Source organism: Azolla caroliniana, unplaced genomic scaffold (assembly GCF_043228905.1).
Source record: "Azolla caroliniana isolate FFs.n. ecotype wild unplaced genomic scaffold, voAzoCaro1.0.p SCAF_18, whole genome shotgun sequence".
Taxonomy (NCBI): Eukaryota; Viridiplantae; Streptophyta; class Polypodiopsida; order Salviniales; family Salviniaceae; genus Azolla; species Azolla caroliniana.
This window is the reverse complement of record NW_028230453.1, coordinates 3,393,570-3,465,658: the sequence shown is the minus strand read 5'-3', so window position 1 is coordinate 3,465,658 and position 72,089 is coordinate 3,393,570. Positions and strand designations below refer to the sequence as shown.

The following is a 72,089-nucleotide window of genomic DNA, read 5'->3' as shown; positions in this document are numbered from 1 at the left end:
TTTCATTGATAATGAGTTCTTTATGTTGCTGCATAATAGCACCAGCCATATCTCCAGCATGGTACAAAACCATCGCCAAGTACCTGTGGAATCACACATATTGCAAAGGCCTACATATTTAGCAATCTGAAGATATGTAAGGAAACAAATAGAAACATAAATTGCATCTATTTCTTGACCAAAGATAGAAGTACAATAGAAGCAACCATTAAAAACAACTTCGCTGGTTTCCAGGAAAAGAAAGAATACTCACCTACAACAATTGGCAACTTCCCGGTGCATGGGTCCACAAACCTGGCATGAGTTAAGCAGAATTACCACCATAGTTTTGAAGTGACAGGATTTATTTTCTGTTCTGCATGTTTTAATAGCATTTAAATTTTATTATTTCAGCCATAAAGAACTCACTTGCTGAAGAATGCTAAAACCCTCAAAGAACAATTCATATGCCTCGTTGAGTTTTCCCTGGAAACAGCAATTTATAACAACTTGATATTAGACCTAGTTTAATTGAGATGAAAATTCACAGGGAATCAAATTTGAGCATTACATCTAGGAATCATTTTCAAATTATATTTAATTACAAAATTCAATGTCACCGGAAAGCTTAAATTATAATAGATTAAGTATTATTTCCATATATAAATTTTGAAATGCCAATATTCCTATGCAATCATCTCAGTTCAATGTCACTGGAAAGCTTAAATTGTAATAGAATGAGAAGTATTCTTTGTCATCTAATCTTCAAAATGCCAATGTTCGTATGCAGTTTGCTTTGACAGAAAATAAAGTTTCCTGCTACCCACTTCGAACATTTGAGGTAACTAACCTCTGCCAACTTTAATTTTCCACTTTCCAGTAGGTCTCTGGCATCTGCACACATTGGCACCGAGTGCTTCACAACAGCATGCAGATCAAGAATGTCTGATATTTGAAAAGGAACACCTGCATGGAAGTCATAGTTCCTAGCAGCCAATGTGATTCCAACCTGAATTCATAGAAGTTAATATCCAGACTCATTTTATGACAATTGAAGGAAAATAAAAGAATACAAGATACACCTTGTGGCACAAGTTTCGTATGGTTGAAATCTTTCGCACTTTTGTTAGAACATCATCTGGAAGTTCAAACTGCATAGCATGTCCTTCGATACTCAGAAAATATTCATTCAACATCATTGGAAAAATTAAAGTTGGAGAACAATATTAAACCTGGTACTTGAACTTGACCCCTTCCTGGATGTCCTTCCATACAAGACTTGAAGTGATGCACAAATAAGAAGCAGTCTTCTGTGCAGCAAAATTGCCATTCTAAAAATAAAAATAGAAAGAAATTCAAAATAAAAAGTGGAAAACATGATATGAGCATAATATTCATATTTATAAAACATTATGATTTAATAACTTCACAAAATAAAGATGTTAACTCCAGGATAACATTAACATTAGAATTGCATAACACAAGCACATTAGGAAGGGTGGATGAATTAAAACCGCAAGTTACATGAACCTGGATTTGGTAGGGAATGACATATAGAAATGGAAAACATGCATGTTTGTATAAGTTGCTAGAATGCATTCATACACAATCAATAATCTATACTATACTGCAAAAATACATTTCATCATGAAGGTATCCCTTACAACAGTTCACAGACTTTCTGATGCACCCAATCCATTTTGTGGACATGCATAAATTTTCATGTCCCAGTACTCTGCCATATGCAATGATTGGAATATTACAAATATACAGAAAGAGAGATATTTGATCAACTGTAATTCAACTTCAGACAGATTCTCATGCACCCATTTTCGAGAATCCTCTCCTTCCTACTTAGCATATACATATACTTACAAAACAAAGATGCATATATAGATATGTATATATACAAATTGGTGAATGCTGATGCACACAAACGTGGTGTTTGGCGCACAGCTAAAAACAGAGTGTACATTGCATGCACATCTCACTGAAATATGGAACCCTTGAAAGAACTGCCGACAACTTACAGATATGGAGCTTGAATTTTCAAGTGACTTTTTGCCACTCTTGCCTTTTTTGCGGGCCTTTTCCATCACTGCAGATTTCACAGGAGTTTTTGGAGCAGGAGGATCTGAGGTCTTATCAGAGTCAGGTGTAGCATTAGGCACATCATATCCAAGATAACAGTTAAGAAAATGTGCAATGGCACCAGCAACATCATGATCTTGAGTTGCTCTCAATATTCCCTGCAAGTTAGTTAATCACGAAGATTAATAAGACATCCTGATTACTGGTAGTCATCACCATAAATCACAACCAAAGCAGGAGGCATGGAGAACGAAACATGCAATTCAAGGTCCAAGAATGTAAAAGGACCAAGATTTGGTGCAAAGAATTCACCTTTAATACATGTTTTGTGGTACGAGTAACCATTTCCACAACACATAAATCCCATATATGTGGTAAATGCTTGGAAAGGTTTGCAACCTAAATAATAATTTGGAAGGCGGAAAAATGTGTCAGTATCAAATATAGCCTGCAAATCCATTTTCTGAAATAAAAGAACTCTTAAATCACTTTCAACATGTCAGGAATTAGGATCATTGAGATTTACTTGGCCTAAATACCGCATGTTGATGCCATGAGCATGCAGAGCTTCAGTCAAAGTCTGTCCATCCATTGGAGAGACTTCTAAGCTACTTAAATCCTGAACAAACTTCGGGAGCACAGTTTCAATCAGATATTTCCCTGCTTTTTTTACAGCTTCCTCATCAGCAGCTATTTCCTACATTCACGATAACACCTGTCAAAACTTTGATGTACTAATCGGACACATATTGAAGTCATACAGAAAAAGAAAAGAACTAATCATGCAAAGCGAAAAGAAGTGAACCTCAGGATCACCAGCAAGCTTAAAATCTGTTAGAACATTTGGGTTTAAACAAATAGAAAGTAGCTCCTCTTGTATCACTTTTTTGTTTTCTTCTACTTCATCCTTTTTATTCATTTTTAATTTCATTTTGTGTAATGCCTCCGCCTGCATGATCCATTATTAAATATAAAAGATTAGGAATGACATAAGGCACAAAGTTGTTTGACAAACACAATTCACAAAAGGCTCACTTGACAAAATGCTGCCACGAGCTCAGGTCTCAGAACAGCATGACGAAAACCGGGGCCTGTATAGTTGGCATCCCTTGGAGTTGTGCGCATGAGATCTAGGACATAATGCCTACAGTTTTCAAGGAACATCTGAGTCTTTCTTTATGTGCACAGATGCACCCAAATTTTTGTTATTTCTCTTAAAATCCTTCATAAACCACCTCTCAAGCATAAGTTCATGTGTTATTTGGGCAATTACACGTTCGATCCATGCCCTTAGTCTCAATTATATACGCTATTTGAGACATTACAAGGTGATTCACCTCCTACTTATCTTTTGGAAACTGATAAAGTTTGTTAATAACAAACAATTTGGCTATTTCAGGAAATAAGAAAAAATTCAGGTATTTCAGAATTTTCCCTATTCATATTAGCATGACAAGCACTGTCAGTGAATGTTCAGAGTTAAACCTGTCATCACTACCAACTATGCCTTTGCACTCAACAGGAGCAGCCATCTTAACAGCTGAACCAGAACCATCCAACACTTCATGTTCTTTTATGTGTAATAATTTCCCAACCTCGAGAACCTGCATATGAAAAGTTTAGAACTCGTAACAGGAGATACCAAATATGCTCTCAATACTCATATTTCACAAGCATACCTTGGCATGGAACTTCTCATTCCAGAATATCTTCTTGCCATTATCTACAGAACCATAAAGAAGTGATTCAGACTTATCCCCCTGAAGGATTCCAGGGATTATACTCTGTATCATTAAACCAACAAATATACAGATCAATAAGCAAAACAACAGCTCACTAATTGTATATATCACCTAAACAAAACTGTTACAACATACCTGTGCAACAATCCTGTGACCTCTGTAATCAATAATGGTCATTGCCAGTGTGTACAGGCCTGAAACATCTGCATTATTGTAGGCTTTTGTCCCTTTCAGATCATTATTAGCGGATGCATATGTGGCCTGTTCGTTCTCTGCTGCTTGTAAAGATGCATTTCCCTCCTTTGAAGGTTCGGAATCAGTTGTAACAGCACCAATTTTACCTTCATCCACAATCTCCACAGCATCTGCACACTCTGGAGAAGTTTCCTGTGCTGAATCATCTACCTGTTTGGACGCTCCTTGTTCCTCGTTTTTCATCAGGCCTTTCTCATGCAGCTGTTGCAACCATGTAAAGTCCCCATCCATTGCAAAACTGAAAAATATATTGTTGTGCACATACCTAAAATAGCAAGAATCCCAATTTTCAGTTAGAACCATAATACATATGTAGTTCTTTTCTCCATTTTCCACAGATAAACTCAAAAACCTATAATTTTAATCGAAGATTATCATTTTTAGCATAGAATATATTTGAAAGGCTTGATAAATTACATGTGGAAGCGCTCTGGATCAGTAGGATTAATAGGAGAAATACATCGACCAATAACACCCTTCGCACCTTTTCTTGCAGCATCAACAAAATCACAATTGACTTTATAAAGTGCCCGATCACGCATGATTCTGTAAATTTGTTCACATATCAACCATCACAGATTTTCCACATCTACAAAAAAAAATTCCACGAGAAGACAAACCTGTCCTGTAAAGTTTTCCTTGGAAACTCACGGCAAGATTGGAGCTCCTCATTCCAATCCCTCTGCATGCCAATAGTCTCTGTTCCATATGACGGTGTTACAGCATCTTCAGCTCGACCCACATCCCTTTTGTGTGCTAGGTTTTATAATAATCGAGTCTGTCAATATTTATACAACAAGACATATTCCCATAATCCAAAGCTTTTAAAATACAACAATGACACTCACCAGGAGGAGGATAAGGTGCTAGCCAAGGGTTAATAGGCAACAATGAAGGGACATTTTCAAATGGGTGACCTTGGGCTTTGCATTCTAGGACTTCCAAGAATCCTGCATATGTGATAAATGTATGCACCTCCACTTCTCAGACATTCTCAACCTATATTTCTATGACACTTCTTTCACTAAAAATGTTTCTTAGCATGCATACCTTTTGAAAATTTCTCACTGAGCTGTTGCAGCAAAGACACTAAAGTAGTAGCCTCCCGTAGAGGATGAGCTGGGCGAGGATCCAAAACAGATCCTGTACTTGAATTCACAAAAAACCCTCTGGTATGTCCTGTTACACAACAGTTTTTACCTTCTAATGTTTGTATATCTAAGTAGATTAGGTCCCCAAGAAGCCTGCAAATTATAGGAAAAATACAATACATAAAACTTCAGATTCCCTCACTTATAATTTTTCAAGGGAATTAAAACGTGCTGAAGGCAATACCTCCGATATCCAGGAACAGGATTAAAAGAAGAGAATGCAAGTCTGTCAACACATCTGATCTCTGATTGGCTTTGAGACACAATAAGGTTACCAAGCTTCCCAGTCGGATCCTCCATGAATCCCAGACCTTCAAGTTCTGGCACTTCAGATTTGACTGTGGCTTCAAAATAATGCACATGGAAAAATTGTAATAAGTCTGAGAAAAAATTAAGGATATTTGCAGTTGTTGTAGATTAAACTCTGCTTATGTTCCTGAATTATATGATATTATAAACAATGAAACACTGACACACGAAATCATAATGAGAATTTAATTAATCCCATGACCGCTTTGAATCACAGACATGAGACAGCACATTGAAGATAATGTACAAAATCCCATGAAGTCTTGGAAATTAAGTACCACAAAATATGAAACAAGATCCAAGCGTACAAGGCTTCACATTGCATACCAGAGTTGGACTTGTTTTTAGATTCATTTTGCATTGCCAAAGTCGTGGAGAGAGACGAATGAATATTTGTTGAAGAAAGAAGGTCTCTTGTCCTCCGTAAATGACTTCTAATAGACCTATCATCATACAATGCTGCAACATGAATGATGTCAAGCTACCCATGTCTACAGTATAAATGGTATAAATTACAGAATGTAAATATGCAATCATTTGCATTTTGAAATGACATTGGATCAAACGTTTAAAGTCATAAAAGAAAGATAGAGAGCGGAAATGAGCCTCACCATTAACCATCTCCAAAGAGCAGCCGCCTGTAGTCACATCAGCAACATCTCCTATCTCATAGAAATCTGCTAATTGATGCTTGGATCCATCTGCTGCTGTTAGAATTAGATCATAGCTAGTATAGAAACATGTCTCTGGGGCATCAAGTAGGAACTGCCGAAGATCCATAACCGAGTCAACTGGATTCACCTATATTTTTACAATTACAACATCAGCTTGAAGAATCATATACAAGAAAAAGAATTGCAAATTTTTACGTTACATAATAGATTAACTGAAAAATCGGGGAACAGAAAACATAATTTTAACCTAGCTATTGCTTAAACATAGATTCTTCTAATTAATGTTTACATACTCTCGGTTTTCAGACAAAGATTAAGCCAAAACGGTGTTCTTTCACACCATTAGTTGGAGGGCAACAAACTCTAAAATAGGAAATGTTTAAAAAATGATTTTCTTATTCACTGAAAATGATTATACAATCAAATTTTTTCAGGCAAAAAAATGGAATACAACAGTATTGCTAAACATAAATCAAAGCGCAAAGACCATAGCTTTAAGTTCTTTAACTTACCTAAATGAACAAAAACCAATACAAAGGGATGGAAAAAAAGTGCATCAATCACATTGTGCCATTATATACTAAAGAAGATAATCGTAATCATTTAGATACATATGACTATCTCCTAAAAAGGAAAAATAATAGTTCACCGTATGAAATACTAAAGTAAAGGAAAAGTAATGTTTGGAATGGTTAAGTGCCACTATGATAAAAAATACCATTCTTACACATATCATGATCTATTAAAAAAACCACAATGGTAAGGCATTTAAACCTGCAAATCCACATGCTCTCCAGCTGGTCCGTTCACAGCCACAGGGAATAATCTCAGTTCACCTGGACCAGAAAATAAAGATATGGCAATCATCCAATAGCAGAAAGCATAATGGACAAAACGTTTAACAAAATATCGATGGAAAAAAAAGGATACAATATACTATTTTACCTTCTGGTTGTCCCTCAATTGGAGCTTCATCACTGCTTAAAGCAATATCAGGTTTCACGTTGACTGACGAACCATTCTCAGAAATTTCCTTAGGTTCACTCTCTGAAATACCAAAAGACTCCACTTTCTTTTCATTTGTGTCATTTCTGATTTCCGCATCAGAATTCCCCACAGCTATCACCACATTCTCGTCTGCTATGGTTTTGCAATGGTTTTCTATATCTTCAACATGGCTTCCTTTCGTTTCAACGTGGTTTCCTTTAGATTCTATCTGACTTCCATTCACCACAGGTTTCGCTTTTCCCTTATTCTTATTCGCCTTCCCAGCCATGGAAATATGACGGTAAAAGAAGCAACACAATCTACGAGCAAACGAAACAGAAACTGAGGAAAAGAAAGAAGGAAAATGATACATGAAGGATGACAACAGTGACGATGATATTGTGAATTGAATACAATCCATGGAAGAATAATTCAGCAAGAAAACTTCTCGACCAAAAGCAGTACATGCAAGATAAACAAAACGAATAAAGGAGTTTCCACGAGCAAAAAAGATTTCATGGAAGGGAAGGACGTACCTGGAAGCGATGGGAAAGCCTAAAACATATCGATGTAAAGAGAATGTGTGTGTGTGTGTGTGTGTGTGTGTAAGTGTCTGACGGTTCGTCGAGGTCGAGGTCTGAGAAAACGGAGAGGCGACGGGAGGTCCTATGAGGTAGCTATCGAACTGTTAGCAGCTATGGAGATGGGATGATCTCCTGCAGGAGCTGAGAGGAGAAGAAATGGATATGGATACGGAAGGAACTTCTGCAGGAGGAGAAGACGACGACGAGGATGAACGGGGGGAGGGGGGGGCTAAAACCCTAAAGGTTAATTTGCATATAATAGAAGAAGAGAGATAGGCCATCCAATCTTTGCCTTTTAGGGTTTGGGCGTGTAGTATGTAGTATGTAGTATGTAGTATGTAGTATGTAGTATGTAGTAAATTAGTAATAGTAGTAGATAAAAAAATTACACATTATAATGAACCTTCGAGGCTTGTGTGCCCAACCCGTGTCCTGCCCGTCCAACCCGCCTCCTTTGCTTATCTCGATTGCCCGCCGAGCAATTATGTACATATATATATATATATATATATATATATATATATATACTACACGTGTCATTGATGATCATCGGGCCAAACCGTAAGAGTAAGGATGGGATATTTTTTACATAGCAAATGCATAGATGTTGAACTATAATGGCAAGCAAAAGTTTTGTGTATGTATTTGTACTCCGTTTCTCTGCAATTGCTATTGTAGGTTAATCATGTGAGAATATTTCCATGGGGGAGATCCTAGTGTAGGCCATTCTGTATACTATTATTAGTGGTTTTGTTTGGGGGTTGTGTACACTCTAAAAATGGCCAGAAAGTGTATATATCAAGTAGAGGATCCTTAGATTGGGAGAATATTGTTATGCGCACATAACTTAGGTGAGGGTAGGTCACTAATATTTACATAACATAAGTGAAGGGTATGTTCACTAATGTTAGAAATGGGCTAATGTGATTTGATTGAAGGAATGATATGCGTGTGCACTATCATACAGAGTTGTTTAGAAAAGCACATCTATTTGAGGGGCCTAGGAAGAAGTATAAATATGAGGCCTAGCTACCACCCTCATAAGACTCGTTACATCAGAAGGTTGAAGTCTTGAGACACCAATGGTGCAGGCAAGGCTTTCATCGCAATGGTTGTGTTACATATTCCAAGGTACTAGTCATCCTAATATACATCGGTATGGGACATCGATGGTAGTTTGGCTATGTCTTGATCATATATCAGGGGTGGTCAGGAGGAATGGGTTCTTCTATCCAGTCTATTTACCTTTTCTTTTACTTTAATTTGGTCTATTGATTAGGAATAAACTCTTAACAAGTATGTTTATGGGGGTTAAATCTGATCCTTCCTTAATTTACTAACACATTTGACTTTTATCATATAAAAAAGGGAGGCCTATAGATGTGCCGAATATATAAATATATATACCACTTATGGCAACACATTAAAATATGTATATGTATGTGACTATAGTGTCATTATATAATGCTTCCTCTTATAAATTATCTTCTATATTCAAGAAACATTTTATTAAGTTCCAATGCTTCTAAATATCACTAATTAAGCGAGACAAGTTATTAACGAGTGCTAAGTATTAGATTGTTAAGGTAAATCTTCTAGTATATTGCTAATTGGTTCCCAAATGTGTTAAGACTTTTACCTGAGTAAGGCAAATATTCTTATGTCAAACGTGATGTTAGACATTCAACTATAATTGTTATATTGGTTAGCATATTGTCTAGTTCCGCAAAATGTTATAATACCGATTACAAGACAACTTGTATCCACATACAATGTTACTAGGTAAGATGTTTTGCTAGAGAGTTGCAAGATGACGTGCATTCACGTAATACCTTTTGAGTACTTGGTTTCAACCCGCAAGACAAACAATGGATAAGAGAACATAAAAAGACACGTGTTGATTAATTTGGGTGTTATATCATGCTTCATCGATGTCTCTTACAAAGAGCAAAATCCTAGCCAGCTTTTGAAACAACCTTTTCATGTTTCAATTGAGGTGGTTGACGGGCGACAACTCGTCTTTGGAAAAATCACCAAAGAGACTAGACCACTACTTATTTGGATCAACTCACAGTGAGAGGAGGCCATGGTCAATTTTATTACTTCTCATCAACAACCTATTATCTTTGATTTACCTTGGGTTGAATCACACAACACAATGATAGATGGGCAATCTCAATCCATCAAGCTCACCCAAACACATTCTTGGTCCTTGGCAATTCCTCTCATCTACAAGCCGCCCTTACTTACCTTGGCCCATTTCCATCACATTAATCTCGATCGTCTCTAGACGTTCGTCTATCATGCATCTCTAACCCTATCAATACGATGACAAATTCAAGCAAGTGGCTCTTGTTGACACTCGCTTAGCTTGGTCAACGCATGCATGGTTTAGTTCATTGCGAGGAAATTCAAAGAGAAAGTGTGTGAAAAGGCACATGTGACCACTAGGAATCTAAACAAGGAAGGTGGAATTGATGGCATTGCATATGTAGATTTTTGAGAGGTTAACGTGCATGTAGTCACATGATTTCCCCTCTTTAATACACATGGGAGCACAAAAAAATGTGTATTCTATAAGTATAAATATAGTGTGTGTGCCTTGTCACATCTACGTGTTGTGAGACTGTATGTATGCTACACATTTAGGTGTGTAGAGATAAATTCGTATGCTCACTATCATATTTGAACATATAACTCTTAAAATGGAACACATTTGTGCATGTTTATAAATTATATGAATGTGTAGAGATAAATTCATACGCTCACTGTAATAGTCGAACACATAACTCTTGAAATGGAACACATTGGTGTTCAGCAATGGTAGTTGCTACAACAACATTTTGATTCTCATAGAGCAATTGTGCTTCTTGATGTCCTTCTCCTCCCTTAGTTGGGGCTATAATGGCTTTAGATAGGGCCAATTTTTAGAGTCAATCCCCATTCTCGTCCCTTTCACCAATTCTTTGTTGATTACCAAGTTTACTGCAACAAAAATTCCCTGGATCTAGTTTGTATGGCTAGCCATTAGGATAGTCCTTTTTTCTCTTCTTTTCCATCTATTTTGTAGTTTGTACCTGATAGGTTTTTTGAAAACTAATGGAAGGATATTTTGTTTTGGAAAAAAATTAAAAATTCCTTGGATGTAGGTCAAATTTTCAGATTTTTGGTTCCCGATAGTTTTCACCTACAATTTGAGTTAGTTCCACAAGAGGTTAAACCCTCAATTACATATTCACATCTCCATTTTGGGGCCTGAAAATCCATTTAGTCTATTGTATGAGTTGCTTACAGTAGAGTACTAGCCACTCGAAAGTGGAGGTTTAAGTCTCATTCCCACCACAATTTGGATATGTAACCCCTTGACAAGAAAAATAATGGGGTTTTTTTGCACTTTTCTCCTTGTAAGCATTTCAACATGATCATGTAATGATTTAATTCCGCTTTGGAATATGTATTCGATTTTTTCTTAAAAAACAAGTAAACCCATAACAAATTGTTTTACTTAAATCATTATGAGGGGCTAAAAAGTACAATAGGTTTTTGATCATTTGAATGAAAAACGTAAGAAATTGAACCCATTTACATAGGATGAGGATAAATTAGGATAAAAAATAGTTGGGAAGATATCCTTGATTCAATGTGCTAATGTACAATCAACAATGTCACCTTGATTGTCATAGGCCTCATAGGCACCCTTTAATTTGTGTACCCCATGGTATTTAGTTTGTTTTCAAAATCTGGTTGGCATTCGAATCCTAAAACTAGAGAACCCGACAATGAGCTTTCTTGCTCGTCAAATAACTACTTCTAGGAGCTCTCTTGTGGGATAACAATAACAACTTTTTTTTTTGCACACACATTGTCCTTACTTGTGCATGGGTGCTTGGCTTTGGTAAAATATATGTCAACTCACTCGCAGGCTCCTATATTGTTGCGTATACATAATAGCTCGTATTTTGAGGTTCGATCACCCATAGTTAGTTTGAACCTTTCACCATGTTTTGACCAATGCCTATCTCTTCCCATTTAAGATATGCTTTGTTGTCGTTTTGGATATTCATTTTTTCCTTTCTTTTCCAATATTAATGTGATGAGAATCCCAAGTGATTGTAAAACTCGACTTTGTACACGATACATCATGATGTTGTTGATGAAAGAGTCATCATTGTTGCTGGAAGACTTCCTAGCCTACTTGGTTGGTTTGAAGCTACTTTCAACAATATTGACAAAATAATGAATTGACATCAACAAACTCCTGCCAATTACAACAAATATCACAACCAATCTTGATATATACATTTGATTTTTAGAATGTAATATTAATTGGGAAGAACAAGCCTTCCTTGAACAATTTTGAGGACTTTAGGATGATATTAAAAGCAATAACCCAAGTAGTATGGTTTGACAATTGGTTATTCGACTTCCACCAAGAACAACAAGTCTCTTCTTCATCACAAACATGGTCAAACACCCTTGACCCTTTCATCATTTTTAATCTCCAACCCCTCGCCTCTACCCAAGGGAACGGAGGTCAACAAACATAACAAAGTCCAATGGACAATACTGTCACGTGAATGATCTTTGCCTCTTGCAATGTGCTAAGCCATATGATTCTCTCTTGCCTAGTCAAGGCGGTTTCTAAACAATTAGTAGTAAGGGATATGGACAACTAATTGGAAAATGAGTTTGTCTGGTTGTAATAGGAACCATATTGCAACTACACAATATTAGGACACACCTTTGTTGTTAAGGCATTGGCCATACGTCTAACCTTTGTCAAGTTTCACAATCCATGAATAGATAGGCAATAGATCTAGGGTCATCCATGCTATCTTGCATATCGACTTTAATGCTAGGTTTTGCTTCATAGATGTTTCTTACAAAGATAATCCATGTTATTCCTATTTCAAGTGAGGTGGTTAGTGTGTGACCAATTATCTCTAATAAGATAATCAATAGGTCAACTCACAACAAGAAGAGATTGATCTAAATCCCATCACTTTTCCTCGTTCCCTTATTACATCGGGTCGAATCCCACAACTTGATGATAGATTGACAATCTTGGTCCATCAAATTCATCTTCACATGTGTTTGGCAATGAACCATTTCCTCTCATCTATAATCTCATGCCCTTGATTAAATTGGCCCATTATGGAACCATTTGTGTCTACTCTTACCATCCCTTCTATAGCGATGACCTTTGCTCTAGTAGTTAGCTTAGTCTTTGCTCTAGCTACAACCTCCCTCTAGTTGCTAACTGTGTCTCTCTTTCTTAAAACATACCAAAATTCTCAACTAATTATTTTCATGACAAGAAAGTCAATAGTTTCATATTCCATTTGTCATGTTCTTTTATCCAATTTGGAGATAAGGAATGGATTCCATGTAAGCTTAATTGTATTAACCCTAATTTTGCAAATTATGAAAATGGTAACCCAATGAACAAATTTTAAAATGCTACATTTATGTCTATTTATATAGAATGCGTCTCTAGTATTAAATGCAATCCTCTCTAGTATCAAACACAATCCACTCTGTTATTGTTTTGTCTCAAAATGTAGACCATCGTTCTCAACTTATTGTAATGTTAAGAACTTTATTTCAGAAACAACTTGTTGTAACTTTGTTTTGAACCAAGATGTAGTACATCGTGGTTCTATGCCATGCTTCTTGTTTGTCTTTGTGTTGTGTCTGGAGCCACATTTGGGATCTGATGCATTGCATTGGATTTTCAACTGGATTTTTTTTGAAAAGAATAAAAAAATATTGGATTTCCCCTTGAATATGATGCAATGCATTGGATTTCGGTTGAAAATCCAAGATTTTTATTATATTTTTTCCATAAAAAAATAAAGAAAATGGATTTTCAACTGTAATATGATGCACTACATTGTATTTTAGCATGTATAGCTAGAATCCAATGCAATGCATTGGATTTAAGTCGAAAATCCATTTTTCTTTTATTTGTTTTCATTTTTTCCATAAAAATAAAAAATGGATTTTCAACTAAAATCCCATGCCTTGCATTGGATTCTAGTTGAATTGTTTTTCATTTTTTCCATAAATAAATAAAAATATTAAAAAAATGGAATTTCCGATTGAAATCTAATGCAATGCATTGGATTTTAGCTGAAAATCCATTTTTCTTTTAGTTTTTTCATTTTTCCATAAACCAATGAAAAAATAAAAACAAATCTTGGATTTTCAATGGAAATCCCATGCATTGCATCGGATTTCAGTTGAAAATCCATGATAAATGAAAAAAAAACAACAACAACTTGGATTTACAACGAAAATACGATGCACTGCATTGGATTTTTGTTGAAAATCCATAATTTTCAATGGAGAAAATCAAAGAAAATAAAAAAATCATGGATTTCCAAATGGAATTTGATGCAATGCATTAGATTCTAGTTGAAAATCCAAAATTTTTATATTTTTTTATGAAAAAAATAAAATAAATAAGAAAAATTGAAAAGAAATAAAATAAAGTGGATTTTCAACTAAAATCTGATGCACTACATTGGATTCTAGTTTTATAGACTAAAATCCAATGTAGTTCATCAAATTTCAGTTGAAAATACATTTAAATTGTTTTGATTTCTTTATGCAAAAAAATTACAAAATTAAAAACAATTAAAAAATTACAAAAATTACAAAATTACAAAATTACAAAATTACAAAATTACAAAATTACAAAATTACAAAATTACAAAATTACAAAATTACAAAATTACAAAATTACAAAATTAAATTTTTTTGAAAAGAATTTAATTTAATTTAATTTTCTACTTACATCTGATGCATTGCATCAGATGCTAACTATAAAGACTAAAATCCAATACAGTGCATCGGATTTCAAAAAATCCATTTCTTTATAACTTTTTTATTTTTTATGGAAAAAAATATAAAACATTAAAAAAATAGAGTTTCAACTGAAATCGGATGCATTGCATCAGATTCGAGCTGTATAGACTAAAATTTGTTGCAGTGCATTGAATTTTAGTTGATAATACATTATTTTTTTGTTATGGAAAAAAGTAAAAGAAAATAAAAAATAGATTTTCAGTGCATTGAATTTTAGTTGATAATACAAATTTTTTATTTTTTTATTTCTTATGGAAAAAAGTAAAAGAAAATAAAAAATGAAAACAAACAAAAAAATTTGTGGATTTTCAACTAAAATTCGATGCAGTGCATCAAATTCTAGATGTATAGAGTAAAATACAATGCAATGCATCATATTTGAGTTGAAAATCCAAGATTTTTTAATTTTTTAACAATTTTTAAAAAGTGGATTTTCAGCTGAAATCCAATGCAATGTATCAGATTTTGATAAATATATAGCTAGAATTTGATGTATTGCATTGGGTCGGAGTTGAAAATCCAAGATTTTTTTTTATGGAAAATTTAAAAAAAATCGAAGACTTACAACAAGAATCCGATGTAGTGATTCTAGATGTACACAAAAGATTTTGACGTAGTGCATCAGATATGGATGGAATGCATCAAAATTCTGTTTGAGATCCAAGGCTTACTATGAGAATCTAAGAAAAACGAAAAAAATTAATTATGGGATTCTAACGAATGTGGCTCCAGACACAACACAAAGGCAAAACAAGAAGCATGACTCATAACCACGATGAGATTTGATTGCAATTGGATGAAAACAATGCATTAGTTGCCAGTAATGATGAGGATTAGGCCTCACAAACTCCTACTAGTTCATTTGATGGGTATGAAGATGATGGCATAATCTTGGAAAACGATTGTTCTAATAAGTTAACTGTAAATATTGTATTGTGCATCAAAATCTGGATTCATGAATTTCTATAAATATTGGTGTTAGTCATTTTGGACATTTGTTTGTACGTTTGGCATGTCCATTATTTAGGCATTTATTTGAACACCTAAATTTTCGTACATGTTAGAAATCAATATATTTTTGGGTCATTTTTAAAAACCCTTTACGCATGCGGCACCTTTTTATGTGAATTGCCCTAATTTGTGTCATTTTTTGATGGACAATTCTTGAAATGCGACATATTACCTATTTCAAATGTCCCGGTGTAAAAACCCCATGTGTACGCCTATTTACCATAAATAGGATACAAAATTCTCAACATTCTTTTCCATACTACTTTAGTAATAGGACATACCCATAAAACATGGCGAACCGTTTCACTAGGAAAACCACAACTGTCACATTTTAAATCATGGCAATGGCCCCTCATCCATGACTTCACAAGAATGTCATAATGTACCAACAACCATCTAAACAAGACAAGTTTTCTAGGAATTTGCATGGCCCATAATTTTTTCCAATAAGCATTCAACCAAGACTGTTGTACATTACCCAAGCTCCAGATTTTACACGTTGCTGGCATAACAGCCATACGCCTCAACAATTCTCTACTCATTTTTACTGAGTACTGAAAAAATGGGATTTGCTTACTGTTGAGATATCAAGTTGAACTAGGTTTAGCTATTTAGTTAACCATGTAACTTAGTAGTTACATAATTAGAATCTAGTCAGAAGTGTTGACCTTAAAGCCTTAAATAGGATTTCGTACTTGAGTGGGATACATTCTAGATTCTCCACTACCAAGTTCATTGAATATAGGATTTACATCCTTGTACCTATATTCTCCTCACACATGTGGCAGTGCACCCTTGGACATGAATTGTATATATACCTCATTGTGGGTATTTTTGTAACTTGATGCTTATTAATATAGAAAAAGGTCTTTAGCTACACTCTTGTTAATCATCCCCCATTTTGACAGGAACTACACGCTCTGATGAACAACGCTCGGCCACAATCGAGTCTAAAATCAAACACAGAAAACAGGGAATGAAAGCACAACACGATAGAGAGAAGAGTACACATGATGTTTATGTGGAAAACCCAAACTCGGGAAAAACCACAGCAGCCCACAGACCACAAACTATCACTATATCAGAATGTACAATAAGAAAGCACTAAGGCCACGACCTCGAGCTTGCTATCTTCGCCACAAGCGGCGGTTACAACAGAGGCAACGACAGTTGCGCGCTCTAATCTTGCGCCAACAAGAATGACAACCTCTCACTCTCTGTTTTCCCTAAGACATATTTATACTAATATGACTTTTCGGCTATTTACAAATATAGCCCCGATGGACTCTTAGAAACATATTTACAAATATGTCCCTTCATCCGGTGAGCGCTTCTCACCGGGCCTTCACCATCCGGCTCTTGCCGGGTACTCGTCATCCGGTTCTCACCGGGTCCTCCGTAGCCGGGTACTCGTCATCCAGCGCTTGCTGGGTACACCACATCCGGTTCTCACCGGGTCTTCCGTAGCCGGGTACTTGTCATCCTGCGCTTGCCGGGTCTTCCGTAGTCGGGTACTCCTCATCCGGTTTCGGCCGAGTTTGCTCATCAGTACTGTTCTTCTCACTTCCCATCCGGAGGGACCTGTTTCCTAACACATTTATCTTATTGTTCATAAGTGTATCTTCCTCTCTCTCTTCCTCTCACACACACACATACATATCACATAATCTTCGGCAACTTAATCACACACGCGATTAATATATTCTCATAATTAGATACCAATTAACTCTTAATTAATATTATAATTATTAACACTTACCTAGCATTCCTTGTGCTGATATGCTTTGCCATTTCCATTCATTGGGATACCACAAAAGGTGATCAATGGGGTCATTCTCGTAGACCCACGATTTAGATAAACAATCTATATCATTTGGATGTGGATTCAACATCCATTTTTTATCGTTCTTTCACAATATACAAACATGCAACATACTCCCTTGAGTTACAACTTTGTCTTCCATAAGGATAGAATGATGCCGTCTAGGACGCAAAACATCGAAATAAAGACAGTCACGAGAGTTTTGATAACCCCTAACCCCCAACAAGACATGTAAAGATGAAAACATACCATACCAAAATAGACTAATTTGAGAAGGCTGAAAGGAAGACATCGTAAACACTCTATCCATTTCTACATACATAATGTTCCCACCCCAAATTGTGCGACAAACTTTGTTTTCCATCGTCAAAGAAGAAAAATTCAGCCAATTCCTTTATGATCCAACTTCTCCTCTATCAAAATCAACCCATTTCAACCTAGTTCTTTTCCCTAACATTCCCCCCTCCTCTGATAGAAATAATGGGTTCATTATGAGGGGTTGGCACACCCATTCCTCCATATGTGATGGTAGAGATTGGACCAAGTTATGTTTCAAATCCCACATGCCTTCATGACACCCCTAAAAAACTTATATTGGTGAAAATTATCAATGGAATGATTAAAATCTCTTAAAAACCACCATCTAATACTATCTTGCCAATTGCCACATGTAGAAGGCATAACCTTAACCATTTTGTGCCTTGAGATTTTTTTCCATGGCTCCCCACCTAGCAACAAACCTCTTATAATAAAATTTCCCAAAAAAGCCTTACATTGTAATAGATGATCAATCAATCCAAGACCACCCTCGTCCTTTGGAGGTGTAATAACTTTCCAAGATACTTTGGCTCTCACATATGAACAATCTTAAGATTCCCAAAGGAAATTTCTAATAAGCCTTTGTACTTGTGATAAAACTGAACGTAAACACAACCAAGCCGAAAAAATGTACCACATGGAAGTCAACAATACTTGATTGGCAACAACAACCCGACCTGTCAATGACAATTTAACACCCTTCCAATATAACAATTTCTTCCTTATAGCAAGCAGCAAAGGAGCAACATGATCTTCCAACAAAAGGTTAATTCCTACATGACATCCCAAGTATCTTACAAGTTTACCATGAAGAATCCATTGAAACTCTTCATGCTATGGTACTTACCCAGAACCCCACCGACTTATTCCAATTAATAACAGTTCTAGAAGCATAGGAAAATCTATGAATAGCCCGTTGTACTCTACATGGATTATCATGAGAACATTGCATATACAGGGTTATATCATCAACAAATTGACAATCCACAATTTGCTCCTTTAACCAAGGTCATTGCAGTCCTTTTATATTCTCGACATTACTTATAAGAAAACTACTAAAAGCTTCTCCAATCCTCAAATATAAAAAGGGAGCTAATGGCCATCCTTGTCTCCATGACCTCGAAATTGAAAATGCTTGGCCTAGCTCTCCAACTACTAATACCCTACTAGTAGATGAGTTGTAAAGAGCGGAGATAGCCGCTAGCCATTGATTAGGAAAGCCTAGCTTTTCCATGGTACCCCCCAAAAAAGATCAAGCTACCTATCACAAGTCTTTTCAAAATCTAGCTAAATCCTCTTTCTTTTCTTGTGAAATTGCAACTGCTTCCCAAAATAAGAAAATGTTATCCAATATACTCCTATCTTGTAAGAACCCTATTTGGGTGTTATGAATGATGTCTATTATAAAAGGATGTAGTCTCATAGCCAACAACTTAGCATATATTTTGTAAATTGTATTCAATAAAGTAATAGGTGTCCACTTCCTAATATCAACCACTACCCCTTCCAACTTAGGAATAAGATATATCTTACCTTCTATCCATTTACTTGACATAATTCTAGTGTCAAACACCTCTTGGAATGCAGTAGTAATGTCGTTGCCAATAAATTCCCAATAATTCCAGAAAAAAATATGTCGAAAACCCATAAATACCATGGCATACATGGGGGCCAATTGCATCAAGAGCAGTTCTTACTTCAAAAATCAAATTTGGCTTAACCAAAACAGTTGTCATATGTAGTGAAACCCATGTGTGCATGGTCTTCCACACGCATCAACGACTCTCCAATTGATCAAGTGTAAAATATTGGGCGTACAATAGATTGCTATAAAACTGCGTAGCAATATCCTTGTTTCCCCAATATCCTCTATGATGGATTCCTCATCCCCCTGAAGTTGTTTCATCCCATTACAAGATTTTTTTGTAGTTACAATTTTGAAAAAATCAACAGAGACTTTATTCCCCACTTGTGCCCATTTTGTAACAAATGAATTATAAGTGCACTAAGCCCAGGCATCTTATAGTTTAGAGAGCTTATCCATTGTATTATTCAATTTAGACATCACCCATGTCGCCCATGGCATACATTGTTGAAAATGTTGCAATGAAACAATCCCTTGCTTAGTACTCAATATCTTAGTTTTTTGTTGACATGGGTCCTCCTTTGCTTTACTACAAAACCAGTTACTAACATTGGCAATTGCATCCGCAAATCTATTACACCCCATTAATTGTGATACACATGTATCCTTCTAAATTGCTAAAACATCTCTTCTAATGAAAACATCAACATACAAAGAGGAAGGTATAAGTTTCCTAAAGGGCCCCTTCCATTTCTCCCTTTTTTCAACGTAACAATAAGAGGTGAATGATATGAGACAATTGTCCTAGCTAATATTTGTAATGAACCTCCTAACGTTAGAAAGAAGTCATTAGCATAGAATTTGTCTAATCGAGCTAGATTAGTACCCAACCACCATCTATTTGATGTAGAGAATTGCAAGGATTCCAACATATTTGCTAAAGGAAGAAGAGTACCAAGTATCTTGAAAACCATACTTAAAGCACAACCTCTCCCAAAAGCTTAATTCTGAACCATATAAAACAACTTTACCTCCGCTTCTATCCAACTTATCCTCAACCATATTAAAATCTCTGATCATACACCAATTATCCACATTTGGCAAAGTATCACACAGATAAGACCACAACCTCCTCCTATCTGGTGATGCATTATGAGCATATACATTTTATAAAACCCAATTGTGGATTTTGGATTTCTACAATAATAACTTGCACTCTTCCTTCCACTAAAATCCTATAGTCAATCACATGAGAGGACCATTTTGGGCTAATGATATACAAACACTAGCTTTATTGTACGATTCACCAATTACGGAACTCCAAAAATGGGCCCAAGAACCATTGAATAAGGATCCATATGAATCTACCCTTGATGGACTCAAATGATGTTCTTGTAAAAACACCATATCTATCGTAATCTTCATATCTATCAAGTTATATATCATTAGTATTAAAAGGAATTATTTGTAAATTTGTTTTGTGAACTTGTGAACTATCATGAGTAGCATGTGATATTTTGCTAGATGTTACCCCTACACCATTAGATGTCCTCACTGAGGATTTCCTATCATGGTTCCTTCAACCGCCTATCCAACTTTCATCATTAGTATTGCTAGAACAAGGTTTTTGAAGAGTTTGTTCATCTCGAATGGGACAATCCTTGACCACATGTCCAATACGATTACAAGCGAAACATTGATTAGGAAGTCTAGAATATTTAACTTGTTGTACCCTCGTTGGGGCTTGAAACATAGTGGATAGCCTAACATATGAAGGCAATGTCATGCCCTATTTACCAATTAAACATATATATGGTAGGTTGAAATTCCCAGCCACATAACACACTACATCATATTCTTCATCCATCTATTGAGCAATTGTGGATGCCATATATGGCGTCACTGGTTTCCACTCTTTCGGTAAAGTCGGAAACATGATTGAAAAGACAAAGTAATGAGATAATTGTTCACTAACCGCATTTAGGTTGAACCCATGCTCCCATTGCAAGAAATGCAACATAATGCCATTGATCCTTCTAGATCCCAATTGTAGCAGCTTCATCACCATATCAACAACCATAAACTCGACATGATAGCAACCTTTACCTAGGAACTGAATATCCACAATTTGATGGAGCTCTTCTTGGAATCGCGCTTGCATCAAGTGACGCAACTTCCCATGACTAGGTCGGCCTCTGATTACATGGACCACCATCGGTAGTTGATGCAAGTTGTTTATTTCGGCTTGCACCTCCTTTTGCACCTCCTCTGGCAAGGTTATGTTGACGACTAGATCTGCAACCAAATGAATAGTGAAGGGAAGTTCACCAGAACCCCTTCTTGATGTCGTCGCAACCGCCGTCTCATATTTGTATTACCTTGACTTCTTAGTTATTCTCCTTGAACCTTGAGATTTAGACTAGATCTCTTCTTGCTTTCTTTTTTCTATCACTTTTCATGAGATTAGTACTTGTATGTGTTTTGTCATGCATATTCACTAATTGTAGCATGATTTTCCTATTTGTATATGCTTTTACATGTAATTAATTAATAGGTTAAAGACTCAAGCCCCATTGAGGCACTAGTTAGATTATTCCTCAATATAGCTATTTACTAAAGGACAGAAAGAGTTTATGTAAAACATAATTGATGTGTTACTAGCTCATTGGTGCTTGACGACCGCTCTCAACCATTTCACCACTGAAAAGCGCATATGATGGTTAGGCCTTGGCACATGACTTCAAAAGTGAGATAGAACACCTATGGAGAAGAAGATGCGTGCTTGATGTGACACACCTTGAAACAACACATCTAATTTCGCATTGTTGTTGGAGATTACGATTATTAATTGAAACTACTGTGAGCTTTTTATAAGCTCCTAAGGCAAACATTATTCAAAAAAATTGAGGAAGCAAGAGAACAAAGAGGATATTTAGGGTGTCCCGACAATATTTGAAAGGGGTGGTTAACTTAAGGAGTTTAGGTTCCTGTAATGATAGATGTGTTTTTGTTTTTTTTCCTTGTTAATCTTTTTATTTTCCTAGTGATTCTTTCTTATAATCACCTTATTATCCTAATCTAATGATCATTACCTAATCACTTGCTTTGTTATTTTCAAATTTTTTCTAAGTTTAATACTTCTCTTCTTATTAATCAAAGGTATACGGAAGTTAAAAAACATTAAAGAATTATGCATTGACTGGCCAACTCTTTATTTTCTTACCTACTTGATCTCTATCTAGATGATCTTATCTGAAATTTTGGATGGTCGTGTCTAAAAGTTTTATGCAATCTTGCTTGATAAAGGTGCTTTCTGAACTGAATATGGTCATTTCAAGTACATAGTGATGTCATTCCACCTCATAAATCCTCGACATTCTTTGAACATTAATTAATTAATGAGTATGTTTTTTGGATTGATTCATCATCGTGTATCTTGATAGCATATTGATATTCTCCAAATATCAAATGAAATGCAATAAGCATGCCTGCCTAAGTTTTGTCATCACAAACATTTCGCCAAATTTGAGAAATGTGAATTAGATTGCAAATAAGTCAAGTTCCTTGACTATGCCATTTTGATCGAGGATATCACCAAAGATTTATTAAGAGTAACTACCATGAATGATTGGGAAACTTCAACTTGTGTGAAAGCTACCAAATAGTTTTTGGAATTTGCAAATTTCTATTAGTGGTTCATCTACTTGTTCTCCACAATTACCAATAGGTTAATCACTCTCACTCATAAAATGTCAACTCTTACGGTGGAGTCAAGATGCGAAGACAATATTTGTCACCTTAAACAAAGCATTAATTGTGGATCCTATTCTCATGCATTTTGATTTAACAAAAATTCATCATGGAAATCAATCTTTCTAACTTGCCTCTAGGTTTCATCGTATGCTAGTCAAACAACCATAACTTATTCATTTTCAACTTATCTAATATATGACAAGGAGTTTGATGAGATTATCTTTGCATTTGAGGAATGAAGACCCTACTTAGTTAATGCTCAACATTATATTCAAGTGCTCACAAATAATTGAATCTCACCTACTTCACAACCTCTCACACCTTGAACCACTGAAGCGCATTGGTCCAATTTCTTAGTTGATGACAACTTTAAAATCTCCTTCCTATTGGGCTCTCAACACGAGAAATCGGAGACACAAAAATATCGCCATGATAGAAATGCCAAACTCTCCTTTCCACGAGATAAACATAACGAACAAGCAATCATTGGTAGGCCAAGGTGCTTGGTATTAAAGTCAACAACAAATTTGGCTCTCAAGTTGCAATATCACAACAACCTATTTTTAAGGGAAATTGTTCTATAAAATATTCAATCCTTTCAGTATTGTTGCACAAATAAATCTAGTAGTCTTCCATCACACTTATGGATCCATGGTGTATTTCATACAATACTCTAGGAGCCTTACCACTCATATTCTCTTTCCAAATGCCAATTCATTGCACGCCTTGGGTAGAACTTGAAGATGAGGAGGAATTTCAGGTAGACAAGATCCTAAATTCTCAATGAGCGTGCTAAGAACTTCATTATTTAGTGTCTTCGAATATTTACTCTTTGCAAATAACCGCTCTAGAGTCAACTAATCGTCCACAAGTCGACAAACATATTCCAAGATTTTCACTGTCATTTATTGTCACAAAGATGCTCTACTTAGAAGTCAACAATAAAGGAGAGGAGAATTTGTTATGATTGCAAACAATGTCCACAAGAATCCACGAGAACAAGATGAAAGATGTGTCTGGAACCATTGGGGTCCTAAACTTAAGAAGATGGATATGGTGACATTGCTAATGAAGGTTTGTTGGAGTTGAGCGAGTATGTTAACATATGATTGTGCTATTGATCATCTCTCTCTTCTTCAAGTTGTGCAACAACACTTGTGAATGTGCATTATGTTGTTGTGATGGTGCGTGTGCTACTCTAGTGAGACCGCAGTGTCCTAAACTAGGGAGGATGTGAAGCCATGTGAGAAGACTTTGAACCCCTTCATTGGTTTTCTCATGTAATTTCCCCTTCTTTTTCTTTTTTGACAAAAAGATACACCTTGGTATTATAAAATCATAAGAAGTACAAAAGTTGTGTTGTATATACCAACCAATTCCCTTGTACTCTCATCATGGCCGATTTGATGTGTATCTACAATAACCACACATAGTTTTTTGTACATTGATGTTCAATATTCCTTGCTTTCTCCAAGCCCTGAGCTTGGGTTCATGACCCTTGATTTGTGAACTCAAGTTCCCCTAGATCTATGCACTATGGGCAGAAATTTCATTGCATGTTCATCAATATCCATGATATATTCATGTTCATAGGTTGCAGATTCAGGTTCCCTTATATAGAACCGCCATCGATATAGAAATCCATGTTAATCTCATCAGTAAATGCATCCATGACATGCTCATTGATATAGATATTAATGGTATGTTCATGTTTATGAGTTGTTAAAACCCAACAGATCTATCAACTCATCCATGACCAATATAGACATCCATAGTATGCTCATTGACGTAGACATCCATGGCATGTTCATACTCTTGCTTTTTCTAAGAATCATGTTTTATTCTGATCGTGTTTTTGATTTTGATTTTGATTTCATCCTCTAACATACCAACACTTCCAAATATATCAGCCATGCAAACATATGCCGCCGCACCATTATTATCTAGTTGTATGCCTTGATCAAAAAACAATCTCCCAAGCTTCACATTTCCCCATTTCTTGTAAGCACCCAATAGTGAAATCCCTATGGCTGAATACTCAAAAAATGGCATTGCCTTGATCATTGTAATAGCCTTATCAAATTGCTCCCCACATCCAAATACAACAACCATGCAGTTAAGATGCTCTAAGTTTGGAGAAATACAATATTTTGTAGTCATAATCTCAAAAAACATTTTGGCATCATTTACGAGCCCAGAGTGGGCACTTGCACTCAGCACACATAATAACGTTATGTTGTCAGGTGATATGCCCTCACTTTCCATGTGTTTGAGACACTTCAAGGCTTCATGTCATTGTCCTTGTTGAGCATAGCTAGCAATATGACCACGCAATCACGTTGTCGTGTTGTTACGCACGTGCGTGGAGAAAGGCGGGACCACGGGGGCCTTGGACTAGGGAGTGATGGAGCGTAGGAAGTCGTGCTTCGTTGTTCTCGGGGCATCCCAGAAGCACACCGGAAGCAACCGAAGGGAGAGAGAGAGAGAGAGCGCGCGCTTAACACCGACTCACGCACTTACATGCACACACACGCACACACAGCCCAACCCGACTCATGCCCTTATGTACAGGGAACGCAGGAAAGGGGGAGCACCCGACACCAACAGAGACGCGAATATACACAGACAGATGCAAACGTGTGTGTGTGTGTATATATATATATATATATATAAAAGAAGAATACATTCCGGCGTCGAGTCGGACCAAGGTAGGTTACAGCAGTCGTCGGCTGCCAAGCCGCCGGTCGGGGAGCTCACGGGCTCGTCGCGCCGAGCGGGGTCTTGCGCAGGAGATGAGCTGAAGCAAACCCTAAGCGAACACGAAGGGGGAGAAGAAGAAGAAGAAGAAGAAGAAACTAACTCTAAACCTAACGGTATACCCTCTAATGCAAAATGGGCAACCCCTTCACAAAGGGCGTTCCCTTCCTTTTATAGAACAAGGACAAGGATGCGTTACAATGTGGGATAAATCCCGACTTACATGGGACCGTCTGTCCCGACTTGACTACTCTTCGGCGCCATAAAGGCGCCCTCGTTATTCACACTAAATGTACATGGGTGCGTACACACGCTGCACCCCGCCGATGTAGCCAATGTTTCCCGGTTTCCGCCTCTGGCCGAAATTCTTCACGACATCCGCCCCCACCTAACCGCACATCCACCGGTATGTGCCAAGTCCGGTGAAGGGTGAGAGATTTCGGCCGGTGAGAAACCGGTCTTCCGTGACCCGCATCCCGGCTCGCTGCCGGTTTGATCTGTCGGCTTCGATTCTTCCTTCGCGCTTACCTCCCCGTAGGCTCGTTTGACCCGTCGATGGGTCCTCTGCCGCGATCTCCGTAGTACGCGTACTTCCGTTGGCCCTTGTTCGGCCGTATGAACGCCCCGCTTCCTGCCGTATGCCCGATGTCCTCCGCTTGAGGCATGCCGTAGTGGCCCGCTTGGCCTCCGTTGACCATTCGTGATGTCCTGATTGTCGTCCCATGTTGTTTCGCGCTGCCTTTGTCCTCTCGCCGCCACCTTCCTTCTCCATGGTCTTACATCGCCGCGTCGGCCCGAACCGCCACGGTCTCTGGAATAGTGTGGAGGATCCCTCTCTGGCCTTCTATGCGCTACCTCCGAACCGAGCAACCTATCTCCGCGCTCGCCTTTCCGTTCCAGCACCTCCGTGCGCCACATACCCTCGTCCGTTGTTCGACACTGCCTGTGCCGTACTCCGGTTCATTGCACGCCTTGTCGGCCCCTTTCCCGGCCAGATCGTGCATCGCCGCTCACCCGCATACTAGTGTCCTTCGCATTCGAGGAACACCCCGTAGTAGCCCGCTTGGCCCTTCTCGTCTTCGTGCTGCTGCAACAGGTCCTGAGTCTTCCGTTTTCCGTCGTCCCCTCACCCCCACCAGCTTGTCATCCCGGCTTGCCGTGTCAGTCTCCGCTACTTCGACGGAGCTACCGGGATCTACGAAGCGAGTGTGGAGGATCCTCCTCCGGCCTCTGTTGCCATCCCATGACTCCGACCCTGTGCAGTCCGCTAGGCACTTGTCACCTCATTCCCGACACCTCCCTTGTGCCGTCTTTCGCTTCCTTTGTTCGGCACCACCCGTGCCGAACACTGTCCCGTAGTCACGCTTTGATCCGGCCCGCGATGGCCACTTGCGAGACTCTTGTTTTGTCCCAAGTGTGCCTTTCCGGCCTGACACACCTCCCCGTGTTTGCCCCTACCGGCTCCTTCCGAAACCTCGTGTCGTCGGGTCCCGTTCCCTGCCGCCACTGTCCTTCTCCCTAGGTCTCACGTTGCCACGTTGGCCGAACTTCCGGAGTCTCCAGATCGGTGTGAGGGTCCCATAGGACCGGACTCCATTTCTATGCTTGCCGAAATTCGGGTGTCTTTTGTTTGAGTCCCTCTCGGACTCTCCTCGTGTCTTCCGCGTAGTCGGGTCCCATTTCCCGCCGCCACCTTCCTTCTCCCTCAGACTTATGTTGCCACGTTGGCCGAACAGCCGGGGTCTCCGGTTCGGTGTGGGGATCCCATAGGACCGGACTTCCTTATGTCCACTGACCTTGCCGGAAGGTCCGATTTGGTTCGTGGCCACCTCGCTGGCCTGATACCTCCTTGCCGTTCGTCGCTTCCTGTCGTCCGATCACGTTCTCCTGCCTCCACCGATCTTCCCTATAGGACTCACGCCGGCTCTCGGGCCGACCGCCGGATCGGTGTGAGGATCTTCGTGGGACCGCCCATCCGTAGCCCTTGCCTTCGTCACCTCGCCACCACCGTCAGTATCTTGGTCTTACGTCGGCCGCATTGCCGACTGCCGAAGTCTCTAGAACCGGTGTGAAGGATCCTCCGTAGACCGCCGATTTGTCTTCCCGACCCTGTCCCGGGTCGTCCTTTTCCGCATGCCAAGAGGGCGTTTTTCTCCGCACCCTCTCCCGTGGTACCGACGTACCGTCTCCTCGGCCTCTTCGTAGGCCTGCTCTCTTCCTCCCTCCCGGAATGGTCATCCGGGAGTCCGCTCCGCCCGGTTCTCGTCTGGGTCCGTTCGTCCTTCTTCGAATTGCCGGGTCCCGTTCTCCTGTCGCCACCGATCTCTCCTATAGGACTTACGCCGGCACTCGGGTCGGCAGCCAGATCGGTGTAAGGAACTCCATAGGACCGGCTTTCATTCTCCTTCCTACTCTCGACCTTCGCCCGGTCGGTCTTTCTCCCCATGTAAAAGAGGGTGGCTCGTCCCGCACCATCTCCCGTATCGGCACCTTCATGCCGAATCCGGCCTCGATCGAACAATCCACAACCGGATCACGCTCCAACCGTATCGGAATGCCGATCTCCTCGTGCCGCGTCCGTCCTCGGCCTCCTCACAGGCCGTTTCCCATCCGTCTTCGCTGACGTCGTGCCAGGACTCCTCGTTACCGCCATCCATCTCCTCGGTCTTCCGTGGGCATACGGGCCCGAATGCCGAGTTCTCCGGAATCGGGTCCGTGGGCTTTCGTTCGCTCCTTCCCCGTATCGTCTCGCCGGTGATTCCTTGCCTTTCGCCGCCGCCTTCCTCCGCTTGGGACTCACGTGGGCACTCCGGCCCGACTGCCATCGTCTCGGGAGTAAGTGTGGGAAGACACAGAATCGCCCGCCTGTTTTACGCCCTTGTCCGTAGCCACCGACTCTTCATGGTCGGCGGTCGTCTTCTTACCGATCGCGCAAGCCCCGTCTTGGCTCGCTTCTCCAATGACCGAGGTTTCGGGCTGACACGCCCGAAACCGCTGGTCCCAACGTTCCGGTTCCGCGATCTGTATCTCGGCCTCGTCCTTGGCCGTTCTATCTCCGCAAGTCGAGAGGGCGTTTCGTTCTGCACCCTCTCCCGTGGTACTGCCGTACCGATCTTCCGCCGTTGCGTGGGGCAAGTCCGTCTCCTCAGTCTCGGCTTGCGGCCTCTGTCTTTCCTCTTCCTCGAGCATCGCCTCGAGAGTTGCATACGCCTCCGCAATCCTGGCCCCAACGCCGACCCTTGCCGACTCTCTTTGCCGTTCGGCCTCTTCCCGCTGTGATGGCACGCCGTCGTGTACCTTCCTCTTAGCCTTCTCGGCTCGCTCATTGTCTAGCCGTTGGCACACCCTTCCGACTTTCGACCAGTCCTCCGTAAGCCCATTCGCTCCATCATCGTCTTCGAGCTCAATCCCGATGGCCTCCCGTTCTGCTCGGTCGATCGACCTGACGAACAATAGGACCTTGTCCGCCCCCACCAAACCTTGTTCCCGCTCCGGGAGCCGAGCAAGCCGCCGCTCAAACTCTCGAAACGCCTTGGCCGCGCCCCGGTGGGTCTTTGCCGATGCTACCCACTGGTCAAAGTCGCGCCGTCCCCGACTCTTCTGCCGTCCTCCGTATGCCTTCAGGAGCGCCTCTTCGAAGGCCTCCCACGAACTATGAGCCTCACGGAGCTCCTTTATTTCCGCATGCATCCGGACAGCCACGACCCGACAGAAGAACTCCAGCCTCAATTCCTCGTCTACGCCATGCTCCTCCATTTCCGCGTTGTAGGCTTCCAAGTAAGATGGGACTTTGTCCCCGTTGAAACGGCCGACTCTTTCGACCACTCGTTCAACCGCTTGTTGCGCTGCTTCTCGCCTCATCACCACTCGTGCCGACTCCAACACCACTTCGGCCACCATCTCCGCAAGGTCGTCGTCTTCCGACTCCATCCTCCCTTGCCGCCTTTCACGTCGAGTTCACCAAATGATGTCGCGTTGTTACGCGCGTGCGTGGAGAAAGGCGGGACCACGGGGGCCTTGGACTAGGGAGTGATGGAGCGTAGGAAGTCGTGCTTCGCTGTTCCCGGGGCATCCCAGAAGCACACCAGAAGCAACAGAAGGGAGAGAGAGAGAGAAAGAGAGCGCGCGCTTAACACCGACTCACGCCCTTATGTACAGGGAATGCAGGAAAGGGGGAGCACCCGACACCAACAGAGACGCAAATATACACAGACAGACGCAAATGTATATATATATAAAAGAAGAATACATTCCCGGCGTCGAGCCGGACCAAGGTAGGTTACAACAGTCGTCGGCTGCCAAGCCGCCGGTCGGGGAGCTCACGGGCTCGTCGCGCCGAGCGGGGTCTTGCGCAGGAGATGAGCTGAAGCAAACCCTAAGCGAACACGAAGGGGGAGAAGAAGAAGAAGAAGAAGAAGAAACTAACTCTAAACCTAACGGTATACCCTCTAATGCAAAATGGGCAACCCCTTCACAAAGGGCGTTCCCTTCCTTTTATAGAACAAGGACAAGGATGCGTTACAATGTGGGATAAATCCCGACTTACATGGGACCGTCTGTCCCGACTTGACTACTCTTCGGCGCCATAAAGGCGCCCTCGTTATTCACACTAAATGTACATGGGTGCGTACACACGCTGCACCCCGCCGATGTAGCCAATGTTTCCCGGTTTCCGCCTCTGGCCGAAATTCTTCACGACAACGTCTCGAAGATGAAGCTCTTCCAACACTTTTCTTGCTTTCTCAAGCATACCACATCTAGCATACATATGAATCCAGAGCAGTTCCAAGGACTATATTCTTCTCCAACAATCTCCTTTTCACGATCTCATCATGAATTTGTTTGCCCTTGCCTATAACACCCATGCTTCCATAGGCCTTTAGAGTGCAAATAAACGTAATAGCATCAGGTGATAAACCCTCATTTTGCATTCTTTTGAAACTATCGGGTGCATCATGTCCTTGTCCATGTTGAACATACCCAGGAAATATTGTAGACCATGTGATGACATTGTGATTAGAATGGTCTTCGAGTGCTTTTTGGGCTTTGTCAAGCATTCCACATTTAGCCTACATATCAGCAAAAGCGTTACCAAGCATAATATCCTTCTCTATGAAGTTTCAACTCCGAATTTGATCATGAATTTGTTTGCCTTTTTCTATAGCCCCTAAATTGCCACATGCCTTCAAAGAAAGGTAAGTGACTCCATTGGGAGAAAGACCCTCATTTTCCATTTGTTTGAAACAATTTAATGCCTCATGGTCATGCCCTTGTTGAGTATACTTGTGGTTAATGCATTCCAACAAATAGTGTCTTGAGCAAAAAGCCCTTCAAGCACTTGTTGCACTTTTTCAAGTGCATCATATTTTGCATACATACCCACTAAAGCAGTGCTAAGAACAATATCATTCTCCAAAAATCATCTCCTAAGAAGCTTTTCACGAAATTTTCACCTTTCTCAATAAGGTCAATGTTGTTACATGCTTTCAGAATCAAAATAAAGGTAATCGAATTAGGTGTAAGACCTTTACTTTGCATTCGTTCGTAGATGCTCAATGCTTTGTTATTTTGTTCATTTGCACACATTGGTCAATCATAATATTCCAAGAAACTACATCTCCTCCCAAACTGCAATTGAGCATGCAATGTAACCTATACCACCAAAATCTATAACAAAGTTAGTAGACATTGTTTCCCAAAATGACGGGATCGATATACATCCAAATTATGTGATCTCCATCTTCCCTTTTTTTGAAATAATTATGTCAGGTTTGAGGATTTGATTTGAGATGAGGAAATTCCAAATTTGTGGAAACCTAATAGTTGAGGAACGCCTTTGACTCGAGGAACCTTTAGATTCATGGAAAGCTTAAGAGTTAACTATGTCCCTTTTTTTGAAATAACTATGTCAGGTTTGAGGATTTGATTCGAGATGAGGAAATTCCAAACTTGTGGAAACCTAATAGTTCAGGAAAGCTTAGAGTTCAGGAATGCCTTTGACTTGAGGAACCTTTAGATTCACGGAAAGCTTAAGAGTTAAGGAACACATTTAACTCGAGAAACCTTCATAGTTGAGGAACGCCTTTGACTCAAGGAACCTTCAAAGTCGAGTGAAGCTTAGACTTGAGGAAACCTGAAAGATGAGGAAATTCCAAAGTAAAGGAATTTCTTCTCATTTCTTCTTCACCACAATTCCATAGTAAATAACAAGAAGTGTTTACATTAGTGTTTACAATGGACTGGGACTATAATGGGAGGAAGGTCTCCTTTTCTCCCCAAACGATAACCTTAACCATTTAGTTATGACCCTTGTTTCCATTTTTACATATATTCATAGATATGGCTATAGATTGTTTTATCTTCAAACAAATATGTGCCTCAACTTGTTTTATCTTACTAATCTTCCTAGTAACCCCTTTGTATAAGTTACTCACTCCGGTTTAAGCTTTTTGAGAACAATATTCAACCACAAACACTTTTTCTCTATTTTCTACCTTTGGATCAGCCACTTCATGACAAGTCTGTGTTTGTCATGTTTGCAATGTGGGTAAAATATGTGTGTGCTCCCCCACAATATTTGAAAATATATTTAAATTTGAATGTGTGTGGACCCCTATGTGCAGTGCATGTATTTGTAGTATATTTTATGTTTGCTTCAGCTTGTATTTGTAAATATGTGCATAAGAGTGCATGTGTATAATAATGCGCGACAGTCTTGTACATTTAGCTTAATAGTCGCATGTGCATGTCTACATGTATATATTCGTACTTGGTAAATTTAAGCATTGGAATGTGTATATATATACACGAGTCTTGTTTGAGCATATGTATGTTTATGTGTTAACATGTATGTGATTGTTAGACATGTGTATGCAAATTTGTATGTGTGTACGTGTGTGTGGATATGTACATGTGTACGTGTGTGTGGTTTGCGTGTATGCATTCTTGTGTATTATCATAAGCATGTGCATGTATGTGTGTTTACACTTTACAAATGTCTGCGTGGGGGGTTTGGTGTTGAAATTGAGGGATGTTTGGGAAACTCTTCGAGTTCTATTGTGGCAAGGGTCCACAATAGACATCTATGTTCCATCGAAGTGAGTGTCCATGATATAGAATTATTTGGGTTCCATCATGGACAACTAGCCATGAAGCAGCTATTGCGGTGTGCATTCACATTGTACCTTTCCACTAACGTGTCATAGGAGCTCACGTAGGAACCTAACATGAGCATCATCCAATGGGAGGACCCTAGTTCCAATTTGATCACTCATGGAGATAGTGTAAACCTTTATTCACATACCTATTATTACATACTTCATGTGAATCACCATTCATTTGATGGCAACTTCCCACTTCATTGGATCGTGATTAAATGCTCTTGATAATTCATACGTCTTTGTGAGATTTGATGTCCCGATTTCCACCATAGATAACTCTGATATTTAATCCTTCAATCTAAATATACGTATGTACTAAATGTTATATTTTTTTGTCTTCCTCAATTATTCCATTGATCACAAATTAGCATGAGAAGTTATGTTCCTTTTGCACTTGATACCAGCCCACACACTTCACATCAAATTCACCAAATGTGTGAGTGATATCTATTTGCAATTAGTAAGGAAATATACTATACATGCTTTTGACATCTAAGGGTGTTATGAGTGAGCTCTATCATTTAAAGGTTTCCAACTTGGTTGCTTAGATTATATGCATGTTTCGTAAGGGTTGTTCTCCAACATACTCTAACAAAGCAAGATGAACAAATCATCTTATAATGTCTGAGCTACAAATTGTTTCCATCACAATAAAGCAAGTGAAACTATCTCCATAAAAAATTAGGTCGCGAGAATAGGGTTAGAAACAATGGCAAACAATATGACAATCTAAATAGGCAACCTGACTAATGCATAACACCCTTGCAACAATGCATAACACATACAAAATCATGTCTCTTTGGAGTCATTACCCAACATAGTTTGAAGCCAAGAAAGAAAGAGGCATAAATGGCCTATAAGAACAAAGAAGAGATTCCATCTTAAAATGTTGCCTCAACTTTGAGGACCAACTAAAATAAATGAACAAATAAATGTAAATACAAATAGAATTGGACTAAGAGGTGACTAAAGAATCTCATAATATAGCTCATCTCGTTTATTGTAATTTATACATGTAAGACTCTCAAGGTTGACCTAGAATGGAGAGGTCTCCAAAGCGAGAGAAGAGAAAATGCATATGCATACTTGAAAAGGAGCAACGGAAGAGACTCAGGGACTACCGAGGCACCAAAAAACAAGCCTCGTACCTTTTTAAAATTTCCAAAAGGTTTGGATGTCCACTACTATTTGATAGTGGATGAATGTGTGAAAATGAAAAAACACATGCACGAGAAAGTTGTATTTAGTTGCAGAAAGAATGGTGTAAATAGAACAAAAAAAACACACATTCTATGAGTTTCTTTGAGATATAGGTGATGAATCAAATATTTCTCAGGTGCGGTACCATCTACGATAAATGCTACGTTTAAAATTTCAAAACACTTGGGCGCCTAATACTTCACTCCTGGTTGATTGAGTTAAAGGCAGAAATGAAAAGTCTGTATGAGTCAATACCTGGAAAATTGTTGAGGTATCTCTAGCTCATATCATCAACAACATCACAGTTCCTTGCATGTTGAGACACAGTGTTCTCTCTAGAGTATACAAACCTACTGGATGATTTCATACAAACCACCTGAACAGGACCAGATTCACAGATTGTACCACAAAACTAGAATTATGAAAACATTACATCACTGATAGTCTGTCTAAAAGATCAGATTCAAAAAGAGAAATTTACAGAATTCTTTTAGAAGAACCGAGTCCAAACTGAATTTTCATGACTTCAGATCAAGTGATGTTTATTATTATGCAAAAGTTATCGATAGGAGGGACTTCAGCTTATGAGAGTGTAGACCAAATATTTCAATAAGGTCATTAAGGAATGCATTGTCAAATTCATGCTTCATTCAAGTCAGCTTGACTCAACCAAATGATCACGCATTGACGAAGACGGGAGCAAAATTTACTCTGCAAAAATCTGGCTCACATGCTGCTCAATGATCTCGCTCATAGTCAGGGTTCTCTTTCAATATGACAAACCCCTCAAGAACTGAAGATAGGGGGATATACCTGTGATGAGAGAATCAATATGAGGCATAGAATATATGTGATGTATTGAGTGCATAAGAAATTTGCAAATTCGATACTTCTCTGTTGCAAGCTCAGCTCTTTCGCCAGAGGCAAGAAGGACTGGAGTTGTGAGTGTTCGGAAACCTGTAATAGTTTTTGGACAACCTGCCTGTCCTACAACATCAACAGCCCGTCCTACTCTTACAGGTACTGGAAATGATCTCAAGTTTTCATCCAATGTCATAAGCATTCGTGGCTAAACACCAAAAGATACAAACATTTTTCTGTAAAGAATACCACATCTTTCAAAAGATAACACGAAAGAGTTTTCGACATATATACCTGCATTGCCAAAGCAAGAAAGTAAAGTATGTAATGATACTTCCCAAAAATAAAATATTTCATGTCCAGGAATGCATGCAAGACTGTAATTAGTCCACTCAAGGCCACACTACAAAACAAAGTCAACATACGACCATTTTGAGAATAAAACAGTAAAATCTAAAATTTACTTCCTCTGTTTCAAACCTTGACAGCAGAAACCGATCCGAATGGTAAGGATTCAGCGACAACAACCCCTTTCCCATATGTACAAGACCTTGAGCAATTCTTATCTGCAAATAGACTACAGTAAACAACAGCAGTTCCAAATTAACATATTCATTTTTGTAATTTGTTAGCAAACTTACACAAAAAAGAAGTGTTGGGTTTTTGTAATAGTCGCTCGATAAACTATGAAGCATCCTAGCAATTCGAGCATTATTGGTTCCTGCTCCAATCAGCCCTAAACCAAATATTGCTGTCTGTTGAACATAATATCCCAAGTCATTTAACGAACAACAATGATCCATATCATGTGAATAAATCTGTTCAGGGTAGTAAATACCATGGCTACATCCAGATTACCATCATGACTGAGCCTACTCAATATATCCATGATATTTATCTGAAAGAGAGAAAGCTAGAGATTGAGCTTTGACTCAAAAAAGTGGACAATATGGTGATAATATCATTATCAGGTAAGTGAAATATTGACCTTTGGATTGGATATTGAAAGTATGCCCAGGGCGAGTGGGACAGTCCGCTTGATGTGTCGCTCGCCATATTGTAAAATGTGCTGCAATGAACGTATGGCCATCTCAAGCCCAATCTCTTCGGTCATGGCTACAAGAGCAATCCCTAAAACAGCAGAAGATTGGTAACTCGCGGATTTTTCTGTGTGTTCTCCACAGAAGCCTAAAAACTTTTGGACCTGCCACACAAAACCAAAAGAAATTGCAATGTGCTTAGTGCGCTAATTTCCAAAAGCTATACAAAAAGTTGTAGAGAAAAAATAGCAAAAGTAATTACCAATAAAACATTTCCTGTTCCAGCATAAGCACACAGCTCCAAAGTTACTTGAAGATATCTTGCTATTTTCTTATTGACTCTTTGGGCAACCTTCATGCTCTCAGCCACTTCACCCTGGAATGAATTTCTTACTACCTCTCATCTCTCGGTTCTAAACATAGTCTCTAAACATTTTCATTGAGAAGGGGTACAGGGCAAAAGAAAGATGATTCATTGTTTCTTTCTCTGGATTTCAGACAGTCTGGAGCGTTCCATGCCCCATATGCTCTCCGATGTAACAGCTATTGTGAAATAAGGTTGCCCACGTTTTAAAGTAAGACCAACATCTCATTGAAGTTAAGTAGCTTTTCCGAAGCTGTCTACCATCTAGGATGGGAGTACCTTGTGCAAGAGGGAAGCACAAATTCTTTCACAAGAATTACTAATGTAGGTACCATTTTCTGACAATGCATGTTGTATAATAGATAGGTATCTCCTAAATAATATGCTCGACGAGATTGGATAAGAAACTCCTCAACGAAGCAACACATACTGACGGAGAAAAGAGGTTCAAACTGTCATCTCCAAAAAGCAATGTGCAAGTGATTTGAGATAAATGAGAAGATGTAAGGTGGATGATTATGAGAACTGGCCTTACAAGACCTAGTATGCACCAAACTCTAAAAGTCCAAGAATACATAATGTACATGTATGCATCACAATGGAATCCCGAGCATACAGCAGTATTCACTATTTACCAATACACTGTATTTTCAGCCCAAACTTAAGCAGCTTCATTATTTTACATTAGTAATAGAGCAGTAGTTGTAGAACGGTAATCTATTTCTATGCAAATCTACTCCTTTACCATTTTTCCAAGGTAAAGTAAACCCAAGCCAAGACATAAGAATCGTGCAAGAGGATCCAAAAGTTCTGCTTCACTTCGTTCTATCAACGCAGTAGTGATTGTTTGTGAAACCCTATAATGGCAAGATCCAGCATAAATAATCCCAAGGGATAAGGCAGCAAATGCAACAGTATCTAGGCTGTTCTCTGAATTTGTGACCAAGGGACCAAGAAGAGAGAAAACCTGCACAAAATTCGTTACAATATCACAATTCAGCATTGAACTACCTATTAAAAATAATAATAATAATTTTCTCATACATAAAAGCTTTAGCAGCAGACCTCTTCTTTATCAGTACCAGCATAAGCCAAGCCTAGGCCTATTATAGCACTAATACGAATCACAGGATCCTCGCTTTCAACATGACCATACAATAAAACATAGGCCTACAAAATGAGAATGCTCAGTTCAAGGACATCCTTGTGACATAAATTATCAAGATAACTGCAAAAAAATCACAAAAAACTGTGCAGAGTCTGTCTGATTCTATGCAGAGATATGTAAATGATGTGAAAACTGATGAAGCCTACAGTAATGTGAGGATAACTAGGTTTGTGATTTTTCTATCACTTGAACAAGCTGTGAAATTGAAATTTGAGATGCAATAATTTGAATTCATGGATGTTTCATTCTTGAGGCATACTTGACATTGATTAAACATTCTTCAGTAATCAAATACTTACCCATATGGAAAAAAGTAAGTTGCCTTGAACATGCAATAACCACAAAAAACAAATTGCTGGAATAAAATGAACATTTGCACCCAAGCAGCTCATAAGTACATTCCGTATAGCTCCCTAAACCCTAAACCCTAAAAATTCTTCAGAAGGAGAACCCAGAAGCATCCAGTGCATGAATTCTATGAACCACATAATCATTGAAACATATTTCAGGAAAAAAAGAAAGCATCCAGAGAATAGAGTTTGTGAACTGCAACATCAATACTCACAAAGAGTATGCTTTTAATAAACGAAAGTAAAATATAACAATAAAAAAAAGGAACTGAATAGAAAACTCTAAAATGATCACTAAGGCCTTGACTCCCGACATCAGGAACAGATCATGGTATGGGGGCTACAAAAATGAATGAGGTAAACTTGAAACGATATCATCATCTAATTCTACCTTGACGAAGTACTCTCCCGATACATAGTATAAAGCAAAGCTTCCATTCTGTTATGTCATCGGTGCTCTATGAATCCTCACGATGTGAGATTGCACGTATCAGAATATTTGTATGTATGATAACCAAGACCAACCCAAAACTCTAAAATGATCACTAAGGCCTTGACCCCTGACATCAGGAACAGATCATGGTATGGAGGCTACAAAAATGAATAAGGTAAACTTGACACGATATCTTTCTAATTCTACCTTGACAAAGTACTCTCATATATATCATAAAGCAAATCTTCCATTCTGTTATGTCATCGGTGCTCTATCAATCCTCACGATGTGAGATTGCATGTATTAGAACGTTTGTATGTATGATAAGCAAGAACAACCCAAACCTAACTGTTCAGTTATTATCATAGTCAAAAAGTACAAGATTTATGTACCTCCCATGGTCCAATAGAAATTAAAAGAAGGCACCAAAAATAATACTGAAAAAATGTTCATGAAACATATGATAATGGCACATTTGTATCCCAGTTGAATTTCAGAAGAAGCTAAAGCTAAATGCTAATAACCCAGTACCAGGTGGAGCACAGTTGGAATGCCATAAGTATTTCCTTATTAAACACAAGATCATCTCAAAATACTACGGAAAATCGAAAGGAAAATCCTTTGAGCAATTATGGGAGTCTAGAACTGTAACAGGTTGCCGCATTGCAATGTTTTAATTGAAATGGCCGTTATGTCACTTACAGGATCATATTCATGGCGTCTACCGCTATGCATGACTCCAACGCCCAGAAGAGCACCAGCAAGAATATGAGTTTCAGATGTACACAGATATTTATCGATTTGCGGCAACCCCTCATCAACATTCCACAAGGTGATTAATCCCTGTGTATAGACTTGAGTATGTTTAGAATTCAGGGAATTAATTCAAGAAAGGCGTCATTGGTGAAAAACAAAATCACTTTACCAAACTTGCTGTTGCACTGATCTTTCCATGCTCCTTATTCTTGGAAAGCCAGTTAACACTATCAGTTCCTTCCACAACAGGTGTCATTAGTTTATCCTGTCATAGATTAAGCAAAATCATCAATATTTTACTCATGAGAAGAATAATATTAAAGACTTAAAAGATATTGAACACCTGTGCAAATCCTGCATTGACAAATGCGTTAACAAATGTTGCAGCCAGATTCTGCCATGCAGAATAAACAATTGCACTAGAACTTGGTTGACCATCCATAAGATGTACCTACAAGCAATGTTAACTTTTTGAAAAAAAAGTTCATCGATAATCCATTTATTTGAAACAGCAAAAGCTTTGTCAAACCTTATAAATATCTTCAGGACTCTTAGGTTCCATGATCTCAAGATCTCGAGCTAATGTAAGATACCCCTCACTTAACTTGGCATTATTGATGATTTCTTGAAGCAACTCTTTCTTGTCTTCATTGCCAACGATCATGTGATCTTGTATTCTGAAAGCTATTCCCTATATTTTCAAGCAAATCCAAATCAACCCATTGAGGATGGAAACGAAGAAAAATGTATAGAATAAATAGTGCATTTTTTACCTGTCTGGCTAAGATATAGCAAAGTTGCTGCAGCATTAATGCATCTCTGCATGTTGACAAAGTTCCCTCAACAAGCTGTATGTCACACAGCATATATTACATGATGTTTTCAACAGCCTTTCTCTCTACATAATTTACTGACCCGCAATTTGTCCATTCGCAATGCAACCCTTAAAGCATCAGAATACTGCTCCAAAGACATATAGACAAAATATGCAACGTCTAGCACTGGTGTGTCTTGAAGATCCGGTACATGACTACAGATAAGGGTAAATGAAATGATAAGTAAAAGCATGCTATCCTGTATACATTCATTTTACCTCATTAGAAACTGGAGCTTCGTGATCTACACATAAAAGTCCTACTCTATCATTGTTTTCATGAAGAATATGTAGGCATTTCTTGATGGATCTATAACATCAAGAATATGGTACACTATTTCAACCTATAGGCTGTGGTCAAAGTCATTCCAGCACAGAATATAGCAGGACTCTAACTAAAACCATGGTAAAATACTGCATAGATAAGAACCTAGCAGCTGCATGTAGCCTCATGGAGTTAACTATCCATTTCATAGATATTTGCTGCTCCCCTATAGTAACAAGAACATTATTCTGGGCTTAAAAAGTTTAGAAAGATAGAAGCAGAATCTACTCCCTCTTGATTGTAACCCCTTTGTAGTGTTCTGATTGGGAGCCTACTTGTGAAGTCCTTACTTGAGTTATCGCATGAGTAGGGGTGTTATGGGGCTAAGGAAACTTGTAATTGTTCTTTGCTAATGAACTTGTGTGGTGGTATTGTTGTCCTTCAACAACTTCTTCATGTGTCTCTTGATCTCTAGTAAGAATAATCCCAAGCACCGTTGGTCCTCATATTCCATTACTTTGTGTAAACCCTTGGTTAAAGAGGTAATGGTATCCCCCTCTTTATTAAAACAATGGAAACATAATGTTCTTCTGATTCCACTCGTTGATGGCACAACTGGCAAATTCTTTCTTCCAAACAAATGCATGCATCTCTGCTTACATCAATCTCTAACTGATGTGGAGTGATCCACATTGCCCTCTAGCATTATGGAATGCATGCAACAGATGTCTAAGAGGGCTTGATGATGAATCCATCCTTTCATGTGTGTAAAAAGTGTGCCTTACAGTAGCAAATTCTTTCTTCCAAAGGAATGCTGCATATCAACCTATCTCAATCTCTCACTCGGTGTGGAGAGGCCCATAGCTTCCCTATCAAATTATGGTTTAAAACCGGTCATGTTTAGATGGGGAGAATTGAATATATGTTGGAACAAAGCTAGAGCATTTAGACATATGCCATGTGACTAGAACCATTGTCGTGTTTCAGGATATCCACAATGATATCTCCATGTTCAACAAGTTGTTTTCAAGACATAAGTGCTAACTTGAGTAGATCTTTGTTTAAGGAGCTTGTAAAGCTGTTGGATACCAGTCACTGATCGGAATAATGCCTCAATGATAGATATAGATATAGATATAGATCTGGATATGGATATGGATATGGATATCAATAGATATAGATATAGATATTACCATCCTTAACAGGCCAATGACCCCTGGAACCCTAAACTGCACAGAGCTACTTGCTCTCGTCCGGAAGATGGGCTTGACAGTTACTTAAAAGAGTTATTTCACATAATATCTCCATGATACTCCTGCCCAACATGAGATAACTTTCCTACCAGGATTCATAGTCCCATAATCAGTGTCCCAGTAATGGGAAACAACATCTTTATAAAGCAATCATTGTATAAAAATAAAACCCTCAAGAACCTTGCAAAGTCATATCCATAATCCATTATTCACAAAAAACATGATGCATTGACGATATTTCAAAATTCTATTCATGGTAAACTAATAAACATCCATAAATACTCATTATAAATCATCACAAAACAGAAAACCATCAGATATCCAAAAAAAATCTATTATTTACACTACAAAAATGCAGCACCAATAACAAAGAAGGGGATACCAACCCACGGTAAAAGGGATCTCATAAATGTCCATTCCCCATTTCTAAAAACGAGGAAAAAAAGCATGATTTCATGCAATGAAAAACTGGTATTTTGTTTAACGATGTGCCAGACAAGAAAGCAGAGAAGCATTCCCATGCAAGTGGATCAATTTGAGAGAGAGAGAGAGAGTTAAAAGAAGCTTCTATTCATGAGCGAGGTTGAAGCAAACTTTGTTGAACTCATCCTTGACAAGTTAGGCCACTATATAGAGTGCTGACAAAGGAAAAGACAGCAATTTACAATGTTGTGCAAATCAATATATTTTTGAAATATCGGTTACAATTTGCAAAGTAGATGAATCAATAACATTTTCAGGGAGTTAGTTTGCACAAGCAAAAAAAATGCAAGACTAAAGGTGGAAAAGGGATGTAGCCCCAAAACAGACTGCATTCAGTTTCATGTTTTCTCAGGACCAACCACAGATTAGTTCTCCTCATAAGATATGGTTGAAACCTCTGGAGATGGCAAAGATAATCATTCACGGTGCACATCTTAGCTAAGTTAACTGTTGGTTGATTCTTATTACCTTGCAAAGCTTGTCAAATATGCACATGTTCTTTTATAATTTCCCTTGTTTATGTGATCAATAAGTAAGTCCAAGCGATCAACCTAGATGAATGCAATCTATGAGAAGAGTTTCATGAATATAATTTATCTAGAATGACTGAAAATATGCACACCTCCAACAAAAGGTCCACTGCTTCTGGTTCTGCATTATGCTACAACACCATAAACATTTAAGATGGCATGGAAAGTTGCAAAGAAGACAAAGAACGGACTGCAGTGGTCACCTTCATATGGAAGGGCACAATTTGATTGACAAGATCCAGAAGATCATCCACTGGTTTACCTTCCTTCTGGAAGCCACAGTGAATTAAGATGTAAAAACAATTCTGCAACTAAGGTGTAGTTTAGGACTGGTGCCAAGGGTAGTCTTCATTTGTTTTTTACTCTCCTCCCAGTCTCTCTTAGGAATTATCTGAATTTTGTGGCCTAGTCTACAAGCATCTAGGCAACTATATCTTCTAACATCCACTTGAGTAGTTAACTCAGTAAAATCCAGCAGCAGCACAAATCGTTTTCGAACTCACCAAAGATATCATAAGCTACTTAGTAATGTTTTAATAACATGCTTAAAATACACATACCTGACGATTCTGGAATTCATGACTTATTTCGCCAACTAGGTTCCTGAAAAAAAATTATGCCATCATTATAATGCCGGTCTCTGTAATTTGGATTTGAATCTCATTATCGATTGACCTGACATATCCATGTCCCCAACATCCAATATCCTCAACGGATCCCAGTAACTTGAACTTTAAGCTTGTCTTCAAATTTAGAATGCTCAGTTAGAAAAGCCAAAAAGCTGCAGAGTTGGATCCTGTAATCTGAGCCACCAAAAATATATTCCTACCCTTTCCCCTTCTTTTGACATGGTCAATGCAAGGACTGAGATTATATCAGCCAAGTATTTCTGAAGAAAAAAACTCAGTCAAATAACTATTGAATACACATCACTCAAATAGTGAATGTGACATGTGTACAGCCAATACCTTATTTTCACCATCTAACATGACCTCATAAAAAATCAATAAATCTCTATAGTGTGGCCTCAAAAATTTCAATGGCTTTGGTACAGAAGTTATTGAACTTGTAGAAGCTTGGATTTCTTGCCTGCAAGTTGCAACAAGCAGCTGGGTAAGGATTAAAAAAGTTATTGTTTTAGAAATCCGCCATGCAAGGTTATCATAATTTAATAAATAGCATAATATAATGAAATCTTATAAAAACAAGGTATATGGAATATACTAGAAACTATGATAACCATATATGCTATCACAGAGTGTGAGCAGACTATACAATCAAGAAATTAATCATAAATTTTCTGTCAATGGAGAGAAAAATGCTGTATACTAAGCTATGTTGATAAATGCACGTATATGACAGAAACTCTAAGGTCAAAAGGAAGGAAAAAACTAATCAATTGAAAACCATACATACTTGACTGAGTATATTTATTTATTTATTTATTTATGTATCAAAAGAGGAAAAATATGTGCCAATAAAGAAACCCTTTAGTAAAAAGGCTAGCTCTGAATATGAGGAAGATCAGAATAAATCATGATACGCAATGTGCATTATAAGCATATACTTCATCTTTGAGAGTCCCACTAAAGCTCCAAGTCTTTTTATAGGACATCATTCCAAAGACGAGGAACATTATATAACCATATAGAGCCATTTTTCAAAGATGCCAAAAGGTCATACAATATTCCATAGGGAAGGCATTCAATTATGAATTATACACAAAATGCATTAGTAGGTTGTATAGAATAAAAAGCTTTTGAGGAACGTGAGACATTAGAATTTGAAACTGAACATTAGAAAATGTGTTAACTACTAAGTGATTCATGTGTGACTAGGTGATTCCCATGAGATTATAACTTTAATGTGTTAACTACTAAGAAGCAACATAGACATCTACACAAAATGCATTTGTAGGCAGTATAGAATAAAAAAAGGATGTGAGACATTAGAATTTGAAACTGAACATTAAAAGATACATACATCCTGGATTCACAAAAGCGCACTTCAACTAGAGAAAAATGCATCTCAGAATCCATACAACAAAGATGGACTCTAAAAACAACAAATACTAGGTTGCAAGTTGTGTAACAAAACTTGTACTCTCATCACTGATAATTATTTTGATTCTTGTACTCACTGAGAATTATTTTGATTCGAGTGTGACTAGGAGATTCCCAAGAGATTATAACTTCAATATTAATTACTACAAAGCAACATAGACGTCTACACAAAATGCATTTGTAGGTTGTATATAATAAAAATCTTTTGAGGAACGTGAGACATTAGAATTTGAAACTGAACATTAGAAAATGTGTTGACAACTAAGTGATTCATGTGTGATTAGGTGATTCCCATGAGATTATAACTTTAATGTGTGAACTACTAAGAAGCAACATAGACATCTACACAAAATGCATTTGTAGGTTGTATAGAATAAAAAGATTCATAGACATGAGACATTAGAATTTGAAACTGAACATTAAAAGATACATACATCCTGGATTCACAAAAGTGCACTTCAACAAGAGAAAAATGCATCTCAGCACCCATACAACAAAGATAGACTCTAAAAACAACAAATACTAGGTTGCAAGTTGTGTAACAAAACTTAAGGGAGGAAAAAAGTTCAAGACACATGCAACATTGGGATTGGAAATGAACATCAGAAGCTATATATAGCTGGATTCACAAGCTCACTTCAACCATTGTAAAATGCATCTCATAATCCATACAACAGACATGGACTCTAAAAGAGCATGTACTCAATAGTAAGTAGTAAATCAAAGAAATTAAGAGACCCGCAATCTTGAGCTTTGGATCTGAGTTGCACATAAGTATGAGATGAAATAATGCACAGAGACTGGATAAAAGATAAACAGGTCACAAGAAAAAGAGAAAAATATTCTCGAACTTGAATCGATACTGCCATTTGAAAATACAAAAGATATGATTCATAAACACTAGAAAAACAACTCAACAATTTATCACAGGAAAACAAGAGAACAAGAGAACAAGAAGCTTGAATCCAAATAAATAAGAAGTCCTCTTCTTTGCAAAAACATGAAGAATTAGAAAATTGGAGTAAATTTTGAGCTCTCCATGATTCACGAGCCTTGTTCAACCATTTTAGAGTCTTTAAAACAGCCGTGGATTCTGAAATAATAGAGAAACAACTTAACAACACACATCACCAAAAAAATGAAGAGAACAGCAGTCCTGAATACAAGTGAATAAGAAGCCATGCTTACTTGTACAAACATAAATAATTAGAACTTTGGAACAAACATTCATGAATTCATGATTGACAAGCTCATTCCACCAACTTAGAATCCCAAATACAGCCATGGATTCTGAAATACTAGATAAACGACTTAAATGAAGAATTAGAACTTCGGAGCAAACGCTCAACTGTTCAAGATTGACAAGCTTATTCAACCATTTCGAAATCCTTAAAATTGTGTGGATTCTGAAATACTAGATATGCGACTTAACAACACATCACAGTAAAGGAAGCACGCAGAGATTTTGAATGCAAGAGAATAAGAGATAAGTCATCCCTTTTTGCAAAAACATGAAGAATTAGAACTTTCAAATAAACATTCGACAGTTCATGAAATGAGAAGTTCATTCAACCATTTCAGAATCCTTAAGACAGCTGTGGATTCTGAAATACAAGAAACAACGTAACAGCATATCACAAAGAATGAAAAGAATAGCAATCTTGAACCAAGTAAATAGTAAACAATGCTTCTAAGAACAAAAATGAAGAATTAGAATTTAGGAACGAACATTCATTACTTCATTATAGATAAGTTCATTCAACCATTTCAGAATCTTGAAAACTGCTGTGAGGTCCTATTCTGCATGAAGAACTAACATATACTAAAGCAAAGATAACAGAATATTGAGCTTTGAATCAAGTTCAATTACAACGCCTGAGAGTGAAATGATGCAAAAAATACTAGCTACACAAACGAGCAGAGACATATCATAAAACTGACATTAAAAGAAATGGCACAGAGACTGTAAACGACCAATTACCTAGACCATTAACCATCAAAATGAATAAAAAAGCATACCTCCAGCTCTCTAGAGCAATCTCGTACATTAACCATCACAAGAAGTCATACTTCGTACTTTCCAAAATCTATCTTGAACATTAATATTCAAAATGAATGCGAAACCATACCTCATGCTCTCTAGAGCAAGCTTCTGTACTCCTGAATCTGTATCCTGCAAGCGTTCTACATAGAGGTCCAGCTTTTGCTTCAAAGCAAGATCTTCTTCGGACTGAAATATCACCATTTCGGATGAATGTACAATCATCTATGCAAGTAAGAAAACCGATGAATGGAAGAAAGACGAAGAGAAGAAGGAATCGTGCCAAATATTGGTATTTTTTGCCATCCATTGGATTAACTTTCTTTGTTCTCTTTGTTAGAAGGGAGCTGAGCGTTGTTCTGTTCAAATGGAACGTTCTTCTGATTCCGGTTCGATGAGGAGGAGCTATGGCGAGCTTCAGCAGAGAAAACAGACAGAAACTGTGGCGTTCGTGTACGCCTGCCTTTCGTTACGTCTCGTGGAAACAAAGAAAAATGAGAAAATTCAAATAACTTCGTCCAATAATGAGCGAAATAAATGTAATTATTTCTTCTTCTTTTTTAAGTATTTGTGTGTAAGGTGTCGTTTTTAGAAATTTCAGAAATACCCTCCCTTTTGTGTTGCTTAAAGCTTTCACATAAATAATTTAGGAATTCGGTTTCAGCTTAACCAAAAGTTTGGAAGTGCTCAACTTGAACCAAACCGATCCCTGAACTAGTTAAGCCGAATCGATTTAGCCCAATTCATCTTCCATAACAAGAGTGATTGTGGGTACAAACTTGTAGCCGGAGTTCACACATGTGTGGGACAAGCTTGGTTAAAACGTACTTTGTTGGAGTTTATATGATCAGGGTTTAGGGTTTATATGATCACCCCACCAAATACTAGGTTAGACATTTCACACAGAAATTCCATTGTTGTGATAGGGTCAATGTGAGACTTGGATAATTTGAGTTGCAAATCCCATTAACTCTTCCACAAGCCACGTGCTTATCATGTTAGATTGAATGTGATTTGCCTAGAGCTTGATGAGAACCAATCCTCAAGGGTTTACTCATAATCATATTCAACATTTCATTGCTTCTACAAGTCATTATTTTTGCTTAAAGAAGAGACGAGGCAATCATACTCAATATTAATTGCATTAATGTAGGCGAAGGTTGGGGCGTGAAGTGGAGCCTCTCACCTTTGTCTGACGACAAACGCCAAAGTCGGAATGGTGGATTACATGATGAACTTTTTTGAGGCTTCCATCGAGTACTTGATGGGTTCTCTTGTGTTATGATTGTTTATAGAAGCACGATGTTTTTGATAACATGCACAATTCATTGAATTTGTGTGTTGGTAATATATCATCAGGGTTCATATGTAGTAGCCTTTTGTTTTGATAAGATGTTATGATTGTGCATAGAAGCACAATGTTATAATTTATTGATAAATTGCATGATTCGTTGAATTTGGGTTTCACAAAGATTGGACAAGGGTAGGAATCAACAACAATTCGATTTTGGCTTAACTGGTTTGGCCAAAGCAATTAGTATTAAACTAATTTAGCAACCGTTTTGTCCAAATCGGTTGACGCTTAAACTGGTTTGGCCATAAATGGTTCGGTTTGGCTTGAGCATTGGCAAACCGAGTAGTGATGGCCTGGTTTCGGCTCAAACCAAACGGAACCGTTAAACCTTGGCTTAACGATCTATTGATTCGAAGATAAATAAACAATTTGGTTTGGTTTCAAATGTTACTATTCGGTTTGATTTCAGTTCGGTTCGGTTTTGAATTTCATGGTTTAGCGGTTTATTGGTTTCGGTTTTTGTGGTTCGGTTTATATGTTAAAAAATACTCCTAAAATTTTCCTATAGTCTCTAACTTTCAACTTTTAATTTAAAACTAGCTTATTAAATTTTATATGCATTATATGTAGAGTCTCCTTTTCATTTATGATGATCAAATTTATGAGAAGTGTGATGACTAAATTTATGATAAGTAGGATGACCAAAATTATAATAAGCATGATGACAAAACTTATGATGATTTTCTCACACAAATTTATAATAAGTATGAGGATCAATATTTGTCAAAAATGGTTTGGTTTGGTCCTATTTTGATTTATAATAAACTGGTTTGGTTTGATTCTAAATTTTCCGTAAACGGTTAGGTTTAAATGGCTTCATAAATTTAAAACAAATTGGTTCAGCTTTTATTATGAATAAATGGGTTGGTTTGGTTTCATGGCCAAGAAACCGAACCGAACCACCAAACCGTTTATCAATGTTTTAACGGTTTGGTTTAGGCTTGTGTTGAGCCATTGCCGATTCCTAGACGAGGGTTCATATGCACTGGCCTGGCCTTGTCTCCGTGTTTTGGTGAGTTAGTCGACAATGAGGCCACTCTAAAACACCATGGACATTGGACACACACCATTTGTTTGAGAGTTGTATGTTTTTTTGTGGGTGATGATAAGGTAAAATGGGAACAGATCACCATTTGTTATAGAATTTGTGAGGATAAACATAATGATTTCCCATTGTCTAAAAGCATAACAGAACCATGTATTCCAAAGACACAGAGCTCTTCTGTGATGCCTTTCTCAGGGACCCTTCCCAATCCCGGAACAACAGAAATGCCAAGGTAAAAGAACATCAAATCCTTATTACTAACTATCTTAACCTTCACGACTTTGTACCTCTTTTTATGGCTATTTTGTTTGAAATCATGTACTACAGAGAAGCCCAGAATCAGCTGATTTCTTACACAAGAACACACGGAAAGGGCTATGGATTGATGGGCAACAAAACCCCTCTTGTGTCCAACCCAAATCAGAAAGCCTTAAATGGGCACATAAAAAATCTCATCAAAACCTTCCCAAAATGGACTTCCAAGAGAGGAAGTCCCTTTTGGATATTTTAAAATCATGTGGAAAAGAGAAAGACTTGTCCACAACCACAAGAGTTCATGTTGATATAGAAGAATTCATCTCAAAGGATGTCTATATTGGCACTGCACTTCTTAGTGCATATGCTAAATGCGGTGCTTTAGAGAAAGCACAAGAAGTGTTTGAAAAGCTCTCAGTTCGGGATACGATCTCGTGGAATGCATTGATATCTGCTTATGGCCTCAAAGGTCTCCATGAAAAATCACTAGATTGCTTCAAACAAATGCAAGAGGAGAATGTGAACCCAAATTCAGTCACTTACATTTGTATTTTGAAAGGTTGTACTCATGTAGGTTCACTTTCCATTGTAGATGACATTAATGCTGAGGTTCGGAAACAAGGGTTATTGGCAAAAGATATTGCTCTGGGTAATGTCTTGGTGGACATGTATGCTAAGCACGGTGCATTGAAGAAAGCACGAGAAGTATTTGAAGAGCTTCCGATAAGAAATGTTGTGTCTTGGACGACAATCATCACTGGATATCTCCAACATGGATTCGAATTCGAAGCATTGAAATGCTTCAAACAAATGCAAGACGAGGGGATCTCTCCAGATTCAATAACATACATTTGCATTTTGAAAGCTTGTGGTATTGTAGCGTCTCTTGAAATGGGAGAAAACATTGATGCCGAAATCAGAAAGCAAGGGCTACTGAAAAAAGACCTTGTGCTTGGGAACGGATTGATAGATATGTATGCCAAGTGTGGTGCACCTGAGAAAGCACAAGAAGTTTTTGAGCTTCTTCCGGTGCGAAATGTTATATCGTGGACAACACTTATAGCTGGATATGTCCGCCGAGGTCTCTGCCATGAAGCTTTGGAATGTTTCCGAAAGATGCAGGACGAGAAGCTCCTCGCGGATGTTGTAACATATATTTGTGTTTTGAAAGCATGTGGCATTGTAAGATCTCTCGATATCGGCAAAGAAATAGATGTCAAGGTGAGGAAGCAAGGCTTATTAAGGAAAGACATAGTGCTTGGTAATGCTTTGCTAGACATGTATGTCAAATGTGGTGCCTTGAAGAAAGCACGAGAGGTATTCGATGAGATTAGTTCTGCTGGGGACATTGTGACGTGGACAACGCTAATGGCGGGATATGTTCAACATGGGCTCGGTGGAAAAGCCCTTAAATGCTTCTGGAATCTCAAGGAGAAAGGAGTTTCTCCGAATGGAATAACTTACATCTGTGCTTTGAAAGCTTGTGGCATTCTAAGCTCTCTCGAAACAGGCAAAGCCATTGATGCTGAGGTTCGAGAGAAGGGTCTGTTGCGAACAGATGCTGTCCTTGGTTCGGCACTTGTAGATATGTATGTCAAATGCGGTGCGCTTCCAAAGGCACAAGAAGTATTCCAAGAGCTACCAGTACGAAACAATGTTTCCTGGACTTCACTTATGGTAGGATATGCACAACTAGGTCAAACTCAAGTTGTTTTTGAACTTTACGATGAAATGAAGGCTGAAGGCATTTCACCCGACCTTGTGACCTTCCATGTGTTGCTCACAGCATGCAGTCAGGATGGCCTATTGGAGGAGGGAGAGAAGTTGTTTGATGAAATGTGTGGTGTTTATTCTCTAACCCCAACACGGGAGCATTACGCCTGTATGATAGATCTATTCGGTCAAGTTGGGTGCTTAGACAAGGCAAAAGATTTGCTGGATAATGTATTATCATCTTCAGATCGGCGTGCACTATTCTTGACCTTATTAGGGCATTGCCACACATCAGGGAATGCGGCGTTAGGGAGATGGGCTTTTGAGCATGCAGCGGAGCTCGATGAGAAGAGTGCTAATGTGTATTTTTTGTAAAAAACATACTTGCAGCATCCATTGGGAATGCCTACTGAAGCAGATCTCTCTTTGAAGCTTGGAGAATGGGGGAAATAAAGCATTATCGTGTTGTGAATGGTGAACTGACATATAACTAGTGTCTAGAGATGTGCACTCAACTGTATAGGCCTTTACATGTGCATCAACTATACTAGGGTCATCCTGAAATAAGATGAATATTAATTTTTTTTAAATATGTATGTCAATGTTGAAAGTCACATAGAACATCAGTGATCAGATTCACACTTTTTCAATATTGAACTTAATATTAGTGATTTGCTTCATGATCGAGTTTGTCCATCACACCCAAAGCCTTTAAAACCAATTGCATTGGTGTATGATGCGCTTTATTTTGCTTTCTATGAATGCCGGTTTATGAATGTAGAAATGTAATAAGATCTATTATACTCTTTAGAATAAACCCTAATTTGAGATGAAAACATGGCTCTGATACCATTGCTAGTTATATTTTCAGATAATTCATTATTGTAATATTACTTGTCTTAAGCCTAATCGATACACTCACAACATAATAGAGATATGACGTGCAAGAAATGTTATTGATATGATACCATCCCTTTTAATTGATAATTAATGCTTAACAAATCGGTGCTTCAAAGTTATTCTCAAGTAAGTATGCATTAGAAGCAGACAAGTATCACCACAACCTTTCACTAGAGAATTAGAATCAAGACAAAAGATATTACCAAGCAAGTTAAAATATAAATGATTTTACCCATAAATGTGAAAAAGAAAAAGAAACATTGCATTAGTATCTACAAAACCTTGAATGCAAATTGCAATGGGATCCAAGTCCACTATAAAATCAAGATCAAAGTGACGATCTCAAAATGCAAGATATGAATGTGTCGATGTTCAAATCAATGATAAAGTATGCCAAGGTTAGATCAACATACAAGATTGAGATTTAGTAATTTTAAGATTTAGTAAAAGAAATTGATGAAGATTTCAAGATCAAAATTGGTGTTTGAATAAAACAACTAAAGGTCAATAGATAGGCAATATCTTTGAATAAATACCTTATGCGCTCAAACTCATTTTCATCTCATGGCAAAACCATATATTCATATGACATGTGTTCCATGAGCCCTATCTAGAACATCTAAAGTTTGAAAAAAAATAGTAAAACATCTTGAGGATGGATACATTGCTATTGGTGTACAATATATACAAGTAACACATTTGTTTCAAAATGGTTATTCTTGTTCTTCTTTTGAATGTCTCCAAAAGGTGATTAATTGATTCATCTTGTTAATCGAGGATGTAGACATAATGCATGTTGACACTTTGTGACAAAAAAAAACAGGGTTTGCTTGCAAAATAAATTGTCTACTTACGTCCACACCTTTAGATGTACGATTGCCTTGTTGACATAAACTGTTAGATTGAATGGAAGTTCATTTGAAGTTAATATGAGGTATACATGCCCAATTGTGTAATCGTGACATCAAAACTTTCCTCTAGGATATTTCCATAATATATAATTATTACGAGAACACAAGTAGAACACTTTTGGCTAGTCAACAATATAGTGATGCACGTGTCTCCAAGCTTTTCTTTTTTATGAACATATAGAGAGGGTCCTCATGTGTATGTCTCAAGAGGACGACATGCATGCACACATGATATATCTTCATTTCTTGGATAATCAATATACATAATTGATGGTATCATTTAGTTTTAAGTATGTATTACATTCTCATAGTTTCTACTTTTTTTTAGAAAACAAGACTCTAAATTAGAAGTGTTTACGGGGTTTAGAATAATGATATACTTGCAAATAATAATGCAAAGGGAAGGAAACCCTCCGATATTAAGTGACATAGACTCGTCTTCTTACTTAAGAAAGATGTTATGAACAGTCAATGTAAGGAACTTTCAATATGTATTAAACATTATCTTCAGTTGGTTCATAAATTAAAACTCTTTCCTTGCCTCATCCTACATCCCTCATCGTCACGTCTACATCTTCGTGGTCGTCTCCCTGTTCAAACTAGTTTATTAAGGATACATGAGAAGTTTTATCATATCCGATGTCTATCAAGCTCTTGGCACATGTTAGGAAGATTACTCATTAGACTATTACAACTTGATCAAACGAAATGGATAGGAGATTCCAGTACATGCTCACGCTCACATTACTCCTCAATGACTGTTGACACAAATCAAGAAAATGTTTGGCTATTTCTATGATGAAGATTTTTGAAAGGTTGACCCAATTTTTAAATGAATCGAGGAAGTATGACTAATATTCACCAAAAAAATCCAAATATTGCATTTTTGCATCATCGACTTTATTTTATGTTGTTTATTCCACCACATGCACACGCTCACGTTACTCCTCAATGACTGTTGTCACAAATCAAGAAAATGTTTGGCTATTTCTATGACAAAGAATTTTGAAAGCTTCACCCAAAATTTAAATGATTTGAGGAAGAATGACTAAGATTCGCCATAAATTTCCAAATATTGCATTTTTTGCAACATCAACTTTATTTTATGTAGTTTCAATGTTTTTCACAACCTATAATTTCGCGCAACCATTCATATGTAGTAAGTTCAAGAGGTTTCTTGTTTTTTAACCTTTATATGTTCATGCAATGCATATGATAAATGAATGGAACTTGAAAGACCAAAAGATATCATGAACATGCAAAGGGAGGTACTAAAAGCAAATGAAATTTAAGGTAGATTTTGTTAAAGAATAATGAATGAACATCAAACCATGATCACAAGACCACAAATAATGGTAAAAAAGTTACTTACTTAGGCTCAACTTAACAATTCAATTGGGTCAGAAAATTTCTAAACAATCAACCAAATAAGATTCTCAAAATTTTCACCTACTCTAATGAATCACAAATAATTGGCCATCAAATCCATACATAAAATATATAATAATGTTAAAACAACTCAAAGAATTCATTTCAATCAAATCATCGCGTTTTTTAAATTAGTCACACAACTCGTTGAATTTCTTATATGTAGAGGAACTAGAGTTAACATCATTTGTAATAGTTAAACTTAGAACCATTAGATGATTAAGCCACATTTTGATCTTTCTTTGAAGTAGAGCATGCCATAAGAGTCTAATACAGAAGTCCATATGTAGGTGGGTATAATCACATAAAAATTCTTTGCCTCTCATCCATACTACCCTACATTTGTGGATCTACACGCACGTGTGATAACACTTGAACTAACACAAATAGCGTCACATACACACATGGGTAGATTGCACATTTGGAAACAATTGTGAGATTCTAATGACAATACTATCATGGTAGGCTCTATGTTTATACTGAGATTCTAACTACAATACTATCATGATAGGATCAATGTTTATAAAACTCTTCAATCTTGCAAAAGAGATTTGTAAGTAAGTAGAGAAACATGACAAAAGAGCTATAGGCCAAGGCAATTTTAGATTGAAACTAGCCACATACCATCTCATTATCCTTGAGGCGTAAGGGAATAGAGTCTATTTGGCTATTCTACTTCTTGTGCAAACAACATCATGTTCTTCCCATGGGATGTCAATGCTCTTGGGCACTTTATTCATACCTTTGAGGATTTTTGTAACGAGAGTAACCCATTAATAAATGTAGGGAAAACTCATACACATGATAGTCAAGGCCAAGCTACATTGTTTACTCATGCCTCACTTATAAAGATAATGTTATAGCACATGTGAGGGCTTTCAAAATATCAAGCATCAATCTCCTTGCTAATCATGATTGGGGCACATGCATAGAACACTGATTGAAAATAGGGCAAGTTGTCAAGTTGTCAAGTCTTTGAATCCAAATGCAATCTCCATAAACCTCGTTGATGCCAAGCAAAGATAAGTCATTTCAATGCATTTGTCATCAATCTCTTGCTATCATATGGTGCGACCATGGGAAGGAAGTATGCATGCCTCATTCTAGAGGGAATGACATCAAGAAAATACACAAGATGTTTCTATGATGCCACGTTTGGGTCAAGGCAACCACATCATACTCTAAGTGATGCTCCTCGAAATGAGGGTAAGAGCTATCAAACTAGATGATATGATAAATCATAAGGGTACAAAAGTTTGTGGCTGAATAAAGGATGGAGGAAAGCAAAGGCAGGGATTGTAACCTCATGACCACAATTTATTGGAATATTGTAAAGTTGTAGGGGAGTGAAATTGCAATGTTATAAATTCTTGGAAAGCTGTAAGAAGTCACATTTATTCTACATATGTAAATCTAAGTGTATAAAAAGTTACCCTAATTAATCTCTAGCATATCAAAATTAGTATTGGTTTGTTTAATCATTTGCTTATCCCTTGACTCATTTCATTGTCTAATTCCATTCTCCTCTCTTGTTGCCATCTTCACCCCACACAAGTTCTTGGGTTATGAATGGTTACTCTTGTCATCCAAATCTCATCATCTAAATCCTCTTTGATTATTCTCTCATCCTCTCCAAATTGTCCTCTACCTTGATATTCTAATGCCTTTGACAATTAGTAGCAAATTTTAGAAGACAAATAAAAGCAAGAATCTCTCCTCTAGCTTGGTACACAATACATGCAAACGGTTTAAAACATGGAATGTGGTAACACTATTTGAATTGCACACATTTGATATGGTCATGACACACAAGAAATCATGCCCTATCGATGCGGTCACAAATAAATGGAGGGAGGATACCAAAAATTAGTTGTTGTAATCCCAAGAAATTTGATCACCTATCACAAGGCAAATGCATATTTTCTCACCCCATGCCATTTAACATAGTACTTAGATCAATAATCGATTGGATACCAAAAAGCATAATGTTGTACTCCTATACTACAAAATCCCAAGAACTTTGACCACCTATCACAAGGCAAATGCATATTTACTCACCCCATGCCATTTAACATAGGACTTAGATCAATAATCAATTGGCCTCCTCATACTTGTAATCATGAACTTGGAATTGAAAACGGAGCTTGGGAAAGACTTGTAGAGGAAATTGCATTTGGATAGTCTACTCTAACAATGAGATCTAGGATTAGGATCGTCATCTAACACTTGATTTAAAGCATGATTTAGTACGATCCAACAACTTGTCCCACATTCAATTACCACATGCATCAACCTCCATGTGAGCTTATTCGAGGTTGGACACACCAAATTGCGCTTATTAGGCACATACGAGGTTTGTCTATTGTGTCTACTAAAGCATAGGAACGATCTTAAGAAAATACATGAGCCATGTGTGGTTACACCCTAATCAAAAGCAAAGGATATTGTATTTTATTATGTTGTGTTTGTGTCCTCGTACATGTTTTTGACCTTCTAGGACATTAAAATATCAATGTCATTGTTTCTCTCTCTCTCTCTCTCTCTCTCTCTCTCTCTCTCACACACACACACACACACACACACACACACACACACATATTAGGGTTGTATGGTATCGGTATGCAATATTTTTACATGCCAATATGACTTTCTCATTTTCATTGAAAAAAATCAAAACAATTTATTGTGTTTGTTACATATACCTAGTTGTAAGTTATTTAGGCTATTAGCTCACAATTGTGGGCACAAATCCATACACATCACATCGGTCATTTGAACAAATGATCTCATAGTATCCAAACTATTGACATTTATTTTTTCTATTGTGGCCCAATTGGGTTGGACTTTACAATATTGAGTTACTAGGCTTTTCAAGAACTCATGATATCCGGATTGTGTTGTTGATGTCTTAATTATGTTGTTGCTTTAGGCTTTTCGAGAACTCATGGTATCCAAAATGTTGACATTGCTATCTTTATTGTGACTTGACTGGGTTGGTGCTTTACAATATTGGTTTTTTAGGCTTTTCAAGACCCCATGATATCCAAACTATTGACATTGTTATGTCTATTGTGGCATGGTTGGGTTGATGCTTTAGAACATTGGTTTTTCAAGACTTGTTTTGGTCTCAAATCTAATATATTTTGTTATATACAAATATAGTAAAAATCTAATACAATACTGATCTAAATATCAAAACAAGCTTGTTACAAGGCATTGACATATTTAGAGTGGACAACTACTTCTAATAAGAAAAAGAACTTGATACACTTGAATGTGTAGATCAATAATTCCATTAATTTTAAAATACAATAAAATGTGAAATGATCATATATAATATGATACCATTGACAATCAAGAATCATGCAATTTATCTAAATATCAAAAGAAGCTCGTTACAAGGCATTGACATATAAAGAGTGGACAACTACTTCTAATAAGAAAGAAAAAGAACTGACATACTTGAATGTGTAGATCAATAATTCCATTAGTTTCAAAATACAACAAAATGTGAAATGATCATATATAATATGATCCCATTGACAATCGAGAATCATGCAACTTATCTAGCTTGTTACAAGGCATTGACATGTTTAGAGTGGACAACTACTTCTAATAAGAAAAAGAACATTGGCACACTTGAATGCGTAGATCAACAATAATTCCATTAATTTCAACACTAGCGAAATACAACAGAATGTGAAATGATCATATATAATATGATACCATTGACAATGGTCGAATCATGCAACTATAAAGTTCTCATGAGTATGAGTGTGATTTGTGAAATGATCATATATAACATGATACCATTGACAATAGCCGAATCATGCAACTATAAAGTTCTCATGAGTATGAGTGCTCTACAAATAACGTGTGACCATGTATTTCATTTAACATTCAAAGTAATCATGAGCTCTCTCTCCATACTAATAAGTGTGAACACAATGAATAATAAATTAATGCTTGATTAATTAAGGGGACAAGTAATTGAGTTTATTGAGGGCTAGTAAATTTAATTAAGGAAAAGTAGGACCATACTAAATGGAACCGCTGAATATATCATATTCCAATAATGACACACAAAAACACGTATTGAGGGGTAAGAAATTCGCTAAAAGAAATACTGACGAGATTTTACGTATATCTAAAATTAGCACCATAAATTGTCAATGAGGGGTATTAAATGAAATTAAGGAAAAGTTTAGGAGATCATACATAATTGGCCTTCTAATGGTAGCTATATGTATTGAGGGGTATTAAATACAATTAAGAAAAAGCTATGATGAAGATTCTATAGCTCTAAAATCAACATAGATAGACTTTTAACTCTGGTTAGGCATAAACATATATGGAGGGGTATAAAATACAATTAAGGAAAAGTTGATGAGATTCTATTAGCAACATAATTAGCTTTGTAATGGTGGTTATTATATAGACATGCAGTGGTATTAAACATGATTAAGGAAAAAATTAAGGAGATGATGATCATATATTGTTCTTATGAGTGGCTTACTACCTATAATAGGAAAGCCTTTTGAATAGTAGTTTGTATATATACATATATGTTGAGGGGGGGGGGGGGGGGGGGGGCGGTCTTCTGTACAATTAAGGAGGAAATCTGAAGGAGACCATTAAACCTAGCTAGACTCTGGTATACAAATTCCTTTCATGCGATGACCTTCCATGTAGAAGGCTCTGGTTCACTCCATCATTACATTGTCTCATTTTACTGCTGATACTGCAAGTTAATGAAGATTGCAACGCCATTAATCTTGTTATCAGTGCCGTGCTCATAGTCTGGCTCTTGATCTCATCATTAACATGTTGATGATTTATTCGTCCCTGATCAACACCATCATCATCATCATCATCGTCTTCTTCCTTTTCGTCTACAAAATCTTCTTCGATTATAAGTAGCTTGACTATGTCGTCAAGGCGTCCCCCCGATCCATGACTCATGGTCTTCTTCTTCTGCTTATGATTCATGGATGATTCTTTGAGTAGCAGAGACACAAGAAGAGGAATCAAGCCTTCGTATCCATCCATCATGGCTTCCTAAGATTTGAACCAGAACACAATGATTCAAGACTATTAAAAGGAACTTAAGAGAAAGTATGTGTGCTAAAAAAGCTTTTATAACAGAGACAAAGTAGCCTAACTTTGCTATAAAATGAATATACCTAGTTTTAAAGACCTTAGAGAAGGTGTGTGTGCAATGTAAGGCTTTTATAATAGATATTAGAGACAACGGTGAAATAGTCTCTACTTTCTTTTTGTATGCATGTGTGTACAATTTGTTTGTAATGCTCATCATTCATTCATCTATATCTATTTATTAGTTTTTACCTACAAGCACTTATAACAGAGAAAGGTTTGAAGAGCTCTCCTTTTAAAAAACCCTCAAATGGTGTGGCCCCGCCTGATGGGCATTGGATGTTAAATTCCAAGGGTATGGTGAACGCTTGATCTAACTAACCTCATAGAGTAGTGGGAGTAAACTCAATGAACCCAATCCCCTGATATTGGCCCATACGCCCATTCCATCGATAGCCACTAAAACATTTTCATGATCTTATTTGCCATGTAGGGATCCTTTTGGTCGGATTCCATTCATCTATATCTATTTATTAGTTTTTACCTACAAGCACTTATAAAGAGAGAAAGGTTTGAAGATCTCTCCTTTTAAAAAACCCTCAAATGGTGTGCCCCCCCCCTTCCTGCGGATGGGCATTCAATGTTAAATTCCAAGGGTATGGTCACACTTGATCCAACTAACCTCACAGAGTAGTGGGAGTAAACTCAATGAACCCAATCCCTTGATATTGGCCCATATGCCCATTCCATCGATAGCCACTAAAGCATTTTCATGATCCTATTTGCCATGTAGGGATCCTTTTGGTCGGATTCCATTGTTGTATGCTTGTAACGACATCTATACACGAATTGCGCACATGATGTTGATGTTTAACAATCCATATTAGCGTAGTCACATCTCGAATAGTTTTCTCAATGAAACTAGCATTTAACCCAATTAGTTGTCCATGGGCAACAAAGTCTATGCGTGAGTGATGTTCATGTATTGTTACAAAGTTATAGGTTTATCGAGATACTAGTATAGAATGACTCCCCTTAGGTCTACACAATGTGCCTACAAGTCAAATAGTTGTAATTTATGCCCAATACCTATGTAAGAAAATTGATGTTGATGATATTGATTCGCGGAGGAATTCCAATGAAGCACATAGGAAATTTTAACACCCATGGTTATCACATCAACATCTACTTTGGGTTTGTTTCAATTCATGGTTTGACTTCCGAGATAAAAACAATTAGAAATATTGTCACTTATGAGCTACACAGAGTAGAGAAGTATAAAAAAAGACAACCTTTTTGTTTACTATTATTTTCGTAAGAATCTATAATTTTAACATACAAATGACGAACCTTTAATAATATGATTGATAAATTTGTTTTGAATGGTCAATAGGGGTATGTTGTTACTGTAGTATGACCCTTTGATTTGAGAGTATATACAAAACTTGAGTCTTTTACATGAAAACGTTTGTATATTCAAATACTAATTCTCAAAACCGTGTGCATCTTCATGTACTCATGGATGAATGATGTGGAAGTCAGTTTGAATTTTCTAGTCTTTTTTATTGCTACATCCATATAATGTCTTCCCACGATGTAGTTTTGCCTTTCTGAATGCGTGGTGGTGTAGGTGTAGTCCAAATAAACCAAAATGAATAGCTCAATCCCAACTCGTTATATTCTTATTGTCCATGCTTTCTACGTGCAAAAAAAGTTGATTCAAATAATCGTTGTGACTGCAAATCGCCACGTCAAAAAGTACATAGATAGAAACCTATGTCGCAAGGCAATTCGTGGTGCAAGTAAAATATTCCATCTTACTTGTCTAAGTTTTAAATGACTCGTCCAAACAATATCTTTTTATTTATTTTGCATATCAATAAGATATTAAACATGTTCAATTTATAAACATGGGAATACATATGTGATTGGGAATGTGTATGTGGCAACTTGTCTATTGATCAACTCATAGTTATGGGGTAAGGATTTGTTATATGTGAATTTTGTTCACATATGTTTTTAGTGGATTTCCATGAATATAATATAGAGTTTCCCTATTTAATTAGCGAATATAACACAAATTTGCAAACTGCAAAAATCCCACGACGCAATGTAAAAGAACAATAAATTAAAATTCATTAGGTTTAAACTCATGTAAAATATTTTGTCCCTCCATCCTTCCTATACGTGGATGAGTTGACAATGCCAAACCAAATTCTATCAATTTTAGAATGTATTGCAATGTAATTCATTTATTTAGGATACTCTTTTTATAAGAATTTTATAAACACCATACTAATTCATTTTATAAGTAATGTAAGTCATTTATTTAAGATACTCTTGCATAACCTAAGCATATGATGTTTCAAAATGTAGAGTATTGACCAATATTTAGAATCCATTAGTGAAGCATCATCCAATGATATGTTAGATTATGAGGGTTCTTGTCCAGAGTGAAATCAATAAAAGGTATTATTTAAAGTGCATAAACTTGTTCATACATGGGAACTTCAATTGATCTATAGAAAACATTCTCCAACCATGACATGACCACGAGATATGTGATGATTTGAGTGACACACTTTCCTATTAAGTTAAGTTTTGCTTTTGTGAGACATTTTCCATCGCTTCATTTTCATAATATACTTTTTAAGATTTGATGAACATTCAAAGTTGATAAACATCCTCATTTTCATTAAAGTCATGAAGAGTATCAACTATTAAATGAATGGAAAACAAAGTGTTTATAGAAAACCTTGGATATTAGTCATAAGTTTGGCATAATGAAAATACTATATCAGTATTTTAAGAAGTTCGGAAGGTAGGAGTGATTCACAATTTCTGATAGCATATGTCAAAAAAATGTCGTCACTTTGTAAAAATGCCAAAATAAAGAATACTTCCAATGTCTCTTTATTTATTTGTTAAGCGATGGGTAGATACATGGAATGAAATACAAAGTGAAATTTGAAGGAACAATCTTATGAAGGACAATACAAAAAACTCTAGATTGAATATAAGGACTCTATATAAGCTTATTGCTTGTGAACCTTCTCTTGGACAAGGCTTGCCATTTTTAGAATTGTCACCATGTAGGAGGAAGCTTAATGAATAACAACTTCAACTCCCTTATGTATGTATGAAGAATGGTCCAAGGGTTATCTCCAAACATTGAAAGAGTTGGCAAAGTGTGTGAATCACGTATGATGACAAAGTCTCACACGTGAAATATTTAATTTGAACATGGTTGACAATTGACCATATCTTTTTTTGTTTTATTTCATGGTCTATTGGCAATGATGTCGGTAATGATTATTTTCTAGATTTTAGATTGATTATTCACCCTAATTTTGCTTTTAAATTAAAAATTTAACTAATTTCATTGTGAACTATCGACAATGGAAAAGATATTCAAAGACAATTGTCGATGAAAGAATATTCGAAAACAAAAAAACACACACTAAATTGTCAACATTTTTTTTTCACATTTCATGCCAACTATGGAAACCAATAATAATTTAATGGTAAACCATGGACCATGATATTATTAGTTTTATTTCCTATGTTGTTGGAAGCCCTCCATTATTTGAATGAAATAGACTTACAAGAGATGAAACAAATCTAGAGGGGACGATTCGTGCACAATCCAAACTCCCTAGAGATGTATGTATATGTGTAGTTCTTTGAAGGGGGTCAAGAAATCCTTATAAATATCTCCAAGCTATCATTTAAATTGGTTCTTAATTATATTTGTAGAGTTTTGACAAGTCTTATAGAGGATTAGGGCCAAGCGAGTTCAATATACTTAGTTCTTCCTTCATCAAGTAAACATTTAATGGAAGCATTGAACCTTCCACCTTTTGGTTAACAACCATATACTCTAACCATTTGAGTTATTTCAAAGCAATGGTTTATCCAAGCACAAGGTAAACTCAGTTGAAGCAAGATACAATGTCTCATCCAAAAACAATATGATAGTCAATATTATTGCTTGTCATGAGGTTACAAATCCAAGGGAACACATAAACATAAGATGAACAACAGTGGTGGTTTTCACATCCCTCCAAGGAGCATTGGACCTTCGGCCTTATGGTGAACAACCTTATGGTCTAATCATGTAAGATATTGAATCCAATATTTTGACTTATGAAAATTAGTTATCTACGTAAAAAACTAAGTTGGAGCAAGATATAATGCTTTGTCCAAAAACAATATGACAAATATTGGTCATCTTGAGTTTACAAACCAAAGGAAGCAGTTAAGCATAAGATGAACAAAAACATGAGTCCTAGGAGGGTTTGAACCTTTGGCCTTATGGTTAACAACCATACACTCTAATCATTTGAGATATTGATAGGAACGTTGCTAAAGTCAATTGAAAGCCTTTTAGGAACCAGGAGCCGTGCGAAATTAGAATTTCATGCACGGTTCTAAATGATCGCTTTCCGAGAATAGTATTCGACGACTGACAATTCGTTTATATTCAAGTCGATAGATTCTGGAGTGGCGAAGCACAAAAAGCTTTTTTGTCTGTAACTGGTCCCAAGAAAGTAACTGCTAGTGACTTTAAATTCCTCACAAAAAAAAGGATTCTATTGAAACTACCCGAACTTGCTGGAATTAAGAAAATAGACCTTTACATTGATGTATGGAGCAACAACTATTGACAACCACTCTTCAGCTTTAACCTGCGAAGTTTTGACACCTCTATAATCATAACCTAGGGGTCTGTGAGCGAATCCGTGCCAAAGACAAAAACATTATTTTATTAGTAATCCTAATTAATACAACAATAAGTGGAATGTGAGAGGAAAAGAATTTTCGGTATTTTTGAACGTATCAAAATTACATAAATTGATTTTCCATTTTTTTGAGGTGCAAATTCTCCTAGTTTGTGACCTACCATACGATCAGTTACATATATCGGTAAGTGTTCCCGCCCATTGTGAACAACAATAGTATGACGGATCATGATGGGGACTATTGCAGAGGTGCGAGACCAAGTTATTACTAACTTTTTTTCTGTGGAAGGAAAACAATTATTCTAAAAAAAAAAAGGGTGGATTTTCAAACCATGGCCTACTTCTTTTTTCGATCCCTCCAGATCAAATCAGCCTACAAGATTCAAGAGGATTAGTAGACTCCTGATCGTTGTTTTACCGAATTAGACTAATTCCACCGTATTTATTCAGTGATGACATCTCTAAAAAAGATCAACAAGTCACGCTCCAACCCGAGTAGCATGGGGCACGCGAAATCCCGTGTGAATAAGCAAGGACCTCCTTGCAAGGCTAAATACTCATGAGTGACTGATAGCGAAGTAGTACCGTGAGGGAAAGGTGAAAAGAACTTGCGGTAATAAAAAACATGTTCGCGTTCACAAGTGGAAGGATCGCGCATAAATGGAAGGATAAGGGAAATTTTGGTTGATTTTAGGGCTTTTTCAATGATTTTACAAAACACATTGATACCAGTATCATACATGTTTAAACATACTATGAAAAAGGTTAAAAATCCACTATTTTCGTGATTTAGAAGTAACTAAAAAAAGACGAATTTCAAAAAGATACGTTCTCAATTTATATCACAAACTTTACAACCAATGTTATTTTATAAGAAACGATTTTTTAGAAATCATAAGAATTCAAAACACATGCTTTTATATTACTTGATTTGTTACAAGCGGAATGTAGTTACACTTAATAGCCAAATATACATTCATGATCACTCCTTTACGGAGAATCACTACTATAACTAATATACAATGACGATTCCTCCTCATCATCCTCGGATGTACCAATCAGTGCATTATCTTCGTCATAAACCAAATGGTTTGACTCTATATTATACGTAGCAGATCTCGTTTGCCTTTGACTCGAGCCACCTTGTAGACCTGGTAATTTTTCTTTTATTATATCTATTGTTGACTTCCTTAATCATCCGGCTTTTGTAAGTATGAAGTCGTACACGATGATATCCACATTAGAGATATCAAGGGGCGAGGTGTTACGAATGTTTTGCTTCCTCTTCCTACCTCCCCTTCTTGTTGGGCATTCAATCATCTCCAATGTATACTTACCTGTAAAAGCATTTGCACTTCTAGTGTTGTACCAATGAACATTTATAGACTTGATCGTGTTTTCTATTTCATGCATTAACACTTCTAGAATTTTACCAACCCAAAATTGGTGGCCATGTGAGTTCTCATCAGCCGGCGTTGCAATCAACATCCCCGCGGTGAGCTCTTGCAAATTGCCTTGCCATCTAGCTTCGGCTGCTTTGGTCATCCTTGGTCCCACATAAATGTCTCTTTGTTGTGGATGGACTAAGCTATCATTAATCGCATTTGCTAGTTGCTCCAGAGTTCTATTTACGCGATCATGTTGCAGCGACCATGTGAATGGCGTTTCCAAATTCCAATTATCACCAGATACACAATTGTCTATAATTCCTTTCTAATCACTATAAAATACATCCCACCATGACGTGTCTGTTTGTGCGACATATTTCTTGGCGGCCTCAATATGCTTTCTTTTTTCTTCTAAGGCTTGGAGCCATGACCGTTTTTGTTCTGATACCAAGTCGCTCTGCAACTGTCCTTTCTTCTCAATTGGCATTTGCTTAGCTCCATGGACAATTGTACTCGGCATACAAAGTAATAACTGGCAACCACCTTCAGGTTCCCATGTTGTAGAAGATGAATATTGTTTAGCATACAAAAGTGTAGAACCACTTATTCCATTTTTCTTTATCATAAAAATGTGATTGAAACTTATATTGTTTAACTGAGCAAACACTTTAACATTCCCACCACCCCCATCTGATATATATCTCTTAAAGTCATATACCTCCTTCAAGTGTAACACTTTTGGGCGTGGTGTATATGCATCACAAATGACATCAAATAGTTTAGGTAAAGTGAAAGCATCATGCCGAGACAACTGTCTGGAGAATGTGCTAAACATCTGATCTATATGGTCATGTGTGTGGCCAACCAAAAGAAAATTGACTTTCACTTTCCTAAACAATTCTTGGTTGACCAACATACTTAGATAGCCAAATACAGTTGAATTTTTGTTCTCTCTAGCAGTATTGTCCAATTGAATGTATAGAACAGGGGGGAAAGGTTGGCCCCAAGACATCAAAACTCGGTGAATGATTGTAACTGTTAGGTTAGGGTCATTGTGAACATTGGGGTATGTAATGAAGACGTGAGGTCCAACAGACCTATTATAAGCCAAGCATCCCACTAAGTGCATTTGAACAAGGCACTCATCATTGACATCTTTGGGGAGCCTCCGCATATGCGGCAAACATGTCTTCTTTTGGTCCATGCCATCTATCATTAAGCACATGTATTGTTCGGGCCTCTTCAAACACTTCTCTCTATGATGCATCGCCTTCTTTCATTCTAAGGATTGTGCCTCACGATGCTCTTGTAGTAACTTCTTACTCATATCCTTTTCCATTGATGTCTTTGCACCTTTAGCCAAACTTTTAAGATTTGCACAAATGGAGCAATACCCCATACGTACTTTACGAGGAATGATAACATTTGAAAACCGAGCTCTCCATAATCTTGTGAATTGGCTATAGGTGATAGACTTATTACATGAGCCCAGCATATTAGATCGATAGACATCATAAACTTCCCGATGTGTATTATTATCAGAAAGGTGCATCCTACCTGTAGTGGGCATTACTTCACAATTTAACTGAAAGTAATTTTTCATCCAACCAATAACATGTCTTCCAATTGCACCTTTCATTCGTGGAACCTCTTTACAATTGAGCATCTGATCCCCGCTAAGTAGACGTTGTTGTACTCTATGTAGCCGCATGTTACTAACACATAACGCAATTTTGAATGCAACTCTACATATCTGTTGCGCATGGAAGATATAATACTCGAATGATACTTTGATCCCCGTACATTTGTCAGATACTAGTTGCATATGTGACCCGAGGTAAGTGTCTTGCTCATCACCGGTCATCGAAAAATAGTATCGCCTTAATTCTCGCAACTTTGGTTTTCCAATCATAGACATACAACCACGGGCACAACATATTTTTTTGACATCAAATCCAATCTGTTTATCTGATGTCACCAAGCTAAATCTAGCCAGACGAATTCTTCGTGGGATTCTTCTAATATGCATAGGGCTCCCAGATTTCTCTTCCTACATAGAGGTTGGTGTAACCTTGTTACAATCTAATTCTTTGTTGTGACCATCGCCAATGTTATTCAATGTTTCCTTGGCACTACCTTCATTCTCCGTATCTTTATTAATATTGTATTCTTCAATAGAGAACTCTTCACATGTGTCATTATTTACATTCCTTGTAGATGAGCTCAGACAATATTCTTTGATAGAATATGGTGAGTCTGTCGATAGACAATATTCTTCAATAGAATATGGTGATTCTGTCGACAAACAATACTCTTTAATAGAAAACGATGAGTCTGATGACAAACAATATTCTTCAATCGAGAACGATGAATCTTCACTCATGGCTTAAGGTCTAGATAGGGCTCTGTAAGTTATGTGCTTAGGGTAAGGAAAAAAACTAATAAGCTCCTCTCTAAACATATACTCCTCTCTAAACATAAACTTCTCTCTAAACAAAAGCCAAATCAATAGAATGTCTATATTATGTAATATTATATTAATACAATACATAAAAATTTTATTTTTAATATAGTAATTGTATTTAAAATATCAATTATTATTTAAACTACATCTATATGAAGTTAAATCAAGTATAATATAAATCTAATAATTACCAAGCCATCAATATGTTGGATTAATGTTAAAATCATTGGCTAATTAATGGCACCCATATTTGATATAGAACCTCTCACTCATTGGTTCTTTAATGCTCACCATTTTAAATATTAGACTTATCAATCATTGGTTAATTCATGCCCACATCTTTAATACACAGCATTTGAGAGTCATAAAAATTGTTGCTTTTAGTAATCAATCATTGGTACATTCATGAACCTCTATCATTGTCTCCTTCATGACCTTTGAAGTCATTGCAAGTTGTTATCACTATAAAAGATTGATCAATATGTTAGTTTGACTTTGTAATCATTAATGCAATCATAAGTTACTCTAGTTAATGTCACTATGGTTACCAACTAACTATCCTCAAACTTACCAACCTTGGTTAAGGTGACTATGGTTAGTTTAACCAATGTGGTCAATCCCTATAAATAGGAAGACCTCGTCATATTTCACTCAAAAGAGCACACAAGAGCGTACAGAGCACACAGAGCACACAAAGCACACAGAGCAGGAAGCACAAAATCGTGATCTCCGCCTCCACTGCCACACGATCAACCAGGTCTTCAAAGAGAATCGAGCGCGAGGACTCCAGGTAAGCCTCTGACACTGTGGACATTTTTGTAAATATGTTTTGTCGCTCAAGAACTCGATACGCCGTATCGAGTTCCTGTATACAATACAAACTTTATACAAGAACTCGATACGGCGTATCAAGTTCATATTTTTTTTTTTGCTTTTTAAACAGGAACTTGATACGCCGTATCGAGTTCCTATGTTTCCTTTGCTTTTTAAACAGGAACTCGATACGCCGTATCGAGTTCTTGTTTAAAAAGCAAAGAAATCACAGGAACTTGATACGGCGTATCGATTTCCCGTTTAGTTCGTGTTTAAAACCTAAACTTTAAACTGGAACTCGATACGCCGTATCGAGTTCTTGTTTAAAAAGCAAAGAAATCACAGGAACTCGATACGGCGTATCGATTTCCCGTTTAGTTCGTGTTTAAAACCTAAACTTTAAACTGGAACTCGATACGCCGTATCGAGTTCCTGTATAAAAGAAGGCAACAATTAATTATTGTGTGGAAAAGATATCAAATTGTCTGTCAAAATCAGTCTTTTTTATGTTGACTTGCCTTACTTTTAAAAAAAACATGCCCTAATTATAGGTGTTTTATGACCTACTATTTGCTTAAAAGAGTAGAAAATAACCCACAAATTACCTTTATGATAGCAAATTCTCCTCAATATAGGTATGGAATCTATATAAGTCATACCTCCTCTTTAAAAGAATATATAACCCTGTTTACTTATTACGATTATATTTTCTAGTTTGAATAGCCCTGCCTAGAATGGATTTTTGAATATAGGACTACCATTACTCTGAATGCATGATTGATATTTTCACTTCACCACTAATCGCCTGCTAGTGAGAATTGTTCTTCATCTTCTTATTTATATTTTAATATACAACCTTAATCTACGTGACCACCTAACTTATGTTTTTGCATGTACTTTCTTAAATAGGTCGTTTGAGAACCTGTCGGACCGATCTGTGAAGAAAATAAAGCTTCGCATACAGGGTTCTTCAATTGAAGCCTAGACCAAGGTAGCTCCTGAGACCATGAAGAGAGGAAAAAAGCTTCTCTTCAACGAGGAGACAAAATCTCAGCCACACATTGACGTTAGCCAAAAGAAACTTGTCGCCGCTACTAGAGGTGAAGACCTTCCCAACCGTGATCTAACGGACAAGGAATGGTGTATGCAATATGTCGACTCAAAGAAAAAAGTCGTATTGTATACAACAAAGAAGAAGGGGGAGGGGCAACTTGGAAAGGAAACCCCATTTATGTATGGTCGTATTCTACGATTTGACCACGAAGATGCAGATTCGGCCAACATACTGGTAATGATAGAGTGCTCCAAGGGGGTACGTAAAGTGTTCCTTTCAGAAGATCTTTTAGTAAAGGAATCTTGTGGGCTAGAAGTGTTCAAAAAAGATCTTGAAAGCTCACAAAACCTTATTGTTACCTTGAGGCCTTATATACAAGGCCATGTAACTCTAAGAGATGAAGTGCCCTCCCCATTGAAGGCCACAAAAAGGGTATCCAAAGTCCAGTCAAGACCACCAAAGAAGAAGACATCCAAAATGTCGGACACCGATTCAACAAGTGAAAATGAAGAGGAGGACAATAAGGGGACGCCAGGAGCTGAGTTGGCATCGGGTGTTTTGTCATCTGAGTAGAATAAGATAAGGAGAGAGTTAATGTAGTGTAAACTGGTCAGGAAAGGGCAAGTGTTTAATTTGCCTATAACACACATCCATCAGCCCCCTATTGATGAAAAAACAGGTCGACGACCACTTGAGATTAGAGAGCCGATGGATGTGTGTTATAGGCAAATTAAACACTTGAGATTAGAGAAGACATCCAAAATGTCGGACACCGATTCAACAAGTGAAAACGAAGAGGACAATAAGGGGATGCCAGGAGCTGAGCTGGCATCAGGTGTTTTGTCATCCGAGCAGAATAAGATAAGGAGAGAGTTAATGCAGCGTAAACTGGTCAGGAAAGGGCAAGTGTTTAATTTGCCTATAACACACATCCATCGGCCCCCTATTGATGAAAAAACAGGTCGACGACCACTTCAGATTAGAGAGCCACACCGCATGCATGTTCAAAATCTCAAGAAAAAAATGAAAATTAATCCTCATGCCACTGTGGTGCCTTTTATTGTTATGGTAGATCCTGAAGAATGTGAAACCATTGAAGATTTTGATATTAGAAAGCATGATCAATATAATTACTTTGTCATTGGTGGATCGCATTCAGCGGAGGCACGTCGGCAACTTGTGAGAGAACATCCAACGACTTTCTTCTTCAAGTATGCCGAGTGCAAAATTTATGTTGGGCTCGCAACCGAAGAGGCTAAGCTGTTGGCATGGGACCATAATAATGATAATGACTATAGGCAGAAAATGTCGTCCATTGAGTGTATACGGTTCTTCCACCACGAGTATTTGGACGTGAAACAAAAGTTTGGTGTGAAGTTACATCCAGGCCTACGACGTCAATGTCTGCATGAAGTCGGCATTGTTGTAGATGATAATGTTAAGTCCGATGGTCTTCGAAGATACGAGTCTTGGTTTCAATTGGCATTTAGAGATGGAGAAGTATGGGACCTACAAGATCAAATCTTCTCAATGTGGGAGAATAAGGAGGTAAAGGGTCAATGACAAAAGAAATGTAAGGTTGACCCTCAACTAGAGTTAAAGTCACAAGCCGCCAAGAAAATTGACTTGACAATTGAAGAAGCCGCAGACGACATGAAGTTGTCTCTATGGAGAGCGATGCAAGGTATTAAGGACGAGCAGCTTCTTGTGTCTGTTTTGTCAAGGGTTGTGGTGAAAGATTTAAGCCTTGAAGAAATGGTCACTGAGTTCAATAAGTAAGTCTTTCAAATACTAAAATTGTAGTCTATATGGTGTAATTCAAAGTTCTAATCTTGATTTCTAATTTTACAGTCATAAGGTGTACATGAAGATCCAAGAAGTTATGATGAAACAACTTGGATGTATAACTTGGGAACAAGTGACTGAGGATTATCCTCTAACATCTTCATATAAGGCGTTATCAGAGTATTTTATTGCATTCAAGGATTGGGTTAGTATTGATGGTTTTTCATTACCCTTTCATTATATGTAGAGCTTGTATAATAATACCTGATGTCCTATTGCTTCTATTAGAAACCGTGTCGAGGCAAGAAACAAGGAGAAGTTAAGGATATACACGATTTCCCTACATCCTTCCTTGCACATCTCGAGCGAGCCAGAAAAGAAAAGGATAGTCACTTAGTCAAGGTGTATGAA

General features: G+C 37.5%; 3 protein-coding genes across 3 annotated transcripts in view; 1 reads left to right on the top strand and 2 right to left on the bottom strand.

Moving 5' to 3' along the window:
* The window catches only part of LOC147852113 (clustered mitochondria protein-like), a 9,677-nt gene extending 2,169 nt beyond the window's left edge, over nucleotides 1–7,508 (bottom strand). The window contains exons 1-23 of the mRNA XM_087333810.1: nucleotides 7,147–7,508; nucleotides 6,976–7,037; nucleotides 6,139–6,328; nucleotides 5,855–5,986; nucleotides 5,403–5,562; nucleotides 5,118–5,311; nucleotides 4,916–5,017; nucleotides 4,688–4,823; nucleotides 4,485–4,613; nucleotides 3,948–4,332; nucleotides 3,750–3,854; nucleotides 3,556–3,674; nucleotides 3,106–3,214; nucleotides 2,876–3,019; nucleotides 2,597–2,767; nucleotides 2,383–2,469; nucleotides 2,010–2,228; nucleotides 1,212–1,310; nucleotides 1,062–1,130; nucleotides 830–988; nucleotides 409–465; nucleotides 254–294; nucleotides 1–83 (exon numbers count right to left, since the gene is read on the bottom strand). The exon at nucleotides 1–83 is cut by the window's left edge and continues 37 nt beyond it. Of these exons, the coding sequence (XP_087189936.1) occupies nucleotides 1–83; nucleotides 254–294; nucleotides 409–465; nucleotides 830–988; nucleotides 1,062–1,130; nucleotides 1,212–1,310; nucleotides 2,010–2,228; nucleotides 2,383–2,469; nucleotides 2,597–2,767; nucleotides 2,876–3,019; nucleotides 3,106–3,214; nucleotides 3,556–3,674; nucleotides 3,750–3,854; nucleotides 3,948–4,332; nucleotides 4,485–4,613; nucleotides 4,688–4,823; nucleotides 4,916–5,017; nucleotides 5,118–5,311; nucleotides 5,403–5,562; nucleotides 5,855–5,986; nucleotides 6,139–6,328; nucleotides 6,976–7,037; nucleotides 7,147–7,477 (3,283 nt within the window). The 5' untranslated portion in view covers nucleotides 7,478–7,508. The remainder of the gene's footprint in view (nucleotides 84–253; nucleotides 295–408; nucleotides 466–829; nucleotides 989–1,061; nucleotides 1,131–1,211; nucleotides 1,311–2,009; nucleotides 2,229–2,382; nucleotides 2,470–2,596; nucleotides 2,768–2,875; nucleotides 3,020–3,105; nucleotides 3,215–3,555; nucleotides 3,675–3,749; nucleotides 3,855–3,947; nucleotides 4,333–4,484; nucleotides 4,614–4,687; nucleotides 4,824–4,915; nucleotides 5,018–5,117; nucleotides 5,312–5,402; nucleotides 5,563–5,854; nucleotides 5,987–6,138; nucleotides 6,329–6,975; nucleotides 7,038–7,146) is intronic.
* Nucleotides 7,509–34,692: 27,184 nt separating this feature from the next.
* On the bottom strand, nucleotides 34,693–47,244 carry LOC147852112 (26S proteasome non-ATPase regulatory subunit 2 homolog A-like). Its single transcript, XM_087333986.1, has 24 exons — nucleotides 46,818–47,244; nucleotides 43,594–43,714; nucleotides 43,455–43,514; nucleotides 43,301–43,368; nucleotides 43,186–43,228; nucleotides 42,829–42,894; nucleotides 42,718–42,756; nucleotides 42,564–42,646; nucleotides 40,136–40,250; nucleotides 39,994–40,068; nucleotides 39,750–39,911; nucleotides 39,564–39,671; nucleotides 39,390–39,485; nucleotides 39,167–39,307; nucleotides 37,579–37,683; nucleotides 37,259–37,480; nucleotides 36,412–36,525; nucleotides 36,098–36,313; nucleotides 35,948–36,007; nucleotides 35,751–35,864; nucleotides 35,590–35,675; nucleotides 35,404–35,512; nucleotides 35,139–35,317; nucleotides 34,693–35,061 (listed from the first exon to the last, which is right to left on the bottom strand). The coding sequence occupies exons 1-24, from the start codon at nucleotides 46,952–46,954 to the stop codon at nucleotides 34,986–34,988; spliced, it is 2,595 nt and encodes an 864-aa protein (XP_087190112.1). The 5' UTR covers nucleotides 46,955–47,244; the 3' UTR covers nucleotides 34,693–34,985.
* A 2,000-nt stretch (nucleotides 47,245–49,244) lies between these two features.
* LOC147852111 (pentatricopeptide repeat-containing protein At3g09040, mitochondrial-like) lies at nucleotides 49,245–51,905 on the top strand. Its single transcript, XM_087333987.1, has 2 exons — nucleotides 49,245–49,360; nucleotides 49,456–51,905. The coding sequence occupies exons 1-2, from the start codon at nucleotides 49,280–49,282 to the stop codon at nucleotides 51,469–51,471; spliced, it is 2,097 nt and encodes a 698-aa protein (XP_087190113.1). The 5' UTR covers nucleotides 49,245–49,279; the 3' UTR covers nucleotides 51,472–51,905.
* The last annotated feature ends 20,184 nt before the right edge of the window (nucleotides 51,906–72,089 follow it).

Excerpts from the sequence above, each read along its gene's own strand:
- LOC147852112 (XM_087333986.1), bottom strand. The coding sequence starts at position 46,954 with ATGATTGTACATTCATCCGAAATGGTGATATTTCAGTCCGAAGAAGAT. Across the intron at positions 37,481-37,578 it reads CTGGTACTGATAAAGAAGAG|GTTTTCTCTCTTCTTGGTCC; the intron begins GTCTGCTGCTAA and ends AATTTTGTGCAG. Across the intron at positions 35,676-35,750 it reads ACCCAACACTTCTTTTTTGT|ATAAGAATTGCTCAAGGTCT; the intron begins GTAAGTTTGCTA and ends GTCTATTTGCAG.
- LOC147852111 (XM_087333987.1), top strand. The coding sequence starts at position 49,280 with ATGTATTCCAAAGACACAGAGCTCTTCTGTGATGCCTTTCTCAGGGAC. Across the intron at positions 49,361-49,455 it reads GGAACAACAGAAATGCCAAG|AGAAGCCCAGAATCAGCTGA; the intron begins GTAAAAGAACAT and ends CATGTACTACAG.